This window comes from Hordeum vulgare, chromosome 4H, assembly GCF_904849725.1.
Source record: "Hordeum vulgare subsp. vulgare chromosome 4H, MorexV3_pseudomolecules_assembly, whole genome shotgun sequence".
NCBI lineage: Eukaryota > Viridiplantae > Streptophyta > Magnoliopsida > Poales > Poaceae > Hordeum > Hordeum vulgare.
The window spans coordinates 154868593-154940681 of NC_058521.1; the positions used below are offsets into that span (position 1 = coordinate 154868593).

General features: G+C 45.7%; 3 protein-coding genes across 3 annotated transcripts; 2 read left to right on the forward strand and 1 right to left on the reverse strand.

Annotated features, from left to right (window-relative positions):
* The first annotated feature begins 13008 nt into the window (after positions 1-13008).
* LOC123448237 (elongin-C) lies at positions 13009-17357 on the forward strand. The gene is made up of 3 exons (XM_045125067.1): positions 13009-13290; positions 13374-13479; positions 16933-17357. Exons 1-3 carry the CDS (start codon positions 13116-13118, stop codon positions 17012-17014), a joined length of 363 nt encoding a protein of 120 aa, XP_044981002.1. The 5' UTR covers positions 13009-13115; the 3' UTR covers positions 17015-17357.
* An 893-nt stretch (positions 17358-18250) lies between these two features.
* LOC123448236 (very-long-chain aldehyde decarbonylase GL1-11) lies at positions 18251-24968 on the forward strand. Its single transcript, XM_045125066.1, has 7 exons — positions 18251-18408; positions 18530-18667; positions 23350-23495; positions 23841-23960; positions 24050-24262; positions 24374-24454; positions 24539-24968. The coding sequence occupies exons 1-7, from the start codon at positions 18376-18378 to the stop codon at positions 24606-24608; spliced, it is 801 nt and encodes a 266-aa protein (XP_044981001.1). The 5' UTR covers positions 18251-18375; the 3' UTR covers positions 24609-24968.
* Positions 24969-25054: 86 nt separating this feature from the next.
* On the reverse strand, positions 25055-26267 carry LOC123448235 (tropinone reductase homolog At2g29290-like). Its single transcript, XM_045125065.1, has 2 exons — positions 25975-26267; positions 25055-25887 (listed from the first exon to the last, which is right to left on the reverse strand). The coding sequence occupies exons 1-2, from the start codon at positions 26073-26075 to the stop codon at positions 25158-25160; spliced, it is 831 nt and encodes a 276-aa protein (XP_044981000.1). The 5' UTR covers positions 26076-26267; the 3' UTR covers positions 25055-25157.
* Positions 26268-72089: the final 45822 nt, after the last annotated feature.

Here is a 72089-nt window from a genome sequence, read left to right on the forward strand (position 1 = left end):
TGATTCATTGTGAAGATTCTCAGGAGCTTCGTGTTCATCTTTATTCATTCTTGTCATCTTTTTCGGTGAATTTAATCCAGTTGTCTGTGTTCAACATATCCTTTTCATCCTTGTAAATTCTTTCGCATGTTGGAGTTTCTTTTCAGCCTATCGTGTTGTTCATTTCTCTCTATCTATCCGGAGTGCTGAAGTTATCTCAGAAATTCTTGTTGTCAATTCTTTCATTTATTTCGGGGTGCTAATCTCATCTAGTTTTCATTTGTACTGGTGCATTCAATCTTTCTTTCAATCTTTTCAACGGTGGTTCTTTGAGTGGGCCCATAACCCACAGGTTCTCCCAGGATCTTTCCTGGCTCTTTTAATCTTTTCCCGGAGTTCATTAATTCTTTTTAACTATGACGTAAGTATGAATCTCGAGAGTCATATCCATTCTCCAATATCTATTCGAATTAATTCTCATATTGGCTCAACCTTTCATTCTTCTTTATTCCGGAGTGTCTCAGTTATTCTTGGTGAGGTTCTTCTCGTCATGTTCTCCATTGAAGATTCGAAGGAGTGTTTCTCTCAATCTTGGTTCATTCTCTTCGAGATTAATCATTTCAGCTTGGTGCCATCATCTTAATTGTTGTCAATCATGAGTAAATCCTTTCTCGCTATCCGGTGCATTTCTGAGTTGTTTTCATTCTTGATCCTCCGAAGGCCATCATTTTAGAAGATTCTTCGTTCTCAGCTTTCAGCTTTCATCCTCAATTCTTCTCAATTGTTGTCTCTTCATTCGTCTCTCAATTATTCTGGTGCCTTGTTCTAGTTTTCTCTCAGGTGGATCATCATCTCTTTATTTTCATGTATCTCCATTCATTCATGGTTTCCTCGTTCATTTCAATTCTACCGGTGCTTCCTTCAATTGTGCTTCGAATGGTGCTTATATCTCTGCCTCTTCAAGATTCTTTCAAGAATAAGTGCTTCTTGTCATCAATTAAACTTGATGAAGGATAAGCATAACATAATTCTTATTCATGTTTCATAGTGATTTCAATCTTTCTTTCGGAGTGGCTCATGATATCAATTCCTTTTTCTCAAGTGTTCTTATCTTTTCTTTCCGGAGTTCCAAGTTTTTTCAAGTATCTCTTTGTGAAGCTTTATCTAAATCTTGGCAAGGTCGTAATCTTATTCTTTTCTACCGTCATATCTTTGCATCATTCATTTTGATACGGAGGCTCGCCATGGTGGTTCTTCAAGGATGTGATTCATTCTCATGTGTTCTTCAGGATTCTTGTTGGAGTACCTCAAGTATTCTTTCTCTTGCATTTCCAATGCGTTTGTTATTCCTTTATCCTTTGAGGTGGTATTATAGGATTCTTGTAGTGTAGGAGCCTCGAAGAGTTTTCCTTTCAAGAATAAGATAATTAAACCCACCAATTCTATGTTCATGGGATATTTTCAACCCATGATTTCTTCATTGAGCTATTTTGGGCTGGATTTCACCTAAAGCTTTTCCTATGGATTGTGCTATCATGGTGCTTGTCATTAATCCCAGTTCTCAATGTATCCTCTTGGTGTAAGAATTGTTCATATCTTGTTCTCCCAATCAATCCTTGTTTCTGTTAGTGGCTGGTTGTCACTCCATTAGTTTGAAAAGGTGTCCATAAGCCCACTACTATCTTGTTCTTTTCGTTATTGTTTTTCCAACAACTCCGTCCAATTCTTCTTGCAAGGATGCTTGCCAAGTTCATTGGAGTTAGTAGTTGTCATTCTTTTCTTAATTCTCTTCTTCCGTATGAGCTAGTTCATATTCTCTTGTTCCGGAGGCTTTGTGATGTTGCTCTTTGGGTCTAATATGTTGTTCTATCAAGATTGTGGTGTTCCCTTGTTCTATTTAGTTGTTTGTTATGAATCTTGTCTGTTTCTTCCATCTTATCAAAAAATTTGTCCCATTTTCCTACCGAAGTGCTGCCGAAATTTTCTGTGAATTCTTGCTTCATTCTCATATCATTCCTCATCTCTTTGCAACTTTCAAGGATCGTTGGTTTCACTCGTTTGTCAAAGAAGCGACTAAGTTTTTACCTCTTGTTCTTTCTCATCCCCTCCCCCTTTCATTCTTGGATCTCGGGGCGAGATCCTCTTGTAGTGTAGGAGAGTTGTGACAGCCCGATGCCGACGTTCCAGAAGATTCCCCTTTATTCCGTTTTCATCGTGTGTCTATTTTCTTTTGTCGCATCATAATCGCATCATTCGCATCATCTGCATTGCATCGGCATCTCCGTTGTCGCCAGTTTTCGAAACTTGCATCCGTTGTTAGTTGTCGGTTCTCGTCGTTGTTCGTTCTGAGCCCGTTCACACACGCACGCGCCCGCGGCATCGTCAATCCTTGTTTTCAAAAGTGTGCGTAAAACTTTCTCTGATTGGGTTGGAATTTGTCGTGTGGTGTTATTTTAATATAGGTAGGCCGCCTGTCAAGTTTCGTCGCAATCGGAGTCCGTCTGGTACCCGAACGGTCGACCGTAGCGGCACTGTATCCGGTCTACAGTCGGACGTCTGTCGGTGTTTTAAAATACGTTGTCGGGTCACCCGTCTTCCCTCTCATCTTAGCCAACGCCACTCTACACAGCAAACGCTAACCCGCCTCTCCGATCGGAGGGTCGAAAAACCCCCAGAAACCCTCTAACCTAGCCCCTTCCTATAAATAGCTGCCCTCCCTGCCATTTTAGGCAAACCCTAGCGCCTAGGGATCCATGCCCAGCCGCCAGCCCCACCTCTCCACGCTCTCTCCTCCCACCTCCAGCCGTCGGGCCTGCCCGAGCCCGGGTGAGGCCCGTGAAGCCCATCTGGCGAGCTCCTCCTGAGCCAGCCAGCGCCCCGCTCCTCCCGAGCCTTCCGAAGCGCTGCCGAATGGGCCTCGCGTCGCCGCCGCCCACCGACCGCTAGTCGCCGCCGTCGGCAGGCTGCACGAGCCCCCTGTTGCCAACGATGTCCTACCCTGCCATGGATCCGTCGCCGGACGCCGCAGAACGCGTTCCCCGCAGGCGCGCCATCGTCCTCGAGCTCCTCCCGAGCCAGCTGCAAGACCTCATCGCCCTCGTGAGCCCCGCCGTTGGCCGAGTCCCCGTCGTGCCGCGTTGTCTTCCCCGTCGCGTCTCGCGGGATCTGGCCTCGTTCGCTGGAGCCCCCAAGATCTGTCGCCGCCGGTTCCCTGCTCGCGAGAGCTCCGCCGCTCTCGATCTGCAGCAAGAACCAGATCGGGTCCCGTTGACCGTGCCGCTTTGGGCCGTGACCAGCGCCTCCCGTGGCCCAGGTCCCGCACCAGGCCGAGGCCCCGACGTCGGCCAGCTCCACACCGCCTCGGCCCACCAGCAGCAGCTGCCCGAGGCCTCGTCTCCTCCTCTCCAGGCCAGCCCAAGAGGCCCCAAGGTGAGCCTATCCCTCGCCCGTGGCGTGTTTTACTAAGTTGCGCATGCCCAGTTTTGGCCCATAGCATTTTAGGATTTTTCTGGGAATTTAGTATTTTTAGATATATGCTATATTTCAAACGGTCGTAACTTTTTAACCGTAATTCGGATCGCAATGAATTAGATATGATTTTCGTGCAGGTTCTCGTGTAGATTCCGTTTTTGCAACCTGCATATTTGTTTGACACCGTTTAGCGTGTTGTATGCTTAGATTTATGTGTTGTCCCAATAGTATATTGCCCGTGTTTAATTTTCGTGCGTGTCCGGATAGCCCGTATGCCTTAGATTAAATGCCCATGTTTTAGGGACACCTTCGCCACGTATTTTAGAGCGGTCACTGATATTTTTGCGTGTAGGAATTGCCGCTAGTTTATTTTTCCGTGTTTAGGTAATTTTCTCGCATTTACGAGTGGCATTATTTTTGTTGCGCAACCCTACATATTTTATATGTTTTCGGGGTCTGTGCAATTAGTTTTAGCTTTTGAGTAAGTTAGATCGCGTGATATTTTGCCGTGTTGCCCTCTTGTTTTTTTGTAGGATTTATTCCGTGCTACGTGTGACGGAGTTGTCAACTAGGGAGTTGGTCTTGGGTGTTTAGACTAGCCCCTGGTATTTTTGGTTGCAGTAGAAATGCATGTTTAGATGTGGTTTGATTGCTCTCAAGTTGCTAGAAATAGTGTTGATTTGGACGTGCTGAAATATTTCTAAGTCTGGAATCTGTTATATTTTGTTGTTGTCCTGTCTTGCTTGTATCTTGTGATCTGTAGCTCTTTTGAGGTTGGTCCAATGGAGTTAGTTGTAGCCCTTGTGTTTCTCTAGCATGCTGTGAATTTTCATGCCATTTGGAGTCCTGTAGCTATAGGTTTTGCTGCTGTCAATATGCCTTCAGAACGAAAGCTGCACTTTCATGAAGTGTTATTTTCACTCAGTCTGAAATTGTGTGTGAGATGCCATTTTGTGACTTATTTTCCTAGTGATACATGATGCCATGCTAGTTGTTGTTAGTTGTTTATAGTAGTGCTTCTTGCCCTCTTTCGTGTCATGCCTTGCTTGAGTTTTTCGGAGTTGTGTAGCCCGTAGTTGTGGGGCGTAGAAAATGCTATGTGGCTGATTTTGGCAGTTTGTAGTGATTTCTTGTTTTGCTCGTAGTTTTTGAACCGTAGCTCCGTTTTGATCGTGTCCTACATGAAACTTGCTTAGAATCTCGTGTAGTGTCATTTTCTCTTGCTGGTTGTATGTTTTGAAATGCTCGTGACCGTCGTTGCACACATATTGCATTCATGCCATCATATCTTGCGGTGCTTGTATCTTTTGACCCGTAGCTCCGTTGGAGATGTTCTTTATGTGTAGATTGCTTGTCTCGTTGCGTAGAATCACGTGAACCTATTTGTTTTTCTGTTTAACAACTAATTAAATGCATTAGTTCAGATCTGGACAGAATTGTAAATTAACATGTGAGGTCATCTCGGAGGTGCTATATGTTATTTCTGACCTCATTTAAAATGCCTAGATAGGTAGATTAATTGCGCTTCACCTCTTACCATGTTTAATCACATTTAATATTGTCGTGTATCTACTCGGGATAGAACTAAATAATTAACGTGGAGTTTCGTCAATATGCAACTCGTTGCATATTGAACTTCACTTAATGTGTAGTGTTTGATTGTGTGAATTGTCATGTCGTGACTTGCATATATTCAGCTGCTCATGCATCATATGTGTTGTGCACCATGTGGTATATTTGTGTTGATGTTGTTTCCGGTTTGCTCCGTTCCGATAGAGTTCCGCAAGCGTGTGGGAATGTGAGGACCCGTTCGACTACGTTGGTTTGCCGACTCCACCGAGTTGTTCTTCTTCCAAGCGGGATCTCGGGCAAGATGACCATTTCCCCAGATACCATTACTATCATTTCCATGCTAGTTATTTCGATGCTATCGATTATGTCTCGTTGCCTACCACATGTTAAATATCAGCCTCTCAACAATGCCATTATAACCTTCAACCTGTTCAACCTAGCAAACCACTGATTGGCTATGTTCATGCTTGCTTAACGCTGTTGATAGCGTTGCTAGTTGCAGGTGCAGTTGCTTCCATGTGAAAACATGGGTTCCTTGTTATATCACCATATTTAAATGCTATTTAATTTAATGCACCTATATACTTGGTAAAAGGTGGAAGGCTCGGCCTTTCTAGCCTGGTATTTTGTTCCACCTTTGCCCCCTTAGTTTCTGGCTACCGGTGTTATGTTCCATAAATGAGCGCTCCTAACACAATCGGGGTTGTTATGGGGACCCCCTTGGTAATTCGTTTTAGATTAAAGCTGGCTGGCAAGGCCCAACTTTGGTACTACATTTGCCTAATAACCTAATAATAATGCATAGGGACCCACCGGCACCCGAGGAAATTTAATCAACCCCCGGGCCAGTGCTCCTCATGAGTGTTGGCCCCACCTGAGCGATGTCCGGCGCCCCTCTTGTCACCCGGAGGTTTGGCGACCTCGACGTTTAGCTCATCCGTCGTGTCCTGAGAACGAGGTACGCGACTCCTATCGGGATCGTCGACACGTCGGGCGGCCCTGCTGGATTAGTTTTACCTTTGACGAGATATCTTGTGCATCGGGATTCCGGTGGTGCTTTGGGTAATCTCAGAGTTGAGGTTTTCCACTAGGGAATCCGACGAGATCGCGAGCTTCGTGATTGAGGATTTCTATGCGGCTTGTTGTAATTTGTGATGGACTAGTTGGAGCACCCCTGCAGGGTTAAATCTTTTCGGAAAGCCGTGCCCGTGGTTATGTGGCAATGTGGAAACTTTGTTTAACACTGGTTCTAGATAACTTGAAGTTAACTTAACTAAAACATGCCAACTGTGGGCGTAACCGTGACTGTCTCTTTCGTGAGTTCTTTCTCCGATCGAGGACACGGTGGGGTTATGTCTGGCGTAGGTAGGTGTTCAGGATCATTCATTTGATCATCAGTAGTCACGTCCGTTATGCGTAGATCTTCCCCCTCTTATTTCTTGTACTCGTAAGTTTAGCCACCGAATATATGCTTAGCCGCTGCTGCAACCTCACCACTTAACCATGCCTCACCCATTAAGCTTTGCTAGTCTTGATACCTTTGGAAATGAGATTGCTGAGTCCCCTGTGGCTCACAGATTACTACAACACCAGTTGCAGGTACAGGTAAAGGTTATTTGACGCGAGCGCGTTGATTGTTCATTTGGAGTTGCTTCTTCTTCTTCTTCATCGATCTAGGATGGGTTGCAGGCCGGCAGCCTGGGATAGCAAGGATGGACGTCGTTCTTATTTTCTCGTTTATTTCCGTCCGTAGTCGGACCCTGCTCTTACTCTTGATGAATATGTAATGTACTGATGTGACTCTGATGTAGCTTGTGGCGAGTGTAAGCCAATTCTATATATATATCTCTTCTTTTCGGTACATGTACTTGTAACGATATCCATTCTTGCGACACAACGAGATGCGCTTCTATCCCTGACGAGGCCTTCGTGCCAAATTGAGGATAGGGTCGCATCCCCGAAGAGGAGAGGATGATGCAACACAGTAGAGTAAGTATTTCCCTCAGTTAAGAAACCAAGGTTATCAATCCAGTAGGAGAACCAAGCAACACCAACATCTGCACACACAACGCAAACTTTCACACCCAACACAGATGAGAGGTTGTCAATCTCTCGGCGGTTAAGAAACGAGATTAAATGATATATGATAGATTGATAAATAAATAAAAGACCAAAAATTCAGCAAGTATTTTTGGTATTTTTGTATAAGTAAACGAGATTGATCTTATAATAAAAGTAGACCCGGGGGCCGTAGGATTCACTAGTGGCATCTCTCTCAAGAAAATAGCATGCAATGGGCAAATAAACTACTGTTGGGCAGTTGATAGAAAAGCAAATAATTATGACGCCATCCAAGGCAATGATCATGATATAGGCATCACATCCAAATCAAGTAGACCGACTCCTGCCTGCATCTACTACTATTACATCACACATCGACCGCTATCCAGCATGCATCTAGTGTATTAAGTTCATAAGAACGAAGTAATGCATTAAGACATGATGTAGTCAAGACAAAAGCATATAAGAATTCATCCCAACTTGTTACCCTTAGTGGCAACAACACATGCGTATCAACTCCCCTTCTATCACTAGGACTGAACACCGCAAGATCGAACCCATTATCGAGCACCTCTTCCCATTGCAAAAATATCTAATCTAGTTGGCCAAACCAAACCAAAACTTCGGAGAAGAAATACAAGACTATACTAAGTCATGCGTAAAAGATATCAACAAAGAACTCAAATAAAACAAGGATAGATCTGATAATAAACTCACAATTCATCGGATCTCAACAAACACAACGCACAAAGTCATTACATCGAATGGATCTCCATGAAGATCATCGAATGGATCTCCATGAAGATCATCGAGATACAAAGAGAGAGAGAGAGAGATCCATCTAGCTACTACCTACGGACCCGTAGGTCTGTGTTGAACTATTCACGCATCATTGGAGAGGCGGCAAGGTTGATGTAGAGCCCCTCCATGATGAGTTCCCCCTCCGGCGGAGTACCGAAAAAGGCCTCCAGATGGAATCTGGCGAGAACAGAGGCTTGCGGCAGTGGAAAAAGTATTTCGTGGACTCCCTTGAGGGCTTTGGAATATTGCATAATTTATTGCATAATTTATAATGGAGCGTGGAGGGGCCCATACAACATTAGGGCGCCCCCCTGTGCCGCACCCTAGTGTTGTGTGGGGCCCTCCGGCAAGATCTTCCATGGCCTCCGAGTTCCAGGTCATCCTTATCTTCAATAAAAAATCCTAAAAAAGTTTCGGGACGATTTGGTCTTATCTGATATTGGTTTCCCGCGAAACAAAAACAAGGCAGAAAACATGAACTAGCACTAAGTTAATAGGTTAGTCCCCAAAAATGATATAAAAAGGTATAAAATGATAATAAAAACATCCAAGAATAATAATATCATAACATGGAACAAGCAAAAACAATAGATACGTTGGAGACGTATGAGTGATCCATTGCCATGCAAAGGATTTTCCGAATCTTGGTTGTGGTGACGGTTGTCACGTTGATGATGTCGAGCTCGGGGTGGACTTGCACCATAAGAGTACTCGTTGGAGTGGCGACTTGAGTGGCATCATCGCGATGAAGTAGAGGTTGACGACACGCGATTCACCATCAATGCACAAATCTTGTTCATTTGGCTTGATAGCTTGTCGCCGAGGTAGTCCCTCATGCGCACCTCAGATTCACGCAAGTCGGTGGCGAATTGCTCGATTTGATCATTCAGAGCATCTTGTGCTTGGTGCATTCCTCTTTGGGCACCGAAGAAGTGTAGTTTGGTGACGTAGTTGTTCTCGTCGTTGTCTTGCTCCTCGAAGGCCGGGTTCGATTTAGTAGTCCTATCAATAGCACTCAAGTAGATATAAGTGGAAGAATGAGAAGACAATACCAATTACCGTTCCAATTGTTGAAAATGGATCAAGGTCACTCATTGTGCAAGTATGGAAATAGTGGAATTGGTACCGGAAATCATCCTTCTCACACCTACACAAATAAAGCTTATGGAATAGCTTGTTTAGGATGGTGGCACAAAACTCAACCAATCTGAAGACAAGATTCAATAATGTTGAAAGAAATTCACAAATTCGGAAGTAAGACAAGCTAGATTAATGTCAACAAGTATACACGGAAACACACACACAGATAGAAAAGTGGGGTCATGCAACCAAAGAATGAGCACAAAATGTGGTTTCCACGGAAACGCTCGTGTTGCACGACACTAGAGAGATGCTAGCAAGACTGCTTAAAAGGGCATGATACGAACTTGTGCACAACCTATAAGAAACAAAATGTGTCGTCCTCCTATTCCCGACTTTTGCTACATGTATGAGGCACAATGTCTCTCGCTCAAGTGAATCAAGATGATCAAGTATGATATGATATGCAATTGTGCGATGCTATTTTTTCACTTGCTTAAAAGCTTTGTTTTTCTTTATTTTGTCGATGATATTTTGTATGGTCACTATGCGGGACGTGCACACCAAGATAGCAATTATGTATGCGGGTACTATTGAACGCAAAAGGTACTAGTATGACACCACAATATGATACTTATGATGGCTGCATGCAATTGAAGCTATGCGGTGTATGCATCACAAATGTGCACAAGTAGCGTGGCCCACAATACTCAATGGCTTGTATTGATAATGCAAATAGGCTCGGGTGACAATGCAATGGCAAGGATGTATGTCAAGATTGTCGTCGCGGTTACCGCCCTTGCTTATGGTGAGGTGTCAATGAAGTGTTGGTTGGTGACGATCCGGTGCGATGATGAGCGGCGATGTTAGTGTAGAACCACTCCTAATTAGCCGAAACACCTTAGGAAGTGGCGAGGCTCGCGACTCAAAATCTCAAATGCAAATGGGTTGCGAAAGAAATGTCGGTGGTTGCGGAAGCGAAAATGTTCTGCTTAGGCCGGAAGGTCCGAGATGGTCGGAGGTTTTGGGTGTTGGAAGGTATGGGGCGGCCGGACGATCCAGAGGCCGGAAGTTCTGGGTGAAGCCGAAAGTTCCGGTGGTTGGGAAACTGGGGATGAACCCTAATTTCCAGATCTGAGATTTGGGCGGCAAAGCCAGCAGAACAACCCGAATCCTCTAGTGGAAAAGAAAAATTGGTGAAAGTTGGCTCGATGGAAAGCTAGATCCACTTGTCCACAACGAAGTCCACGAATCCAAATCAACAAAATCTCTTCAAATCCAACGAATCCAAGAAATTTTGGTATGGCTATTTTTGTGTGGAATTTTTGAAATTAGGTCAAATCAAACAAAAATTGGCTAGGAAGTGGGGGATGAGACTCCAAGGTGTGAATCAACCCGGCGCATGATACCAATATGATACGGGGCAGACCCGTGGGTGTCGATCTTTTCACACTTGGAGGGGAAAAAGGGAGAAAACCAAGAGAAACACATGAACTCAAGAAAGATCTCCAATCACACATCCACTATATCCACTCAAACACAAGAGATTCATAGATCCAAATATAACAAAGGGACACACGTAACCGATAGTATTCCCTATGAGAGGGGCCTTGTATCCACAAGGGGATTTTCCCTACAGGAGGGGCCTTGGCATCACTACAGATCTTCACACATGGAGGACATCTCCATGGGAGGAGGATAGTAGACGGAGGTAAGCTCAACAACATTAGCTAACCCTAAAATGAAGGTAGGAGGAGAGTATTTATAGTCTAGGTTAGAAATAGAGGCCGAAGGGGTACATGGGCACTCGGGCCTGAGTGACTGCGCGCATGCAGGCCGAAAGTTCCGGGCGCCGGAAGTTTCGGGCTTTTGCCGAGTGTTGACACAGTTTGTGGCACGGGGGATGAGCAGGGGCCGGAAGTTCCGGGAAGGCTGGACGTTCCGGGCTCCGGAAGCTTCGGGCTGGTTCCAGGCTTTCTAGGATGTTGTCAAAGTCCGCGGTTGCCAACAGCACAGGGGACGGAAGTTCCGGGCAGGCCGGAAGTTCTGGGGCCTGGGATCTGACTTGCCCTTCCTTTGGTCCTCTCACTCGTTCGTCTTCGAGTCCATTCCCATAGTGTCTTGGCCATCACTCCTCGTATCTTGGAGACGATGCTCCTAATACCTGAGCATGCACAGAATGTCCACTTGAGGTAGCATCCAAGTTCCAATTGTATCAAAGGAATAGTCAATAAGGAGAGATGTCACCTCGGTCTCAATGGCACGTGTACGGACTCTTTTCATGGGACCACTTGGAGCTTGAGGTGTTGGTGATGTATCCATGGGGATGATCGTGGGATACTCTGTATCACTCTACATCAACCTTGCCGCTCACATGGTGATGTTTGAGTAGTCTACCAGAGACCAACGGGCCCGTAGTGAGAACCTAGATCTCTCTCTCTCTCTATCTACCTACCTACCTACCTATCTATCTATCCACCTACCTATCTCTCTCTCTCCCTCTCTCTCTCCGTGTGTGTTAATCAATGCAAAGATCACCGCGATTCCTGTGGTAATCTATCTTATATAATCCTCGTTGTGTTGTGTTTGCTGAGATTCGATGAATTGTGGGTTTATGTTTAGATTATTCATGTAAAGTACTTGAGTCATATCGGAATTCTTATGTGCATGATTATGACAGGTTCATATTTCTCTTTGATATATTGGTTTTGTTTGACCAACTAGATTGATCAATCTTCAACGGAAGTGATGTGTTGTAATGGGTTCAATTTTGTGGTGTTCAATACCATTGACACAAAGGGACATGACATGTATGATATTGCGGCCATTAAGGATAAAATGATGTGGTTTATTCATATTAGTTGAGTTTACTTTGTCTACGTCATGTCACTTTGCCCCAAGCATTACTCTACTTTTACTTAATAATTTAGATGCATGCTCGATAGCGGTCGATGAGTGGAGTAATAGTAGTAGATGCAGGCAAGAGTCGGTCTACTTGCTTATGGATGTGATACCTATATGTGTGATCATTATTGTGAATAAATATTACATAACTATGCACTTTTCTATCAATTATCCAACAGTAATTTGTTTATCCACCGTATGCTTTCTTCGAGAGAGAAGCCTCTAGCGAAAACTATGGCTCCCGGATCTTCACAAATCATATTACAAAACACTAAAAATATTGATGCTTTTTTACTACTATTATTTTATTTTATATTTATACTATCTATCTATCACTACTTATCACTTGCAATTAATGAGTTCAAGGGCTTTGGATGCAAGTGTTTGCTATTTTGCTGTGAAGGTGGTGAAGAAGGGCATTTGCGTGGTCCTCCTATTGGTTCGATAACCTTGGTTCTCACTGAGGCCTCGTTTGGTTAAGGGAGATTGGGGAGGTTTTGAGAGGGAGGGATTTCAGGGGATTGGGTGAATCCCTTTGTTCCACCCAATCCTCTCAAATCCCCGGGGTTTTGCTTCCACTAGTCCCCCGAGGAGGGTTTTGAAACACATGGATAGGAAGGGATTGAAGGGGAACGGAGGGGATTGGGCTAAGCAAACCCCACCTACCAAATGGGCGCCCGAGGATCTGTGGGGTTTCTGGCCCTCCCGGGGATTTTCCTCTCAAAACCTCCCCAATCCCCCTTAACCAAACGAGCCTGAAGGAAATACTTATCTCTATCGTGATACATTTTCTCTCCTCCTCGAGAAAAACCCAACGCAGTTTACAAGTAGCAACGTGAAAAGGATGAGATTGGAGTACTCAAGAGAGAGGGATGTAGAGAGTTTTAATAATGCTAGCTCGCCACGACTCATTTAATTTTTTTCTTTTTCTTTTTATTTTTGTACAACATATATGTCCAAAACAACCGAATAGGTAGGATGTAGGCTCAAAACAGCCCAATAATTAGCTAAATAATACACGGGCCATTGAGCCAAACATGTTGTCGGGCCAGCCAGTTTATTATTGGGGCCTTGCCTGGGCCTGGGGAACGGCAGGTGGGCTGTCACAAACTACAAGGTAGAAGCCCACGATTTTTTTTTACTTTCATCGGTTTGTTGTTCTTCCTCTCTCTCTCTCTATCTCTCTCTCCTTCGTGGTGTCGTCGCCTCTCATCCAAGCTTTAGCGAGGGAAGAGATTCAGGCCGTGATGATGGGGAAAGGAGGCGAGGCCGCGGCGTCGGCGCAGCACAAGGAGGAGAATGAGGAAGAGGGCGACATGGTTGGCGTGGTGAAGCTGATTAGCGCCGAGGGTTTCGAGTTCGTCATCGACAAGAAGGCAGCCATGGTCTCCAACACCCTTAGGAACATGCTCACCTCACCTGGTATCCTTCCTACCCTCTGTTCCATCCGTCCATCGATCGATTGGTATTACTAACTAATCGAATTGAAATCGATGCGCGTTAAGGTGGCTTCGCGGAGACGCGCGAGGGCGAGGTGAGGTTCCCGGAGATCAGCACCGCGATCCTAGAGAAGATCTGCCAGTACTTCTACTGGTCGCTCCACTACGCCAGGTAAATCCCTTCCTCAAAAAAAAAAAAAAAAAGAAGAGAGATTCGCCTTTTGCCCTCTGTACGTCCAGATTATCAAATAGCTTAATTTTTGTTTCGGGGATAAATTTGCTTAACTGCTCACCCTAGGTAGTGCCGATACATCAGCCCCAATTCGATAACTCTGTATGTGCAAGCAAGGCCGTGAAACAATCAGACTAGGTGCCTGTGGTTTGCTTGTTGGTCCTCCTGAGTCCCAACCATCGTCCTGTTCTATTTATCTGTTTATCAATTGCTCGAACTAAGTCCCAACAATCATACGGCCTGCCTGGCTCCCATTCAATGTATGTTGCAGGTTTCTTTTGTTTATCTTGTTAAAATGTTTCGTGTGTAAATATTCTCAACTCCAGAATAAGTGTGATGACCTAGAAGCATATTTGTGTCTGAACAAGGTTACCTATTGTTTGCTTAAATGAACCGAATTAAATGCTTAGGGTGTCTCCAATGGCAAACATCAAAGGGACTGCCCCATTTTACCAGGTAATCCAACGGCATCCCTCAATTGTCCGCCCCTTTGTCCAATGGAGAGAGGACATAGAAGGGGAAAAGAGGAAAAGGTGGGTTTGTGGTGAGGTCGGAGTGGTCCTATGCGGAGTTGGCGGTGCCCGTGGACATGTCGGGACTCCCCTACTTCGCCCCTCAGTTTGGGGCTGGAATTGGGATTGCAGACGTCCAGACATGTCCGGGCAGAAGTAGGGGATTACGTTCATGGGATTTTTTTTGCCTCGACAGTCCGGTTCGACATATGGGGAGGAGTAGGGGTCTGCATTGGAGATGCCCTTAGTTTTTTTATAAAAGAGGAAATAATAACTTTCTATGACTTCTTTTCAGAAATTTGAGAAAAATTCTCTATATGTTTTGTTTACAGTATTTAGGAGCAGAACCAATTGAACGGTTCCCATGTATTCCTTCTCTTCTTTTATGGTTCATCAAACTTGTTCTGTGGTTAAAACTTATGAAGCATGTTAATCTTATATTCCAGCATCCAAGTCAATTATTTCTTTCTTACAAATTGGCACGCTAGGTGTTTTGTGGAATACATCGCACAACTTTCAAATAACAGATTTCAGAATGTTTACCATCTAGGCATTTACCTTAGAGCATCTCTAGCAGATCCCACAACCGGGCGGCCTGCAATTTTTTTTACGGTGCCATGAGCGCTCCGGCGGAACATATCCCATGAACGCGTCCCGCAAATGTCTAGCGGGACGCGTTTACGGGATCCGTTCCGCATCGGAGGGCTCGCGGTCCCGAATCATAGGCCAAATATTGACAAGTTCATCATCACTAGTGCATATCTAGTTCATCTTCATATATATACATCACTAGTTTATACCTCCCGGCTGTTTCATCGAACACATTGTAGGCGTGGCCGGCGGCTTCGCCGTGAATGTGGATGCCGTTGTCGGCATATGGCGTAGGACGAGCCCGTCCCCTTGTCGCGATCGCCTTCTTCCTTGGTGCCTTCGCCCGCGCACCGGCCGGGCCGGTGGAGGGGTTCTTCTTCCTCCCGCCCGCGCCCTTGGCGGCGGTGGCGGTGGAGGCTGCGGCGGCGCATGGTATGGGGCACCCTGGGGCGGGGGTACTCCATCTGGCTGAATTCTGGCGCCGCGAGGCCGGACGGCGAGGTCGGATGCGGGTTTGGAGGCGGTGGCGGCGCGGGAGGCAGGCGGGAACTGAAGCCGGTGGAAATGAGTTCGCGCTAATGGAAAGGGGCCCCGGCAAAATCGGGTGAAGTCCCGTAGATATGGAGGAAATGGGCTCGTGGATTCGGGATCCCACAAAAAAACCGGGACAGCTGGATTTGGGGGATCTATTCGGGACGGATATACGGGCTTCATCCCGCAAATCGGCTGTTATTATATCGGATGGCCCAGTTTGCGGGGTCTTCTAGAGATGCTCTTAGACCGTATTATATATCATGCACATGAGTTGTCCATATATTATGGACTTCCTTTTCTGTTTCATTGCTTGTGCTGTTATTTATCTTTCCTGTTTTATTAGTGGGTTACTGGTCATGCATATATCTGAGGATTTTTTATGTTATTTTCACTGTAAGCTAAAATTTGACTTTTTGGATCATTTTGTCATTTGTGGTGGCAAAGCAAGAATTTAACTGTGTGTAATATGATGTTTTCTAACTCTTAAGCCTTCCTAATTGCTTACTGCTTTTGTGAACAACTTCTCCATTCGTGTGTCCATTTGAGTAAGAATCATTTTTTGCTCTGGAACAAGGTCACATGCTCTGTCTCATTTGTGTGAAGTCACCTCTTATACACTGGTACAACAATGACGACAAGCCAACAACACATGCAGATTTTGCATCAAGCTACAAATACCATATGGTTCCTACCACCTAGCTACTCTATGTTGTACCAATTTGAGTGTGAAACATTAAAACCTGAAAATCTTGTTTAAATAATAGTTGTTCATGAAATGATATAACTCAATAACTGTGCAATATAACCTTAAATGTTTTCTACCTTAGGTCTTGGTAGGTCCTCTTAATTTTTAATCCACAATTTGTCAGGGTAACTTCAGTCGAGTCCTAAGTCTTTTGTCCGATTATAAGGCACTTAGGTTTTATTTTACTCTTGCTGTCCAGGCTAACTGTTACTTGAGTTAGAGTCAGTGAAAAAAGGTGTGCTTAGGCGCTAGGCGACAATAGAATGCCTACCTTTTTTTTGACATCAGAATGCCTAGCGCTTAATAATGCTAGGCATGTGCTTAGGCAAGATATGCTGGCAAAACACACAATTAACGCCTAGCCCTTTTTTTCTCCTTGGTTAGAGTAGAACGCATGGTCCTTGTACCTGGTTCAAATGGGATTTTGATGAAAATTGCATGTTGTCATTTTTTGAGCAGAGTACAATCGAAGTCGCTCACATACACGAGCATACACTCACCCCTATGAACGCACGCACGCACACCCTACCCCTATGAGCATCTTCGAGAGACTAAGCCGGCACATCATCTTGAGATTGACGAAGTCGCCACTGACGCTTTCGTTGTCGACGGGAATGTCTCCTCCCACTGAAAGCACATCGCCGGAAGACCTGGAATAAATCCAGGAAAATGCAAGCACCAACGTCAAGTCTGGGACTTGAACTCTGGTGGGCAGCGGATACCACAATCCTCCTAACCATCCAACCACGGGTTGGTTGCTGCATGTTGTCATTTCGTGTGTAGAGGAGATGAGATTTTTTCGTCAGTACAAGAGAATTTGGTGTGTTTTCACATATATTGCAGATTCCACCCTTACTTTGGGTAGTGAAAATACGCCTTGCATAAGAAACAGAAGCAGTGTACTGATAGGCTTTGTATTAAGTGGTGTGTTTAGTTGGACTAGCAGTGAATGCGATGTTTGCATATCGCATCCGTTGCGTTTGTTTGACGACTCTGTTGTTTTGTTTGTAGTGGGAAAGAGACGGCGGAGTTCCCGATCGAGCCAGAAATAACCCTGGAGCTGATGATGGCCGCAAACTACCTCGACACTTAGCCTGGAAAACTTCATGGTTGACATGATGAATCCATCGTCCATTTGGGTTCACTTAGTAGAAAACGTGATGTTCCACCATTGTGCTTGCCTTGTCTTGTAATAATAGTAAACTACTCCCTCGGTTCCTAAATATAAGTCTTTTAAAAGATTTCACTAGGGGTCTACATATGAAGCAAAATGAATGAATATACATTTTAAAGTATGTCTATATACATCCGTATATAGTCCATTAGTGAAACCTTTAAAAAGACTTGCAGGAACGGAGGGAGTAGTAAGGTTGCTTGCGAATTGCGATGGATGTATTGCACAGTTATCAGCAGGAATCTGTCGTTACTGGACCTAACAGCTTGGCCGGGATCAGATCTTGTTGATATATCAACCAAAACTCAGAAGTGAAGCGCGACCAGATCTTATCAGCTGTATCATCTGCTGTATTGGACTGTGATCAGCTGGGCACATGTCGCTTGTTTTCTATACATCACACACACAAAGATTCCACGCAAGTGATGCAACCGGATTCCATCGACCATTAGCCAGCGCAGGACGTTGTGACCTGGGCCGGCTGCTACGACTCTCATCCAACGTTATTAATACTTGTTGCGTTTCATAGTAGTTCTTGCTGTCATGGGTATGATAGTGATCTGACCAGTTCTTCCTTGTGATAGTAGTTTTGTCATAACATTTGATGTCGATGCGGCAACACACAAAAAACACATGATTGGAAATGTGATGTGGCTGCATCAGCATGAGATCCACAAAAACATACCAGACGCCTTCTTAAAAATAAAAAAAACATAAACGACATCACACCATCAGATCTATCCTCATCCTTATCCTAGCCCTCGGATCTAGCCAAGAAAACCCATCACAAATTCTCTCTCTGGGAGTGGTCATTCGATGGTCCAGTGTCCTTGGTCAAAACTTTATTATGTACAGTATATGGGATGTTTGTACTTCTGGTGAATCTTTATGACATATCCCAAGCACTTTATTGAAACCTCTAAAAAAACTTGTATTTTGAAATGAAGGGAGTACAACGATACAAACTGAAGTAGTCATGAATTAATGCTTGCGGAATTAGTTGAGTCTTATCTGCAAGCATGCATTTTTATAAGGGAAAAAAAGGAAAAGGAAATGAGTCGAAGGGGGCGGAAAACCACACACACACACGTGGACGCATCTAGTCCGGGTGTGATGACCGAGTGACACACAGAACCAACACATATATTCAGCCAGGAGGAAGCGAGCAGAGGAGGCGGAGGAGGAAAGCTCCAAGGGCGGCCAGCCAGCCAGATACAACATACAGCACCGAGAAAGATTCTTCCCCCCTCCTCCTGCCATCCGCCGCCGGCCACCCAGCAATGGCGGCCACCCCCCTCGACTCCGCCTGGGAGGTACGCGCCTATCCTTCCGATCTCTGTCTCCCCTCCCCGCTATACGTGCCGATCTTGACGGATCTCCTCCTCTCCCTTCGGTCGCCGTCTCCGGCCTTGTCGTCGGGATCAACGAATGCAGTGGCTGATCACCAACTTCAGCGAGTTCCAGCTGGCCACCGTCGTCACCTTCGTCCTCCACGAGAGTGTCTTCTTCCTCTCCGGCTTCCCCTCCCTCCTCTTCGAGCGCTTCGGACTCTTCGCCAAGTACAAGATCCAGGTCTGTTCCTACTTATCTCGCACGCTTCTTGATTGATTTGATCCGTCCACTATATAGACGTGTCTAGGACCATCTTGCACGTCAAATGCGTGTGTATATCTTCGAAATTTCGCGACAACATGGTTGGAGAACAGTCAGGGAAGATAACCAAACCTTTTTTTGCAACCTATGTTTGGATGCTTTTCTTTTTCTCCTTTTGTAAAAAAAACTTTCCCTATCATGACAAGCAAGACCGACGAGTAAGACAGCCGAACCAGAAAGGGATGCGTCTGCTTTCTTTATATTGTGTGTACTGATATTATGAACCAAGCATGAGTAGGCAACACTCATTTTCGTTTGGCTCTCTTCGCTACAGTTTCAAGAAACTATTTCTGCCTCATGCTATTAGAGTTTAATAAAGTGATACATGGTGCCTTGCGTCCAAATGAAACTGCCCGGAGAAGGAAAATAAGGATGAGAAACACTGGTGACAGGGCTCAGCTAAACATGCATCGAAAGACTTATGGATTTTCACTGTAGATGCTGCACTAATACTTAAACCTTGTATTTCTTGATCAAGCTATAATAAATTCCTGCCCCGAGGTTATGATTTCAAAATATGAAAATTAAAGTTGCAAGCTGAAAAAATCCTTGGACTTTGGAATGCTTTAATTCTAAGCACTCTGGGAATCAATCCCTGCATCATCAGGACCAACAAATGCCCAAGTAATGAGATACAAGATGCAGGTCTGCTCTTAACTACGTCACACGCTTCTTGATTGATCCCTCCACTAGATAGACATATATAGGTCCATCTTCCATGTGAAATGCATGTGTACCACACATGGCGGGGAACTGTTAAAAGAGATAACGCGGGGATAGACAGGGAAGGTACCCAAACCTTCTTCTAAGCTGTTAATGGATGTTTTTCTCTTACATAACTTTCTCCATTATGGCAAGTAAGACAGCCCAAGCAAGGAAGAAATGTATCTGATTTATTTCGATATGATACTATATGAACCTAACAACACCAGGAACCAGCTGTTTTCATTTCACGTTCTTTGCTCCTATTTAAGAAACTATTTCTGTCGTTGAAGGAGATATTTCTGACTTTTGCTGTCAGAGATTAAAAAAAAAAATACACCTCACACCCAAATCAAAATGTCTTCTGAGGAAACAGAGAATAAGGATGGGATACATTTAGTCGGCTAGGCGTGTGTGTGGTCATCGAAAAGTCTTTTACATAACTTTCTCTATCAAGAAAGTGATGTATCTGTTATTTCAATTGTATGGTACTGAGGTGAACCAAACAACACTAGGCATCAGCTGTTTTCGTTTCACGTTATTTGCTCCTATTTAAGAAACTATTTCTGACTTTTAAAGAACTGTTTCTGGCTTTTGCTGTTAGAGATCCAAAGTAAAAAATTACACCTCACACCCAAATCGAAATGTCTTCCGAGGAGAAGGAAAATAAGGTTGGGATACATTTGGTCAGCTAGGTGTGTGTCTGTGGTTATTGAAAAGTATTCCACATAATGTTCTCTATCAAGGAAGTGATGTATCTAATTTATTTCAATTGTATGGTATTGAGGTGAACCAAACAACAGTAGACACCACCCATTTTCGTTCCATGTTGTGCGCTCCCATTTGAGAAACTATTTTTTAGTTTTCCTCTTAGAGATTCATATTCAGACATGTTGTATGATACTGACATGAACAATACAAGAGTAGGAAATACTCATTTTCGGTTGGTTTCAATGCTCCTGTTTAAGAAGCTATATCTGCCCTCTGCTATTAGAAGAAATTTATGGTGACATATCACACCTTGTGTCCAAATTAAGCCAGATGAGACAATGATAATGGGGATGACAAACACTTTGTCAGCGGTGGCGGAGCCAGGTTTGAAGTTTGTATGTAACTTCATTTGACATTCCAAATAGATCTAGATGGCCAAAATCTGTGTGATACAACTACCAAACATAAAATGCAATAAAACATAAAGTTATAAAAGTTGCTGGCATTGGCACCCGGCGACGGAAGATCCTAGTTGCAACATGTAACCATTTTTGTATGCATTTAGATGTCAGTTGGGTGCGTCCACCCTATTGCCTTCCGTACTGTTGTTATAATCGCGACTCAGCTCTAGCTCCTCTGTCCATCACTGTTGTTTGTCCCTCTCATTCCATCTTAGGGTGCTGGTGGGTGCTGGTGAGTTCAATATGTGGCTGCGTGGTGGCTGTGGGGTGCATTGTGTGGTGCGAGTCGAGATTTGGGCTGGCCAAAGACTTAGCAAGAACAGAAGATTGCAGCCTTTTTTGGTCTGGCACATACCGCGTAGACACAAGTGTAAATGAAGTTGGTGGTGGACATTTTTTGTGCACGCATAATGTATTGGCCCAGGCCTACGATGAATCAAGCAGGCCTCCCCTCCTTCCTTACGCGGATCACATACACCACTTCACCTTCATACCTGCAGATCAAAGCTTACGTTTGGCGTTCCATGGTAACATAGCTAAGGGTATGAGGAGGTGTGCTTCCCTAGTTAGCACCTGGAGACCTAGGACTGATACCCCTGCTTGCCCCTATGGTGGCACAGCCCATGGGCCACAGGGCTCAGCTAAACCTGCGTCTCTAGACATAAAGAAGTTTTCACTGTGCATGGGTCACATGGCACAGCCCATGGGTCACAGCCTCACAGGGCTCAGCTAAACCTGCGTCTATAGACATAAAGAAGTTTTCACTGCGCATGCAGGAGCGTTGCTTGAATATTGCATAATTTTACCATAATATAACTCCCTGCCCGAGGTTATATTTTAATGTACAGAAATAAAAATTCCAAGCTAACAAATCTTTGGAACATGAGTCCTTTAATGCTAAGCTTTTCCTGAGTCAAACACTGCATCTTTGTAACGCACCTGGGCTGTCTACAGGGTATAACGCCACTACACCTGGCTACCAACTGTGATCTATACTGGCCCCACGGCAGGGCGGAGCCAGCCCAGCGGGCCGCCCCGGCCCTCCATTGTACACTGCAGCAGATATCTACAGTAAACTGCTACACTATACCCTGCGTTTGGGCCTCGTGCCCTGGGTACCTGGAGCCTGGATCCGCCCCTGCCCCACGGACCAACACTAGTATTTCCTACACACTTTGTCCTCGCATAACTTTGAGGATCCTTGCGGATGGGCTTCCGGAAAAGAAGGAATTCTTGTTGATATGAGTAGTCTATCAGTCCTATTAACCTGGATGTTATAATCTTTATCAGCAGTTTATGAAAACAAATGCCTTAGACTATACTTGAAGATGCATAATAGTTCAAATCCTGTTTTACTCACCATAGTAGCAAATCATTTAAAAGCATACATTGCTTGCGTAATTACGCTAGAGCTATGTTAAGCTACTAGGTATCTCTACCAATTAAAGGGAAGTTTGTTGGTTTGGCTTCCATGCCTCCCATCGTTTTGTTTTCCAAACCACATGATAACCCCCATTATTTTTTCCAAACCGCCCCACCTCCTTGTTTCTGGGGAAAGAAATTGCTTGCAAAGCATTCAACATTATTTTTCCAAACCACGCGATAACCCCCATTAATTTATTTCCAAACCGCCCCCACTGCCTCGTTTCTGGGAAAGAAATGCCTTCCAAAGCAATCAACGGATTTTTTTTTCAAACCACGTGATAACCCCCATGAATTTATTTCCAAACCGACCCCACCTCCTTGTTTCTAGGGAAAGAAATCTCTTGCAAAGGAATCAACATAAATCAAATAAATCACCAATAGCAAGAAATCTCTTGCAAGCAAACAACGAAATCAATTCACGTAGTTGTATGTACACAATCTCAGTCACATCATATCTTTCCTTACCTTTGCAGATGGATTCCCTCCCAACAACATATCTCAATCTCAACCTAATCAAAATTTTCTTACATCGAACCACTAGAATAAAGTTGCCCCCATTGCAACACATGGGTATTTAGCTAGTCATACTAATTGCATTATTGGTAAATAGGAAAATGACGCTGATTTTGAATATAACAATTGTCCTTCTGCAAATTTGGACAATCCTTACTGTATCTTTTTTGTGCTAGCCAAACTGGAGGACATACTGTGTGACTAGTTTTACAGCTAATTCTTCTCGCTGAGAACATTAGTTTTGTAATATAATATTCTGAATGGAGGTATGTTGTGTTGTGCTCTATATAACACAATCTACATTTTGATTGGACTAAATTTACCCTAATAAACTAAATTGACATCATTCAGGGAAACTCAGCCTCTGTTTGTTTCGAGCTGTAAGGAAATGTTTGTAGTCGGTGCCTTGTTCTTTTCTCTTAAAAAAGTAAAGAGTTTTCTGTAAGAGAGCCTGTTATGCTTTTGTTTGGTTTTAGTAATGGAAACAACATATCATCCTGGCTCTTAAGAAGCATGCATGTGATTGGGCTTGTCCCAGTTTGTGTGGGCTAAATCTTTTACCGATGTCCGCATCAAATTTACTTCCCTCTGAGGAATCTATCTTGGAATGCATGTTACTAATTTTGTTCCCTGTTTCTGCTTTCCAGTGTGAACTAGTTTAATTCATATTTTTTTGTTTTTCTGTGATGAAGTATTTCATTCATTGGAGCTATTTAATTCAGTGAACATTTGTATGTACCTTGCTTATGTAACTGGTTTCCTGAACAAGAAGTATGCGCATGTTTGCAGAAGAAGAGCAACGCTCCTGCTTACCAGAACAGATGTGTCATGCGGCTCATTCTCTACCATGTCTGTGTGAATTTGCCAGTCATGATTTTCTCCTATCCTGCCTTTAAGTTCATGGGGCTGAGGAGCTCTCTTCCTCTGCCACACTGGTATTAAATTCTATTTCCTTCTTAAGTCCAACACTTTTGCTTCATTAGACCCCCCCCCCTTTCCACAAAACGTAGAAGGAGAAATGTATACCCACCTCATATTGTATATTACAGGCCGTCGTACGTACCTCGCATTGTACCCACCTCGTATTATATACGTACGACGGCCTGTAGTGTACAATATGAGGTGGGTATACATTCCCCCTTCTACGTTTTGTGAGGGGGGGTTACTGCAGCATACCTCAAAAAAGTATAATTTGAGAATGTACATATGAAAGCGGCAGGATAACCAAAGGCTCAAGTGGAACTGGAAATTGTTTAACTTGCTAATGCTACCTTATGCAGGACGGTAATTGTATCTCAAGTTCTTTTTTATTTTATACTCGAAGATTTCATATTCTATTGGGGGCACAGGGCTCTGCATACCAAATGGCTATACAAGCATGTCCACAGTGTCCACCATGAGTAAGTGATGTATCTTTATTAACCCGTATTTGGTATTACCACATTAGTTCGTTACCATTCTAATATTTAAGACGACAAAATGGGAGCAGATATGCTACACCATTCGGCCTAACTTCGGAATATGCACACCCTGCTGAAATATTGTTCCTGGGATTTGCCACGGTTGTTGGCCCTGCTCTGACTGGCCCTCACTTGTTCACCCTATGGCTGTGGATGGTTTTGAGGGTGTTAGAGACGGTGGAAGCTCACAGTGGATATCACTTCCCTTGGAGCCCATCAAACTTCCTGCCACTGTATGGAGGGTAAGTAAACTAGAATTTGCAAACATGATGAGTTGTGAATATTTGATAGGTTGTATTTTTCCATTTGATAGGTTGCCTTTAACTGAGTTGTGAATATTTTCTCATGAGCAGCTCTGACTTCCATGACTACCATCATCGTGTGCTCTACACCAAGTCAGGGAACTACGCCTCTACTTTTGTTTACATGGACTGGTGAGTATACTTGTGTTGAATATGCGTGGTAAGCTCTCTCCCTTTTATATGACATGCATCCTTTTAATCTTATTGTTGCGTTAGGTTGTTTGGCACAGATAAGGGTTATCGCAAGACAAAAGCCATGGAAGGGGAAGAAGGGAAGCATTTGTAAATTGTGGAAGCTACTCTCTTTTCTGAGTCAACTCATCAGAACTAGTTTTCGATCTCCTGTATTGGTGATAACATTGTCTTCATGGGAGGAGAGACGACGAGGGATTGATCCTAGGCACGGGCCATCAATCGTACATGTGGTTGAGTCTCTGTTTTCCCACATTTGCTAGCATGATGAGATCATGTCTTGTGTAGGCCAACTTATTATATAATTTGTGATGAATTAAATTTGTTGTGTGCTGTTGGGGTTTGTTTTGGACTATTTGATCCCATGGCAGAAGTAACTATTTGAAGCAGCAATAACTTGCCAGATTAGTTGTTTTGCAAGTCAAGTAAATAACCGAGGTGAGATTTATCTGTACTTTATTTGTTTTGCAACAATTTCGCTTGCAAACTTTTCATTGGGAGCATGTTGCAAGTGATTACTGTCAATCTGAATCATCTTAATAATCAAGCAAAACTTAGCTTGTAGCCTTGGATGCAGCTTCTCACGATTACAATTTACAAGTACTCCCTCTGTATCATCATAATATTTGTTGTTGAGGAGAAGTCATAGCTTGGCTGCTATTGTGCGTCCGCCATCGACGCATATGACCTGGCCCGTGATGTACCCTGCGCCGGGCATGCAGAGGAAGGCGACGACGGCGGCGACTTCGTGGGGCTTGCCGAAGCGGCGCATGGGCACCCGTGCCGTCTCCATGTCGGCGAGCCTCCGCGCCATGGTTGGGTCGGTGGCGAGCGTGGTGGTGGAGATATCGGTGTCGACGCCACCCGGCGCGACGCAGTTAACGCGGATGCCGTGCGTCGCCCACTCGGTGGCCAGGCTCCTGGCGAGCTGGTGCATGGCCCCCTTGGTGAGTGAATAAACCGAGAGCGCCGGGTAGGCGATGTAGCCGGTGACGGAGGAGATGAGCAGCACGGAGGAGGCCCTGGCTTGCCGGAGCAGCGGGTGCGCGAGCTGCGAGAGGTGGAAGCAGGGGTCGAGGTTGGTGGCCATGAGACGGGTATACTCCTCCGGCGTGGTGTCCGCGGCCGCCTTGTACAGGGACTGCCCGGCGTTGTTGACAAGGATGTGGAGCTTGCCGTGGAAGAGGTCGCGGACCGTGCCGACGAGGGTCTCCCTGTCGCCGCGCACGGAGACGTCGCAGACGGAGGTGGTGACCAGCTGGTGGAGGCCCTTGCTCTGCCATCGCCGCCGGCATTTGTCCAGGCCGGCGGCGTTGCGTGCGCAGGTGTGCACCTTGGCGCCCAGCCCGGCCAGCTCCTCCACGATGGCAAGCCTAAGTCAATCCATTGATCAATGCGTGCACCAACTAATTAATCGACTGTGCAAAGCCAGGAAATGAAGCATAACTGAATGAATATACCCGATCCCCTTGGTTCCTCCGGTGACGAGCGCCGTCATGCCGGCGAGGCTCCACCGGCGACTCATCGTCTCCTGTGAAGAATCCCATGTGACACCTGCCATCGGTAGATATATCAGCTATAGCCACTGCTCGACGATGCATCACTAGCCAGTTATATATGTTTGCGTGATGGATCGATCGCCCCAATGACCCTGCATCCCATTCCTCTTGTTTCACATCATGCTTAGTTGCCACACTTTGGTATTGGAATCCCCTCCAAGTTCCCACACTTCCAAGGAAGATAGATATTTTCGATGCATATGCTCCCAGCCTACTGCTCGCTTGTTTTTCGATGCATATGCTCTCAGCCTCATGCTTTTTGTTCACTGCTTTTGGCAAATGTTCATATATTTTTTTAGAAAAGGAGGTTCAACCTCCGGGCTCTGCATCAATCGATGCATACATCCATTTTTATTAATTATTCCATCAAGGTCTGACAAAAATATACATCACACCACCCGAAGCCACCATTCACACCTACAGACTCGATAATGTGGAGTGCTCTCACTCCCCATATCTAAAACCGGTGTTGTCGCCAATCCATCCACATAACGTATCGGGACCAACAGTCGGTGCAGCAGACTTAAAACACACACCACATGCACACGCTAGAAGCCGTCATCATCATCGGTCCACTGACCCATCTTCAAGAAAGAGATCCGTATCATCTTTGCGAGTTCGAACATCCGTCGACGCCACCACGGCGCCAAACAGCGCCACCGTCCTGTGCTCATCCGTCCAGATGCGAAGATTGTTGAAGAACTGTCGTGCGTAGCCCCTGCCAACCAGGCATGACTCAGCGTAGCACCTGTCGGCCAGTCATGACTTGACAGATCCACCAAATCTCCGGGTAAGATGATGCCACTCCATCTCCAGCCTCTGTCATCCAGCACTGCTCCACAAACGATGCTCCCAAGAGAGAAACGACACCGCAGTACCGCCATCGTCTGATCTGTAAGGCCAAATGTTAGGATTTTCCCCGAAGGAGTGCCCACCACCAGCAACCGTCAAGGACCCACACAGTGCCCACCACCACTCAGCCCTCAAGGCGGCGCCTTCAGGAAGGTCACGGCGTCAAGGACGCCGTCGCCGCCCACCGGAGTTAGGGTTTTCACCCGAGAGGCAGTGAGGTAGGAACTGGAGAAGCAGACGTAGACCGACGTCTCCAAGAAGAACAACGGCGCCCTTGAGAGTCGTCGGCGGCGCGGCCGGCCAGGACCGACCAAGGGGTTTCCCCCAATCTGAATCTCCTCCACCAGCTTCTTCCGCGGCCACGCCGACACCGCCAGGAACCCGCAGGAGAGAAGCACACCAATCAGGGGCCAGAGGACAGTGACCAGATCAGCCACCGCCAGCCGCCAGAACGGCCAATGACTCCACGAGCCGTGACCCCTGCAGCGACCCACGACGACCGCCACCACCCCTCGCGTTGCCCGCAAATCCTGATCCTGGTAGGCAGCCGACCAGCCGCAACCCCAGCCCGAACCACCACGACCCCAGGCCGGAGAAGACGCTGCAGGAGGCCTCCAGGACGCGCATTAGCGGAGCCGAGCCTCCCACCACCGTCCGCGCCGTCCGCGCTAGCCGTCTCCCGCGGATCCTAGATCGGATCAGGACCGAACGGGCCCGACGACCGCAGCCGCGCGCACCGCGATGGTGCGCCCACCAGCGCGACGAGGCGCCATGCCGCACGCCGGAGACCGCCTCCGCCGCGAGCAAGGACGCTGCCCCGGAACCGGACGCCGAACAACCGTCACCCGCATGCGAGATCCCCTCCTCCTGCGCGATCAACAGTCAGAGAGCACCCCGCTACCGCCGGCTCCGCGCAGGCTTTGCCTGCCGGAGGCCACTGGCGACGGCGAGGAGGAGAAGGACTGGTGAGGGGAGTCCAGCTGCGGGGGGGGACGGGGTCGCCGCCCGTGTCGCCCCGGGGAGGGAGTGACACGGGGGCCTCTTTCCTGTTTTAAGATGCGATCTCTGCTTGTTGATATATAAGTCCGTGGCCACGGCGGGAGCATACAGGAACAGTGATCGATCGCGTCTCAAAAATTTGCATGCACATCTATGATCCTCATACCCAGTATTCTATATTCATACTACACACACATCGTTAACTATTGTACATAGGTCAAACAACGGACATAACAACCGGGAGAAACGGACACCTAAATCCATTTTGCACCAACCAAAAAACCGCCATAGTTCATCACCGAATATGTTGTAAAAGACAGGAATAGAGGAGGAGCATCTTCACCACTTCCTCGCCAGGCCTTTGCCCTTCCGGTCGCCGATGCAAATATAGGCGTCTGCCGTAGGTGGTGGAACGTTGAGTCGTCGGAGGTGGGGCTGTGGTCGTCGTCATCGTTGGACGAGGAGTCAGAGAGGACGATGAACCCCTTTAGCTACTGAGGAATAGTCCCTCAAAACAGTTTCGAAAACGGAGTTCCGAGCAAAGCGATCAAAAATCTTAGGTTTGTGAGCAAGAGAGAGAGAGAGAGAGAGAGGGAGGTGGATCTCTTGGCCCTAAACACTCCCAACAAGTCCCTTTGGACTCCGGCTCGAAGAACCCCTCCTAAAGAAGTTCATTTTCCTATGGAAAAAAATTCTAAACTTTTTGGACCACAAAATTATGTAAATAAAACTTTGTAACATTGATAGTGACTACTCTTATAGATGCTTATATGCCACATCAAGCATTCATACTACTTGAAACTCAAACAATTCAACATGAAAGCTCATTTTCAATAGCACCAAGTGCAACAAAATATGCAAAATATAAACCACTAAAGCAAAAGTTAATTGGAGCAATGAGTGAGTCACATACCAAGGAATAGTCCTTCAAAACAGTTGCGGAAACAGAGTTTCGAGCAGAGCGATAAAAAATCTAAAGAAAAACTAATTGAAGCAATGAGAGAGTCACATACCAAGGAATAGTCCTTCAAAACAGTTTCGGAAACAGAGTTCCGAGCAGAGCTATAAAAAATCTTAGGTTTTTGATATATATATATATATATATATATATATATATATATATATATATATATATATATATATATATGGGTATTCAATACCTTAGAAAACGGAAAATGATGGTGAATTTTAACCGTCATACACATAATAATGCTCATGTATTTATACTAACAGTCACTAGATTTAAACCAGTCTATAAAAGTATGCGCACATGGTTGATGTAACGTGCATCTTCTTTTGGAAATGAATGATTTGACAATGAGAAAATGACATCTCACAGTTTTGGCAACAAATCAATTGTCATGGAGGGCCTAGTGCATGCATAAAAAGTTTGGAAAGTGATCTAATTAATGTGTATAGAAAAAAAATCCCTACCATTCTTGATCAAGGTGCCCAGGCACCTAGGTGTCCCAAACATTTATGGTCGGGCACCTTGTCTAAAAACCGTTGGATTGCAATGAGATGTTTGGATATGAAACAATGCTAGAATTAATTGGTGACCTTTTTAATTGGAAAGAATAATCACTGATTATTGCTTATTATAGACACACTATCTATAGTTTGAAGGTTCACCGTTGTCTAACAACATGATTTTCATCACAGGGTTGCCGTACCACTCTGGTGCGGATCGTACCCTTGTGGACCTTCGTGATTCAGTAGCAACTTGATCCGAAGCTTCATGATCATCATCATTAATTTCCTCTCCAGTTGGCGTAGGCACCATAGGAACAATTTCCCGTGCTGCGCTACTCTCCGGTTCGAGAGGGTTTGTAATTACCTCATCAAGTTCTACTTTCCTCCCACTTACTTCTTTTGGGAGAAACTCTTTCTCTAGAAAGGATCCGTTCTTGGCAACAAAGGTTTTATCTTCGGATATAAGATAGAAGATATACCCAATAGTTTCCTTAGGGTATCCTATGAATACGTATTTCTCCGCTTTGGGTTCGAGCTTTTCTGGTTGAAGTTTCTTCACATAAGCATCGCAGCCCCAAACTTTTAGAAACGGCAGCTTAGGTTTCTTGCCAAACCATAGTTCATACGGTGTCGTCTCAACAGATTTAGACGGTGCCCTATTTAAAGTGAATGCTACAGTTTCCAATGCGTATCCCCAAAATGATAGCGGTAAGTCGGTAAGAGACATCATAGATCGTACCATATCCAATAAAGTGCGATCACGACGTTCAGACACTCCCTTACGTTGCAGTGTGCCAAGCGACGTCAGTTGTGAAACAATTCCACACTTCCTTAGGTGTGTGCCAAACTCGTGACTCAAATATTCTCCTCCATGATCAGATCGTAGACACTTTATTTTTCTGTCACGTTGATTCTCAACCTCACTCTAAAATTCCTTGAACTTTTCAAACATCTCAGATTTGTGCTTCATCAAGTAGATATACCCATACCTACTCAAATCATCGGTGAGAGTGAGAACATAACGATAGCCACCGCGAGCTTCAACGATCATTGGACCACACACATCAGTATGTATTGTTTCCAATAAGTCGGTTGCTCTCTCCATTATTCCTGAGAATGCAGTCTTAGTCATCTTGCCCATGAGGCACGGTTCGCATGTGTCAAATGATTCAAAGTCAAGAGACTCTAATAGTCCATCAGTATGGAGATTCTTCATATGCTTAGCACTGATATGACCAAGACGGCAATGCCACAAGTATGTGGGACTATCAGTATCAACTTTACATCTTTTGGTACTCACACTATGAATATGTGTAACATCGTGATCGAGATTCATCAAGAATAAACCATTCACCAGCGGAGCATGTCCATAAAACATATCACTCATATAAATAGAACAACCATTATTCTCTGACTTAAATGAGTAGCCGTCTCACATTAAGCAAGACCCTGATACAATATTCATGCTCAAAGCTGGTACTAAATAACAATTATTAAGGTTTAAAACTAATCCCGACGGTAGATGTAGAGGCAGCGTGCCGACGACGATCACATCGACCTTGGATCCATTCCCGACGCGCATCGTCACCTCGTCCTTGGCTAGTCTCCTCTTATTCCGTAGTTCCTGCTTTGAGTTGCAAATGTGAGAAACAACACCGGTATCAAATACCCAGGAGCTACTACGAGCGCTGGTAAGGTACACATCAATAACATGTATATCATATATACCTTTAACGTTGCGGGCCTTCTTGTCCGCTAAGTACTTGGGGCAGTTCCGCTTCCAGTGACCTTTTCGCTTGCAGTAGAAGCACTTAGTCTCAGGCTTGGGTCCATTCTTTTTCTTCTTCCCGATATCTGGCTTACCGGGCACGGCAATGACTTTGCTGTCTTTCTTGAAGTTCATCTTACCCTTGCCCTTCTTGAAACTGGTGGTCTTGTTGACCATCAACACTTGATGCTCTTTCTTGATTTCTACTTCTACAGATTTCAGCATCGAGTACAAATCGGGAATGGTCTTCTCCATCCCTTGCATGTTGTAGTTCAGCACAAAACCCTTGTAGCTTGGTGGGTGAGACTAGAGGATTCTGTCAATTACAGCGTCATCCAGAAGTACGACTCCAAGCGAAGTCAGACGACCGTGTAACCCAGACATTCTGAGTATATGCTCACTAACAGAACTGTTCTCCTCCATCTTACATCTAAAGAACTTGTCGGAGACTTCATATCTCTCGACACGGGCATGAGCTTGAAAAACTAGTTTCAGCTCCTGGAACATCTCATATGCTCCGTGTTGCTCAAAATGCCTTTGGAGCCCCGTTTCCAAACTGTATAACATGCCACACCTAACCAGAGAGTAGTCATCACTCCGCGTCTGCCAGACGTTCTGAATGTCCTGGGCCGCTGCGGGAGCAGGAGGGTCACCTAGCGGCACATTAAGGACATAAGCCTTTTTAGCTGCTTTGAGGATGAGCTTCAAGTTGCGGACCCAGTCAGCATAGTTGCTACCATCATCTTTCAGCTTGTTTTTCTCTAGGAATGCGTTGAAATTGAGGTTGACAGGTGCGTTGGCCATTGGATCTACAATATTTGTAAAGAAAACTTTTAGACTAAGTTCATGACAATTAAGTTCATTTAATCAAATTAAGTATGAACTCCCACTTAAATCGACATCCCTCTAGTCATCTAAGTGATACATGATCCATGTTGACTAACCCGTGTCCGATCATCACGTGAGACGGACTAGTCGTCATGGTGAGCAACTTCATGCTGATCGTATTCAACCATACGACTCATGTTCGACCTTTTGGTCTCTTGTATTCGAGGTCATGTCTGTACATGCTAAGATCGTCGAGTCAACCTAAGTGTTTCATGTGTGTAAATCTGGCTTACACCCGTTGTATGCGAACGTTAGAATCTATCACACTCGATCATCACGTGGTGCTTTGAGACAACGATCCTTCGCAACGGTGCACACTTAGGGGAATACGTTCTCGAAATTTTTATGAGCGATCATCTTATTATGCTACCGTCGTCCTAAGCAATAAGATGAAAAACATGATAAACATTACATGCAATCATATAGTGACATGATATGGCCATTATCATCTTTGCTCTTTCGATCTCCATCTTCGGGCATCGCATGATTATTATTGTCACTGGCGTGACACCATGATATCCATCATCATGATCTCCATCATCGTGTCTCCGTGAAGTCGTCACGCCAACTACTACTACTACTACTACTACTACTACTACTACTACTACTACTACTACTACTACTACTACTACTACTACTACTACTACTACTACTATAGCTAACCGTTAGCAATGAAGCAAAAGTAGTAAACACATGGCGTTGCATCTCATATAATAAATTAAGACAACTCCTATGGCTCCTGCTGGTTGTCATACTCAACGACATGCAAGTCGTGAATCCTATTACAATAACTTGATCATCTCATACATCACACATGTGACATCACAACTTTGGCCATATCACATCACATGTCAAACCCTGAAAAAACAAGTTAGACATCCTCTAATTGTTGTTGCAAGTTTTACGTGGCTTATTTGGGTTTCTAGCAAGAACGCCTTCTTACCTACGTGACAGCCACAACGATGATATGCCAAAGCTATTTACCCTTCATAAGGACCCTTTTCATCAAATCCAATCCGACTAGAGTGGGAGAGACACACACCTGCTAGCCACCTTTATGCACGGTGTGCACGTCGACCGGTAGAACTTGTCTCACATAAGCGTACGTGTAAGGTCGGTCTGGGCCGCTTCATCCCACAATACCGTCGGAAAAGAATAAGACTAGTAGCGGCAAGAAATCGACAAATTAGCGCCCACAACCTTTTGTGTTCTACTCGTGCATGGAATCTACGCATAGAAAACCTGGCTCGGACGCCACTGTTGGGAAACGTAGCATAAATTCAAAATTTTCCTACGCCATATTCAGATCTTCCTATGGAGAGACCAGCAACGAGAGAGGGGAGAATGCATCTTCATACCTTTGAAGATATCTAAGCGGAAGCGTTGCTAGAACGCGATTGATGGAGTCGTACTCGCGACGATTTAGATCGTGATGTGATTCCGATCTAGTGCCGAACCACGGCACCTCTGCGTTCAACACACGTGCAGCCCGGTGACGTCTCCTGCACCTTGATCCAGCAAGGAGGAGGGAGAGGTTGGGGAAGATCTCCGACAGCACGACGCCGTGGTGTCGATGGAGAGACGAGGTCTCCCGACAGGGCTTCGCCAAGCACCGTGGGAGAGGAGGAAGAAGAGGTACAGGGCTGCGCTGAGGGAGAGATCAACTTGTGTCTTCAACAACTCCAAACCCCTCTCTATTTATAGAGGAGAGGGGAGGGGTGCGCCACCTCTAGGGTTCCCACCCTAGGGGCGGCGGCAGCCCAGATGGGAGAGGTTGGCGGCGACCAGGGCATGAGAGGGGATGGCGCGCCTAGGGTTCCCCCCTTTTCCTCTCTAATGCGCTATGGGCAGGGAGTGGGGGGCGCACTAGCCCACCCAGGGACTGGTTCCCTCCCACACTTGGCCCATATAGCCTTCCGGGGCTTGTGTTCCCTTCCTGTGGGCCTCCGGAACCCTTCTGGTGGTCCCGACACTTTGCTGGTGGTGCCCGAAACATTTCCGGCGTCCAAACCCATCCATCCTATATATAAATTTTTACATCCGGGCCATTCCGGACCTCCTCGTGACGTCCAGGATGTCATCTGGGATCCGAAGAACCTTCGGTAACCTCGTATATCAATTCCCTATAACCTAACAGGTTCGGGAGGCATGCAGACATGACCGAGACACTCTCCGACCAATAACCATCAGCAGGATCGGGATACCCATGGTGGCACCCACATGTTCCACGATGATCTCATCGGATGAACCACGATGTCAAGGATTCAATCAATCCCGTATGCAATTCCCTTTGTCTGTCGGTATAGAACTTGCCCGAGATTCGATCGTCGGTATACCCATACCTTGTTCAATCTCGTTACCGGTAAGTCTCTTTACTTGTTTCGTATCACATCATCCCGTGACTAACTCCTTAGTCACACTGAGCTCATTATAACGATGTTCTACCGAGTGGGCCCAGAGATACCTCTCCGTCACACGGAGTGAAAAATCCCGATCTTGATTCGTACCAACCCAACAGACACTTTCGGAGGTACCCGTAGTGCACCTTTATAATCACCTAGTTACGTTGTGACGGTTGATACACCCAAAGCACTCCTACGGTATCCGGGAGTTGCACAATCTCACGGTCGAAGGAAAAGATACTTGACACTAGAAAAGCTTTAGCATACGAGCAACACGATCTATTGCTATGCTTAGGATTGGGTCTTGTCCATCACATCATTCTCCCAATGATGCGATCCCGTTATCAATGACATCTAATGTCCATGAACAGGAAATCATGATCATCTATCGATCAACGAGCTAGCTAACTAGAGGCTTGCTAGGGACACATTGTGATCTATTTATTCACACATGTATTACTGTTTCCTTTTAATACAATTATAGCATGAACAATAGACGATTATCATGAACAAGGAAATATGATAATAACCATTTTATTATTGCCTCTAGGGCATATTTCCAACACTACTATCTCTACCTCAACTAGTGATACCACAACTCCAAGGGTTCCCATCATTTTGGTGTGGATCCCCAGGAGGAAGAACTAGGAAGTTCTTGAGGGGTGACTCCGCCAATGAAATTCACTCTTATTCATTTTGGAGTGGATCCCCAAGAGTACCCATCGTAGTGTGAAAGGAATCCTTGAATTTGGAAGTAAAGAGGCTTCCACGATATGAATAAATGAGCATAGGAACACCATGCATAAAGACTATCCTTGACGTGTACAACTCTGCGAGCTGAGCTGCTGAGATAGATCCTTTGACAGGCAGGAAATGAGCAACTTTGGTCAACTTGTCGATGACGATGAAGACTGCATTGTTGCCTCTCTTCGACTTCGGAAACCCAGTGACAAAATCCATCTCCACATGATCGAATTTACACTCGGGTATGGGCAAGGGATGAAGCAGGCCTGCTGGACATTGATGTTCCACATTCACTCTGCGGTGTACATCACACTCGTTCATGAACTGAGCAATTTCATGTTTCATTCGAGTCCACCAGAAGGTCTGTTTCAGATCTTGACACATCTTCGAGCTACCTGGATGTATCGAGAGGAGGGAATTATGGGCTTCATCCATGATAACTTTCCTGAGCTCTCTTTCAGAACAAAAAGGCGGTCCTCTAAGAACAAGGTATCTCTATCATCAACACAGAAGCACTTATATTTTGGAATGCTCTTTGCCAAGCCAATCTTCACTTTCTTCACCATAACATCAAGAAGTTGAGCTTGGCGGACTTGGTCTTCCAAGGTAGGAGAAATGTGGAGATTAACAAGAAATCCCTCAGGTACGATATGAAGGTTGATCTTTCTGAAAGATTCACAAAGACCAGGCTGGAGAGGCTTCCAAATGAGACTATTGGAGTAAGCCTTTCTGCTCAAAGCATCTGCAATAACATTTGCTTTGCCTGGAGTATAGTCAATGCTTGGATTATAATCTTGGATCATCTCCACCCAACGAGTTTGACGAAGATTGATATTAGGTTGAGTGAAGATGTATTTGAGACTTGTGATTGGTGTAGACTTCAACCTGTCTTCCCAACAAGAGGTGTCTCCAAGTCATCAAAACATGGACCACTGCCGCCAACTCAAGATCATGAGTGGGATAGTTTTTCTCACTTGGCTTCAACTGCCTCGAGGCATAGGCTACCACTTTCTTCTCTTGCATAAGAACTGCACCAAGACCTTGGAGAGAGGCATCAGAGAACACTTGGAAAGGCTTGGAGTCATCAGGAGGAGTCAAGACTGGAGTTGAGGTGAGCTTCTCCTTGAGCGTATTAAATGCCAAATCGCACTATGGAGTCTAGACATATTTCACACTCTTCTGAAGAAGGTTGGACAGAGGCTTAGCAATCTTGGAGAAGTTCTCAACAAACCTTGTGCAATATATTGCAAGCCCAAGAAAGCTTCGAAGCTGCTTCACATTCCGAGGAGGCTCCCACTGAACAATGGCCTGGACCTTTGCATGATCCACCTTGATGCTCTTGGAAGAGATGATGTGTCCAAGGTACACCACTTCGTTGAGACAAAATTCTCATTTTGAAAACTTCGCATAGAACTTATGCACTCCTAGCTTATCAAGAACAAGTTGGAGATGTTCCTCATGCTCTTCCTCAGTTTCAGAAAAGATCAGAATGCCTTCTAGATACACCAAGACAAATTCATTCTTGAAGGGGGAGAAGATATAATTTATCATCCGAGAGAAGGTTGGAGGAGCGTTGGTGAGACCAAAAGACATCACTGTGTACTCATAATAGCCAAAGCTTGTCCTGAAAGCAGTCTTGGGAATATCTTCTTCGCAAATGAGGATATGATGATAGCCAATCCGAAGATCAAGCTTAGAGAAAATCTTGGCTCCTTTCAGTTGCTTGAACAATTCATTGATGTTGGGAAGTAGATACTTGTTCCTGATTGTCTTCTTATTCAATGTACGGTAATCGACATAGAGTCGGTCCGTGCCATCCTTCTTCTTGACAAACAACACGCCACAACCCCAAGGATAAGAACTTGGTATGATCAGACCGAGACGTTCTTGCTCATCAAGCTGCTTCTTCAACTCTTTTAGCTCTTCAGGACCAAGTTTATACAGAAGTCTGTAGACCGGTTCAGTTCCATGCTCGAGTTCAATGACGAAATCTATTGGCCGGTTCGGAGCATTCCTAGCAATACTTCTAGAAAGACATCTTCATACTCGCATATAACCAAAACTTGAGAAATGGGTGAGATTTCACCCTTCTCATTGAGGGAAAAGAGATGGATCGTGTCATCGTGCACGCGAAAATGGTCACGTCCTTCGAAGGATGTGTCAATTTGACTTCTTTGGCTTCACAATCGACGAATGCCTTCTGTATCGCTAGAAAATCCATCCCAAGGATGAAGTAAATATCCCAATTGCCAAGGACAATTGGAGAAGCCACAAAGGAATAGATCCCCATCTTGACAGAGACATCCGGAACCACCATGCTAGAATTCATGATCTTACCGGGAGACACGACTGACAGAGGCTTAAGCTAGTCACGAGTTAAGAACCCATGATTAAATGAGAAAGGCCTCGAAATGAATGAATGTGATGCACCCGTGTCGAATAAAACCTTTGCGGGAATAGAATTAACTGAGAAATTACCCATGATCACATTTGAGGAGTTCTCTGCTTCAGCTGCATTCACCATGTTCACCCTTGCATACTTTGGATTATGCTTCACCATTGCATTGCTTGGAGGCCTGATTGGAGGCGGAGGCAGAAGACGCTGCTGGCTGGTACACTTGTTAGAGTAGTAATCCTTTTGACAAAAATTATGACAAGTCACCTCTGATAGAGAATGGAATTGAGCTTGAGGATTTCTTGAATTCTGCTGCTGATACTTCTGCTGGAAAGCTGGGTTGGGTGGGTGGAAAGAACCACGACCACCAGACTACTTGAACTACTGAGGCTGCTGAGGAGGAGAAGAAACCTAGCATTTATGCTGCTTCGGAGCAATCTGAGCTGAGGATGAGGAAGAATTGGAGTCCCTGAAATGCTTCCTTGAGTTTTGAACCTTGAGCAAAGCCGACTCAGCCCTAAGAGCCAAGTTGTAGAACTGGTCGAACTTAGTGGGATCGTGCAAGGCAAGGGACAGTTGCAAGTCTTCCTTGAGACCACATCGGAACTGATATATCTTGCTCTTTTGATCTAGAACATCCAGTTTGGCATATCGCACAAGGTTCTGGAACTGGATGTTGTAATCATACACCAAAGAATTCCCTTGCTTCAAGCGCATGAACTTTTCATGCATGTCTTCCAGGAAGCTAGCTGGAATGTAATGATCCCTGATGTCACTGAAGATATCATCCCAACTGATCACTCTGTCACCTCTGGAATCTCTCAACTACTGCCACCATTCTACTACCTGCCCCTTGAGCTAGAAAGTCGCAAACTTTACAAAGTCCTTTGGTCTGACATTACTGCACTCAAAGTGTTTGTTCATGTCATGGAGCCAATCATCCACATCGAATGGCTGGTCACATGAGCTGAAGGACTTTGGCTAATTGGCAAGAAATTGATTCAGGGTTGCAAACTGCTCACCACCATTGTTGAAATTACCCTGCTGCCCTTGGTTCCTCTCTTGCAGTAACTGGAGCAACATTTGAGTGTTTGCACTGGTTGTAGTCATCACAGCTTGCCATGCCTCATGAGGAGGAGGCGCTGGCGGAGGGGGTGGTGGAGGGTTTGACTGCTCACCCTCACGACCCTGGTTCTGGCGAGTTCCTGGAGCCATCCTGGAGACAGACAACAACATTAGACTAGAGAAGAAAATTAAAGATGAAGCTGATTCAATGGACAAAAATATCTGAACAAGAATTCTTAGCAATTACATTCGAAATAAAATTAGTAAGAATGCTTCCACAAAATTACCATCGACAACAACTGATTCAAAAGCCACTTGCAATCGTCAAGTATTAGCTAGAATTGCTCGAAACAAATGTATATTCCCAACATACATCTGATGAAAGAACTCCTAAGTTACTAATCGAATTCCCGCCTAAGAACTTCCGAAAACTTTCTCGATTGTACAATCCCGTTGCGGGTCCGGGAACATACTCAGTATAATCAGCTACACCTTTCTCGCAACTTTTCAAAACACAAGAGAGAAGATTCGCAAATTCATCTACCTCAGATCCTCGAAAACACAACGATACTCAGTATGGCAGTACATCCGGTCACTCTCACCAGTACAGGGGATTGCCGACCTTATCTCGCCACTACTAGTATTCAAGCAATTTCGAACATCCTTCATTCTTAGATAATAAGAAATATGAATGATAACGATGTGCACAAGAATCCCCTGGAGCTCAACTCCCGGGAAGAAATCAAGCTAGACGGGAGGCACCAAGACAGAACTCCGTCACATCGGTCTCATATAGATTTCAAAATATCCACGTGATCCTAAATTTTTTTTGAGCAAGAAGAGGAGTAGACTCAAAATTTCCTAAGTCATGAACCTCACCAAAGCATAGAAGAGGAGTAAAAATAAACCTACTCTTCGATATAACTAAGACTCAAAACATTTTTACTAGACTCGACTTGACCAAGTTCAATCAATCAAAGTCTCCTATGGTCGTAAGGCTCTGATTACCAACTTGGTAACATCCAAGATGTGGTTCTTTCCTTATTTGGGGGCGAGGCCTCAAAAGGGGAAAGGGGCTCTAAGCGTCTTGCAAGAACAGTAAACATTGCAATACATACAAGAGGGATGAGTAATAAGATTTGGCTTACACTCGCGAAAAATTAAGTTAGAAGATCCACACAACATTTATTCAAAGCATTCAGAAGGTAGGGTCCGACTACAGACAAGGTAAACGACAAAAGCAATGTTCCCGCCTCACTAGGCCCACGATCACGACCAAGGACCTCTAGTTATCGGGATACATCACATATATCGCGATACATCCCACTTCAGCTGGTTATCCTCGAAAGCGTTTGTATTTGCGGTACCTGTACCTATGGGTCGTTGTAGTAATCTGTGAGCCACAAGGACTCAGCAATATCATGACCTTGGTATCGAATCTAACTAAGTTATTTGGTGAGGATGGGGTATGTGTTTGAGTTTGCAGCAACACTAAGCATTTTTGGTGGCTAACTTATGAGAACAAGATGTAATTTAGTGGTCTACGCATGACGTTCGTGACGAAGGATAATCACTAAGTGTGACGTTTGTGACGAAGGATAATCACTAAGTGATTCTGAACACCTACTTACATCAGTCATAACCCCACTGTGTTCTCAATCAGAGAAGGAACTCTGAAGGAAACAATCATGGTTACGCACACAGTTTGCAGGTTTTAATTTAAGTTACTTTAAGCTATCTAGAATCAGATGTTAACAAAGTTTCCATGTTTCCACATATCCACTGGCATGGATTTCCAAAAGATTTAACCCTACAAGGATGATCCAACTAATCCATCACAAATTACCAGAAGCCGCATAGAAACCCTCGACCACGTCACTCTCGATCTCGTCAGATTCCTTAGTAGAAAACATCAACTCTGAGAAAACCCAAAGTCTCACCGGAATCCCAATGCGCAAGATATATTGTTAAGGTAAGACAAGTCCCGGAAGACCACCCGGTGTGTCGGCAACCCGATAGGAGACGCATATCTCGTTCTTAGGACACAACCGTCTATGCATAGTGAACGATAGCCAAAAGACTCGAGTTTCCCCGAGGTGGCACCACCGAGTGCTAGGTTGGTGGACCAACACTCATGAGGAGCACTGGCCTGGGGGTTGATTAACTTCCTCGGGGTAGCTATTCCCTATGATTTTGTTAAGTTATTAGCAAATTTATAACCAATGTTGGGTCTTTTCACACAAGCCTTAACAATAAATTATTTACCAAGGGGTTCCCCATAACAACCTCGAATGTGTTAGGAGCACTCAGTTATGGAATAAAACACCGGTAGCCGAAACTAAGGCGACAAAAGCGGAACAAATCACCTAGCAAAGGCTAGGCCTTCCGCCTTTAACTAGTATATATGTGCATTAATTAAATACCATTTAAATAAGATGGTAATCAATTGCCCATGTTATCACATGGATTAGCTTGCACCTGCAACTAGCAATACTATAAGAGGGTTGAGCAATCACTAACTTAGACAATCAAGGTTTGCTAGGAGGTGAGGGGTTAGAGGTTTCATGGAAATATTTGGAGGCTTATTTATCAGGTGGTAGTCAGCAATAAGTAACGATGAAAATGATTCAACTAGGCATAACAAAGCTGGAAACAATGTCAGGGTCACGATCATCTTGTGTGTGAGATCTTCAGACTAGAATCGCTCTTGATTTTCCCGAACGCACTCAACGGAATCATCGAACTAGTTCTCATTACCCATTTGTAACGACCAAGATGCGGTCCTTTACGATCTGGGGGTCGAGGCCCCGAATAGGAAAGAAGCGCATCTAAGCGTTTCGCAAGCAAGTAGCATAGCACAAATAATAATGAAAGTAGACAATTCGGGATTCAACTGTCTTCTTATTAATAACTCAGAGTACATCACAGATACAATCAAGGTAGTTCCGCTACGGACTACAAAACATGGAAAATGCTATGCTACCCTGCTGCAGGCCCACGATCACGACCACGCCTCAGTCCTCTGGATAGTTCACGTAGAGGCGGTCTGTCTCCTCGTCGTACTGCCACGCCAGCTGAGTGCCGTCGGGATCATCTGCCTCTGGGGTACCTGTACCTGCTGGGAGTTTCGGAGGAATCCGTGAGCCACGGGGACTCAGCAATCTAAGACCTTGGTGCCAGAACTAGTCATGTTATTAGGTAGGGTAAGGGTGAAGTGTATGAGGCTGCAGCATTCTAAGCTTGATTAAGTGGCTAACTTACGCGAAGTAATTATGAAGGTGGGCTACTCTAGCGGTCGGAATTACGTGATCACTAAGTGATCCTGAACACCTACCTACGGTACTCATAACCCCACCGTGTTCCCGATCGAAGAGAGATCTTCGAAGGGACAGTCACGGTTACGCACACAGTTGGCAGTTTTATTAGTTTATGTTCAAGTTCTCTAATACTGGATGTTAAAAAAAAATTCCAAGTTGCCACATAACCGCGGGCACGGCTTTCCGAAAGATTAAACCCTGCAGGGGTGCTCCAACTAGTCCATCACAAACGAACACATGCCGCAAAGGCATCCTCTATCACGAATCTCGTGATCTCGTCGGATTCCTTAGAGGAAAACCTCAACTCTGGGGGTAACCAAAGCTTCACTGGGATTCCTATACGCAAGATATACCGCTAAGGTAAGGCAAGGCTAGCAGGACCTCCCGACGTGTCGACGACCCTGATAAGAGCCGTGTATCTCAGTCTTAGGACACGCCGGATGAGTCACACTACAGGTATACCAAACCTCAAGTTGCCCTGTGGTGGCCCCATAGTCTGCCCAGTTTGGACTAACACTCATGAGGAGCACTGGCCCGGGTTGTTGATTAAATTCCTCGGGGTAGCTATTCCCTATGCAGGTTATTATTAAGTGATTAGCAAATTGACACCAATGTTGGGTCCTGCCGGACAAGCCTTAGCACTACGCAATTTATCGAGGGGGTCCCCATAACAACCCCGAACGTGTTAGGAGCGATCATTATGGAATCAAACACCGGTAACCGGTAACTAAGGCGGCAATAACGGAACAAGGGACCCGGAAAAAGGCTAGGCCTCCCGTCATTTACCAAGTATATAGGTGCATTAATTAAATAACATAATTTAAGATAATGATATCAAGCTCATGTCATCACATGAGTCAAAGCACCTGCATCTAGCAACGTTAACATTAGTAGCTGAGCAAAGCCTACTTAGCCATACAAGTTATGCTGGGAAGGAATCAGTGCAATGGGCTCATGGCATTTGAAGAGGCAGTTTAATTCAGTGGTAGGCAGCGAGCAATATGACATGGAAACGAAACTAGCATAACAAGTCTAGAGATGGAATCAAGGTCATATCATCTTGCCTGTGATATCCTCAGCTTGGAATGGTTCTGGTTCGTCCCGCACGTACTCTCCTGACTCCACGTATTCGTTCTCCGATACCGGTGCTACCCAACATGAGAATAACAACAATGAACATAAGCACCACAAGATGCAACAATCACATGATGCATGAGATGAAAATTGAGCATGCACCACTATTTCTATCACTAGCACAAGCAAAATAAACTACTGCAAGTTTCTGGACAGAACTGTACACTAAGCTATTTTGACATGCATGAGGATGGCATGAACAGATGCGGCTCGTGAAAACGATGCAAAACCATATAAAGAACATTGCAAACGGAGCTACGGATCAACGGGAATCAACGAAACAAGATATGAAGCTCTACGTGGAAGATTCAACACCACACCCACAATTGGCACAAACCTGGTATTCCCAGGTTTCCAAGACATATAACAACCCAAGATGAATGGATTGGAGCAAGGAAGAACACCACAACATCAACTAAGCACACATATTGATCAAAATGACTATACTACATAATCTGCCACAATCTGCATCTTAGCTCTTTGGGAGCTACATGCAACATAGCTACAGGCCTCCAAACATGACAAATGATATATGTGGCTGTTTCCAACCAAGAACACTACAAGCACCAGCAAGAATCACAGCAAAAGTAATTAAACTCTAGAAGATACAAGGCCACAAACTTTCCCAAAACCATCAGATCTCAGGGACTTAGTGAAAATTCCTGCACCTGAGTTTCTGTCTTTGTTCTGAAGCTTTTTGACAGCAATCGAAACACAACCTACTGTACTCCAAATGATTTGAAATTTGACAGGGAGCTTCAAAAACATATCAGGTCCAAAATCCTAGCACTGATCTAAGTCTAGGTCTCAATAAAATGACCAGCACATCCTCATCTATAAGAGAAGAAAATGTTTCCAGAATCACAGACTTAGTGAAATTTCATGTTTCACTAAGCTGGACTTTTTCAGCCAGATGCCCACTTTGTCTAGGCATAGTTTGCACACACATAACACCAAGTGATAAATGACTCCACTATGGTGTAGAGAAAAATCCCTACTACTATCACACAAGAACTCATGCCCTTGGGCTCCACCTATTCCATGGAATCAAGGAACAAACTTGCAACAAATCTGAATATGTAAACTCCATAAAGTATCCTAATGGCAAAACAAACTTCACCACTGGATTCCTTGGGAGATTCTACCCCAAAATCATCTATAATATGTGGACACTTACTTGGAACAAATGACCACAAATTAAGGAAGAGGAAACTACTCCAAATCATGCCTAATAATTAGTGCATCATTTCATGTAGTTCCTACTAAGACAACAACTACAAAGGTTGTGTTCATGTGCACAATGACAAAGTGACATGGGGGTTTGAACCCCATGTTTGTGTCATGCACATCAGCAACCCACACACTACTACCACATAGATCTTACACACACCTCATGCCCTCTTTCATATGAACATGAGGAGGAGCACAAGTGTTGCAAAGTGGGGCTGCCTCACCACACACATATCACCACCACTACCTCAAGGCAAGCACTTACTTGCAAGAACCAAAATGAAGGGGATCTATTAAACAAGATAAAACATGGAGCCATCATATCACCACACTATCTTCACATGCACATGAATCTACTAGAACACACAACACAAGGCTCATCTCAAGTGCTTGTGAAATTGCACAAGCATGTGTGTAGAGCCACATACACACTTGCACACACACTCACCCTCAAGCACTCACACACACACATAAACACACAACACACTACATACATGCTCTCTGCCACTCCTCCATCAAGCAAAAGTAAAAAATATATAAAGACACTTGTAACCCATTGATCTAGGCACATGTATAGCAAACAAAGCAAGGGGAAAAATATTAGAAAGAAGGAAAAGAAAATGGGGTCTCTCTGGGACTCGAACCCCAAAGCCCCTGGTGCAACACACCACACACAACCATTGCGCTACTGCTACTGCCTTTGACAAAGGGATGGAAGGAGCAGGGTTAGGCTTCCCTGTAGATCACTGTGCCGAAAACAAACAACCAAAAAGACGGTGCCGAGGGGGGGGACTCGAACCCACGCCCTCTTGAAGACAACCATCTGCTATTACCACTGCGCTACGAATCGTTTCCTGACAAAGGTACGGTCTGAATCTAGGTGAGCTACTACTCTGCGCGCTCTGCTCTGCACCGAGATGCACCGGCGACAGGAAGGCCGCCGTGGCTCTCTGCTGCGATACCGTGGCACCTCGTACACCTCGTCTACGCTACTGCCGGCTGCTACCCGGAGCTAGCTCTCTCCACCTAGCTACACCACGAGCACAACAAGGTACATACGCACATCACCTACCTAGAGTACTGCTCCGGTCAGGGACGCGCTGCAATCATAGATCGCCGGCTCCCTCGAGGGAGAAGGGAGGAGGAGGCGAACCTGCTCACCTCGGGAAGAAGATGGGGCTACCGGACTCCTTGGAGAAGAAACTGGAGGGAAGACGTCGACCGGAGGAGCTCCCTGCTGCAGGTCGTCGTGGAGGAAGAAGATCACCACGGCCTAGGCGGTGGCGAGCCCCTGGACGTCGAGGAGGGCGTTCCACGACCTCAGCGACGGCGGGAACGGAGTGCGGGGCGATCTCCCGTGCCCCCGGACATAGCCGCCGGTGCCGGAGTCGACGGGAGGCAGGGGATCGTCGGCGGAGGACGGCTCTCTCTCTGCTACCCTAGTCTGCAGAGACTTACCGGAGGGGGGGGGGAAGAGAGATGGGGGAGATGGCGGCGGCGCAGAGAGGGAGGCGCGGAACCCTAGGGAAAAGGCACGAACGCCAAGGTACTTATGGGGCCTCGATGGGACGGCGCCGTCATGCCTCCCGAGTTCCTTCTCTCTGTAGCTCCAACGGAAAGCGCACATGCAGGTGACGGCGTTAGCGGAAGAAGAAGGAGGCGCGGGGTGGGCTACTGAAGCGAGGGAGAGGAGGATCTGGGCCTCTCTGAGTGGGAGGAAGCCCACTAGAGCAACAAATAAGGAAAACAAACTCTGGTGCTATTATCTAATTAGAATAATTACAGAGAAAGGAAAAGGCCCACAGGACTAACTACTGAATATTAAATCAAAACAAAAATGCCCCGGGACCTGAAAATACATAAGCTTTTTAAATAAAATGCAAAAGGAATTTTATGGGGCAATTAAATAAATACAAAACAACAATTATAATAACTGTTTTGTGATTTATTGCACCTTTAGAACACCTAACAAAACACCAAATCTTGCACAACATAATACCCACAATATTTAGTAAATAGAGGACATTTTAAACCCAGGTAAAGAGCAAGTGAAATTTGGAGCTTGGGAATAAAAGAGAGAAAAGGTTTGAAACCAACAAGGGGGTTTGAAAATAATGCCAAGCACCACACTCCACTACTTCACACCACATCATCACATGTGCATCAACACATGAAATCACAAGATCACAAAATCACACCTAGCAAGATCACATGCAATCATAACATGACATAGAATCATAAGGTATGGCAAGGATGGTATGGCATGGATGCATGCATGCAAAAGAAGAACACAAGGTGACACATGAAATCATACATGCATAGATAGCTCTCATGACAATGTCAAGATGGTCCCACATGGAAGGTTACAAAAAGGGAAAGCTTTACACTTGGGGCACTACACCATTGCTACCCAAATGAAATAAGAAACCAATAAACACCAACACGTGACAATGTTACAAGCAATATGATGCATGTGTGGCAAGAAAGGTAGCCTGGCATTTCTATACTAGTCATCTTTCATGCATTGCTTGAGTTATTTATATTCTGGACAGAACCTCAAGTTAACTTATTATACATGCATGATCATGTTAGGAATGGATGCATCACGAGAAAACGGTGCAAAAAAAAATAAAGAACGTCGCTAACCGAGTTACAGAACTACTGGAAACTACAAAACAAGATACAGAAGCTTACAGAGACAAACCAACAATAAACGAGATTCTATGGGATTCCACTTGGAATTCCATTGTTGCCACTGGACTAAGCAAAAAATTCCAGGTGGAATACAATTAAATATCATGCAATTCCATCAAGCACAACTCACACAAAGGTCAAAACAAAATATCACCCAGTCTGTCCACTAACAATATCTTACCACTTTACTCACAAGAATTAAAGTAGGTACAACCATCCAACTAATTCAACCAAGGGATGAAATCAAATCTATCAAACAGTACTACAACACCCAATAAATATCTAATACCCTAGGTGAAAGAATCAATGGCTACCAAGCTCTAAACATAGCAAAAATCATAACAGATTATGACTTTGTGAAAATCACGGACTTTCACTGATGTTTATAACCTGAAGCATTTTGACAGCAAGAGGATAGCATGCTACAACAAACCTCATGGCATGAAATTTAGTAGGTTATTAGAGTATCCGAAATTCTACAACTCGCTAGTTCATAGCTTGGCTAAAACCCCACAAAAAACTTGCTAGCATCAAATCAACATGGCAAAAAAATAATAGCAGAATCTCACACTTTGTGAAATCACAGATTTTCCCTTGCTGCCATTTCCAACAGAATAGCAACTTTGATACGGAACAAAACTATAATGCAAAGTCCTATGAATAAACTTGGGGCACCAAGTTGTAGAGGGTTTCAACCACTACAATTCATGCCATTGGTGCAACCACTATAGATCAACACATTCATGGGAACCATGCTCACAACAGGGAAAGAAAATATCAGTTCCAACAGTTAGAAATATTTCTAACTAAGCAAATAGTAATATTTCTTCACATGAAAACAACAAGGGATCCACTTATATACGAGAGTATCATGCCAAACAAAAATACCAGACCCTAGTAGTCACAAAATTCAAGAACTTTTATGTTGGCACAAACTTCAAAACATGCACAGAATAATTCGTAAAAAATGACAAAATGCCACCTCATCACAAAATGACATTTTGCAAACTTGCTCAAAAGTGAAATCCAATGCCACCATTGGATTCCTTGGTTTTTTCTACTCAAAAAACATATATCACAAGCCCATGTTCCCATGGACAAATCCACCACAAAACTAAAAAGAAAACAACACTAGAAACCTATTTGACTTATAGGTCACATCACAGCTCAAAATGTCATATGCCAGATTTGACATGTCCATATTTGGAAGGATTCCAAATATGGAATATCCACATACACAATTAAAATCACACACATAATTATATACACGGGTCCCACTGATCATAGACACCACGACCCCCTTAGTGCATGACATGTGGGCCATGTGGCCCACTGTAAGTGGCACATCCACAATCACAAAACAAAACCACAAAGTTAAAATAAAAGGGGCAGAGGGGGGACTCGAACCCAACACCTCACTGCCTTGAGCACAACATCCCACCACTGGGCTAGCTGGGCTCAGCTGACTATACACGAAAATTAACAGAGTGTCTCTCTGCTCCCCTACACAACATAAGGAATATAAAAGCCAAAGGTGGGTGCGCATGCGGGAATCGAACCCACGATCACCTGGTTCAAACCAACACTCGCTACCACTTGGCTACGCTCAGGAACTTGCTAGAATAGGGGATGAAACAATGATAATTAGAGCTCACTAGCTAATACCTTAGAAGAAAAACACCAGAAGAAATAAAAGGGTTGCGCGCAGGGGATTCGTTCCCGGACCGCAAGGACACAACGCAGTGGCTCGACGAGATGGGCTAGGGGTGGTGGATCTGCTAAGAGAGGAGAATCACTCTAGCTATTACACAAAGGGACACCTTTCCCTACCGCTACACAGAGGTGTCGGCGGTGACTCTACTCGCTGGTGCAACTCATGCGCGGCAACACATGCAGCGATGCGGTGTCACGTACACCTACGCGGGCAACACATCACATGCACAGACTAAGGCGTTGCATGCATGCATGCATGCATGCAGTGATGCATGCATGCAGGGCGCCGATGCAACTCCGGTGATGCAACACTGTGATCTAGCGCGGGCGATGGCGAGCGGCTGCGGACAAAGGGGGGTGATAACCTACAAGTATAGGGGATCAATTGTAGCCTTTTTCGATAAGTAAGAGTGTCGAACCCAAAGAGGAGCTAAAGGTAGGACAAATATTCCCTCAAGTTCTATCGACCACCGATACAACTCTACGCACACTTTACGTTCGCTTTACCTAGAATAAGTATGAAACTAGAAGTACTTTGTAGGAGGGATAGGATAGGCTTGCAAGAAAGTAAAGAACACGTAAATAAAACTAGGGGATGGTTAGAAAAAGAAACAACTACGAGTGTCTAACGAGTGTGGAAAAGTGGTGGTAGGAGTTGCGGAATTGTCCCTAAGCAATTGACTAGGTTACTAGATCGATAGCAAGTATCATGTGGGAGAGGCCTCTGCTAGCATGTCATCCCTTACTGGGAATTCTATGCAGTTATGATTGGATTTATTAGCAAGCGTCCACAACTACTAACGTTCATTAAGGTAAAACCCAACCATAGCAATAAGATATATTGGCCCCCCTTCAATCCCATATGCATCAATTTCTATGCTAGGTTTGAAGCTTCTGTTACTCTAGCCTGCCAATACATATTCCTATCAACATACAACTAACCCTATGGCGTGATCCACGCGCGCGATCATATGATGGGCACCAAAGGATAGCAACATAACCACAAGCAAATTAAACCAACCATAGCAATTCATCAATCACCGATAGGACAACGATAATCTACTCAGACATCATAGGATAGCAACACATCATTGGATAATAATATGTAGCATAAATTACCATGTTCAATTAGAGGGTATAGCGAGTTGCGGGAGAGTGAACCGCTGAATATAGATGGGGGAAGATGATGGAGATGTTGGTGAAGATGACGGAGGTGTTGGTGTAGATCGCCGTAACACGATGATGTCTCGGGCGACGTTCCGGCGCCGCCGGGAGAGAGGGGGAGAGAGCCCCCCTCCTTCTTCCTCTTCCTTGACCCCCTCCCTAGATGGGAGAAGGGTTTCCCCTCTGGTCCATGGTGTCCATGGCGGCGGAGGAGCGAGAGCCCCTCCTAGATTGGATCTCTCTCTCTGTGTCCTTCTGTTTCTGCGCTGCCAGATTCTGCGTTTCACCGTTTCTTAAATTCCCGGAGATCCGTAATTCCGATTGGGCTGAAATTTTAACACGATTTTCTTTCGGATATTATCTTTCTTGCTGTTAATTAAGAGCTGCAACCGCCTTAAGGAGTGGCCACAAGCCTGCCAGCTGCCGCCGTATCTCCTGGTGGCGGCTATAGGGCTTGTGGGCCCTCCGTGCATCGCCTCGCGTTGATTCTTCTTCCCGAAAATCATAAATATTCCAAAAAAAAATCCCCGTAAGTTTTTTTATGTTTGGACTTCGTTTGGTATGGATATTTTGCGAAACAAAAAACATGCAAAAAACAGGAACTGGCACTGGGCACTGGATCAATATGTTAGTCCCAAAAATAGTATAAAGAGTTGCCAAAAGTATATGGAAGTTGTAGAATATTGGCATGAAACAATCAAAAATTATAGATACGACGGAGACGTATCAGCATCCCCAAGCTTAATTCCTGCTCGTCCTCGAGTAGGTAAATGATAAAAAAGATAATTTTTGATGTGGAATGCTACCTAGCATAATATTGATCATAAAATCTAATCATGGCATGAATACTAAAACACGAGTGATTCGAAGCAATAGTCTATCATTTGACATAAAGACAATAATATTTCAAGCATACTAACAAAGCAAACATGTCTTCTCAAAATACCATGGCCAAAGAAAGTTATCCCTACAAAATCATATAGTCTGGCTATGCTCCATCTTCCCCGCACAAAGTATTTAAATCATGCACAACCCCGGCTTTAGCCAAGCAATTTTTTCATACTTTAGTGTTCTCAAACTTTTTCAACTTTCACGCAATACCTGAGCGTGAGCCATGGACATAGCACTATAGGTGGAACAGAATATGGTGGTCGTGGAGAAGACAAAAAAGAAGGAGATAGTCTCACATCAACTAGGCGTATCAACGGGCTATGGAGATGCCCATCAATAGATATCAATGTGAGTGAGTAGGGATTGCCACGCAACGAATGCACTAGAGATTATAAGTGTATGAAAGCTCACAAAATAAACTAGTGGGTGTGCACCCAACTTGCTTGCTCACGTAGACCTAGGGCAATTTTGAGGAAGCCCATCATTGGAATATACAAGCCAAGTTATATAATGAAAATTTCCCACTAGTATATGGAAGTGACAACATAGGAGACTCTCTGTCATGAAGATCATAATGCTATTTGAAGCACAAGTGTGGAAAGAGGATAGTAGCAATTGTCCCTTCTCTCTTTTCTCTCAATTTTTTTGTGGGCTCTTTGTCCTCTTTTTTTTGGTGGGCATCTTTGGCCTCTTTTCTGTAAATGGGCTTCGTTGGCCTCTTTTATTTCCTCACATGGGACAATGCTCTATTAATAATGATCATCACACTTACAACTCAATACTTAGAGCAATGATGACTCTATATGAAATGCCTTTGGTAGTGTACCGTGACAATGATCTAGCATAGCAATGACATAAAAAATGGACAAGCCATGGAAACATCATGCTAGCTATCTTATGATCATGCAATGGCAATATGGAAGTGGTGGCACATGTCATGAGACGGAACAGTGGTAGTTGCATGGAAATATATCTTGGAATGGCTATGAAAATGCCATAATAGGTAGGTATGGTGGCTGTTTTGAGGGAGGCTATATGGTGGGTGTAATGCAGCGGCAAAAGTTGCGCGGTACTAGAGAGGCTAGCAATGGTGGAAGGGTGAGAGTGCATATAATCCATGGACTCAACATTAGTCATAAAGAACTCACATGCTTATTGCAAAAGTCTATTAGTCATCAAAACAAGGTACTACACACATGCTCCTAGGGGAAAGGTTGGTAGGAGTTAACCATCGTGCGATCCCGACCTCCACACAAAGGATGACAATCAATAAATAAATGATGCTCCGACTTCATCACATAACGGTTCACCATACATGCATGCTATGGGAATCACAAACCTTAACACAAGTATTTCTAAAAATACACAATTACTCACTAGCATGACTCTAATATCACGTATTCATGTCGCAAAACTGTTGCAAGGAATCAAACATATCATATTCAGTGATCTACAAGTTTTATGTAGGATTTTATGACTAACCATGTGAATGACCAACTCCTGTTAACTCTCTAAATAGGTATAAGTGAAGCATGCGAGTTTAATTCTTTCTACAAAAGATATGCCCCGCTCTAACAAATATAAGTGAAGCAAAAGAGCATTCTACAAATGGCGGTTTTCTATGTGTAGGGAAACAGGCAATCCAAACTTCAAATGATATAAGTGAAGCACATGAAGCATTCTATAAATCCAACCAAGGACTATCTCATACAAGCATGGTGCATAAAAGAAAAGGGAAAATAGACACAAAATACGCTCCAAGCATTTGCACATATCATGTGACGAATTAAAATATAGCTCCGAGTAAAATTACCGATAGATTGTAGACGAAAGAGGGGATGCCTTCCGGGGCAGGGATGCCTTCCGGGACATCCCCAAGCTTAGACGCTTGAGTCTTCCTTGATTATTACCTTGGGGTGCCTCGGGCATCCCCAAGCTTAGGCTCTTGCCTCTCCTTATCCCTTCATCCATCGTGCTCTCACCCAAAGCTTGAAAACTTCAATCACACAAAACTCAACAAAACTTCGTGAGATCCGTTAGTATAATAAAATAAATCACCACTTCAAGTACTGTTATGAACTCATTCTAAATTCATATAAGCATTATATCTACTGTAATACAACTTCACCATGGTTCATACCCCCCCGATACTACCCATAGATTCATCAGAATAAGAGAACAATGCATAGAAAACAGAATCTGTCAAAACAGAATAGTCTGTAGCAATCTGTATATTCCGTATACCTTTGATATCTCAAAAACTCTGAAAAATTACGAACGTCTGGAAATTTTTTCATACCAATCAGAAGCAAAAAGAGTCAACTCAAAATCTCTTCCAGAATAAAAATGAAAATTAATTTCGTGAGCAGAAAGTTTCTGTCTTTCCTCAGCGTGATCAAACAACTATCACCCAAACTAATCGTAAAGGCTTTACTTGGCATATTATTTTTTAAAAACACAAAGGAATTGTACAAGGGGATAATTATTTTTGTGAGAAATTTCCATGAAAAATTCTACATTGTTTCCATGAGCATGAACACAAGTGTTCAAGGTCGACCCTCACTTCCGCAATGCATCACCTTTCAATCGTTTCTCTTTTTGAAAAAGTTTTAAGTTCCCCTCTATATTTTTTTTTGTTTTTAAACTAAATAAAAGCACTCAACAGAAATAAACGACTCTCTAAAACTTCCGGGTTGTCTCCCAGGCAGTGCTTTCTTTAAAGCCATTAAGCTAGGCATAAAGTGCTCAAGTAATGGATCAACCCGGATCCCAAGGTATATCAAAGCCAATTTTAATTAGCAATGATTTGTAATTTAGTAGTGAGCACAAGGTAACATGTATCATGCAATGACGAACCCTAACTATCTTCCTATGCATTGGCATGTCATAAAAGAACAATTCATGCACATCAAGTAAAGGCCAATACATAGCATAAGCAGGTTCTTGCAATTTTATCGTATTGGAAACATAGAGAGGTGGAGATGTAGTTCCTCTCTCATAATAATTGCAAGTAGGAGAAGCAAGCACATGCATGTTATATTCATCAAAATCATCATGTGTAACATAAGTAACTATAGCTAGCTCATCTTCATAAGCATCATTCATATTGGCATCATGGCCACAAGCGTAGCATGCATCAAGTTCATCAAAAAGGGATATTTCAAACGAATCCAAGGGATCATAGCATTCATCTTTCGGTAAGAACGAATGGAAATTAAATAATGGATGAGTACAAGAGTTACTCGCATTAGAAGGTGGACACGGGTAGCTAGTCCGTTCTTCCTCCTTTTGTTCTCCACTCTCCTCGTCATCTTTTTCATCTAATGAGCTCACAATTTCAACATTTTCTTCTTCCATAGTTTCCTACAGAATAATAGTCTCTTCTTGGGCATCATAGGATTTCTCCTTAAATCGTTCAATATGGGCATTATATTCATAATTAGTATAACAATAACGAAGCATAGCCAAATTTTCAGATCGGTAAGGAGCATCATCATTATCATCATACCTTTTAAACAGAGCCTCAATTTCATAAGCACCCATAAAAGCAACAAACTCTTCTATTTGATCCACATCATAGTAAGCATATATACCATTAGCATAAGAAGCCAAGGTTCTATGATCATTAAACTCACAAAAAAAGGGAAGGTGTGGAGCCTTCATCCTAGAGAAACAAGTAACACCATGTCTCTTGCATAGTTCCCAAGCATACCATTTCAACAAATGGATTTGATCCCATAAAAGCTTCCCTTTTTGAGTCAAGCGATAATCCCTAAAGTATTCACGTTGATCCAACGTGTATCCCATTATATAATTGAATGGGGCTTTCTTAGGATTATTAAAGAAGTATATAATATTTTCCACGTAACGAGCATCGAGGGTTTTAAGAGGTTCCCCATCTCCATGAGTAGCAAGTACAACTAATTTTTTTGGTATTTCGTGTTCCATATCCATAACTAAAGATACAGAACGACTTAGAACAACAAATAAATCTACTTAGTGATAAAGCAAACAAGCACACATGAGAATATTCACCCCACGCTATTGCTCCCCGACAACGGTGCCAGGAAAAGGTCTTGATAACCCACAAGTACAGGGGATCAATTGTAGCCTTTTTTGATAAGTAAGAGTGTCAAACCCAACGAGGAGCTAAAGGTAGGACAAATATTCCCTGAAGTTCTATCAACCACCGATACAACTCTACGCACACTTTACGTTCGCTTTACCTAGAACAAGTATGAAACTAGAATTACTTTGTAGGAGGGATATGATAGGCTTGCAAAAAGTAAAGAACACGTAAATAAAACTAGGGGCTGGTTAGAAAAAGAAACAACTACGAGTGTCTAACGAGTGTGGAAAAGTGGTGGTAGGAGTTGCGGAATTGTCCCTAAGCAATTGACTACGTTACTAGATCGATAGCAAGTATCATGTGGTAGAGGCCTCTGCTAGCATGTCATCCCTTACTTGGAATTCTATGCACTTATGATTGGAACTATTAGCAAGCGTCCGCAACTACTAACGTTCATTAAGGTAAAACCCAACCATAGCAATAAGATATATTGGCCCCCCTTAATCCCATATGCATCAATTTCTATGCTAGGTTTGAAGCTTCCGTCACTCTAGCCTGCCAATACATAGTCCTATCAACATACAACTAACCCTATGGTGTGATCCACGTGCGCGATCATATGATGGGCACCAAAGGACAACAACATAACCACAAGCAAATTAAACCAACCATAGCAATTCATCAATCACCGATAGGACAACGATAATCTACTCAGACATCATAGGATAGAAACACATCATTGGATAATAATATGTAGCATAATGCACCATGTTCAAGTAGAGGGTACAGTGGGTTGCGGGAGAGTGAACCGCTGAATATAGATTGGGGAAGATGATGGAGATGTTGGTGAATATGACGGAGGTGTTGGTGTAGATTGCCGTCATACGATGATGTCTCGGGTGGCGTTCCGGCGCCGCCGGGAGAGAGGGGGAGAGAGCCCCCCCTTCTTCTTCTTCGTTGACCTCCTCCCTAGATGGGAGAAGGGTTTCCCCTCTAGTCCATGGTCTCCATGGCGGCGGAGGGGCGAGAGCCCCTCCTAGATTGGATCTCTCTCTCTGTGTCCTTGTGTTTTTGTGCTCCCAGATTCTGCGTTTCACCGTTTCTTAAATTCCCGGAGATCCGTAACTCTGATTGGGCTGAAATTTTAACACGATTTTCTTCTAGATATTATATTTATTGCGGAGAAAGAAGGTCTCCAACCGCCTTAAGGAGTGACCACAAGCCTGCCAGCCGCCGCCGTACCTCCTGGTGGCGGCTACAGGGCTTGTGGGCCTGCCGTGCATCGTCTCGCGTTGATTCTTCTTCCCAAAAATCATAAATATTCCAAAAAAATCCCAGTAAGTTTTTATTATGTTTGGACTTCATTTGGTATGGATATTCTGTGAAACAAAAAACATGCAACAAACAGGAACTGGCACTAGGCACTGGATCAATATGTTAGTCCCAAAAATAGTATAAAAAGTTGCCAAAAGTATATGAAAGTTGTAGAATATTGGCATGAAACAATCTAAAATTATAGATACGACGGAGACGTATCAGGGGGAAGCGGAGAGGGGAGGCTCACCGAGGGTTTAGCGGAGAGGGCTCACATGGCGGCAAAGCGACGGGGACGACATCGACTTGCTTCTCTAGAAGGGGCACCCGAGGCACCGGAGTAGGAGACTATGGCGTCGACGATGCCATCGGCCTTGGCTGCTTCCCTCCGCAAATACGGAGCGCCAAGGGGTCTGCGGGCTCCTGGTGCAGTCGGGAAGACGGGGACGACGCTCACGCCGGTGTCGAGCTCGCGTCGGGGCCGACTATCGTGGATATAAGCCTGACAGTAGATGTGTAGGGTACGAAAGTAGAGGGCAGAGTCCTAGCTACGGCAAGGTTGTATGAGTTCGGGCCCCTCTACGGTGGAGGTAACAGCCCTACGTCTCAGTGCTCTAGAGCTTTAGTGTCGAGTGGAATATCGATGTTACAGAATGCGAACCCTTGTGCTAGAGGGGAGGGGTGGCTTATATAGAGTGCGCTGATGGAGCTAGTTGATTCAACCAGGCACGGACTGAACCACCCAACATCAGGGGCAAGTGTTTCATTGCAACATTGTCGTTGCCTCGCCAATCTGAACTGCCACTCGGTAATCATCTAGCCACGTTTCTGGCTTGGATTCTCCAGTGAACTTGCTTATTCAGGTTGCCAACCTGAAGTTGGAGGGAATATCAACGGATCGGATTGCTCGGCTGAAACACTCGGGGCCGGAGATGATAGAGCCACGTCCACTCGGACGATCACCATCGTATCCGTCACAATGGGCTCGACCTCTATCAACTCTCTTATGAGTGAGATAGTCCCTTACATCACGCCTTTGGTCATGGTCATCACCCACCGATAGCCTTTCGTCATTGCGCCGGGCCACGTACGAACCACTCCGCGGAGGAGAGCGTGAACGATGGCGATCCTTGCGATTGAACCGGGGGGGAAGCGGATTCCGTCCCTGGTCTCTGTGCCGATCCTCTCGATGATCTCCTCCCCTGCGGCGCTGGGGAGAGCCTGGGCTGTAAACCAACCGAACTATGTCTGCTCGGACGGAATTGTTGTGCAGTCTGTTGTAAGACTGAGAAACAGCGGAATTCTACTGCTGCGCCGCCTGCAACAGGGCAGGGATCTGCTGCACCCCTTTGCTCGCTTCTGAATTTGACGGCTGGATGGAGTCTGCAATCCTTGCGACCGTAGCTAAGTTGAGGATAGGTGTGCAAAATACCTCGACGTTGTCATGATGAGAACGCCGACCGGATGCTGGAGGGCGTGGATGATGATGCGCACCCGAGGTCTCTCCGGTTTCCCGCTTGTCCAGATTGGTCCTTGGCGGGCTCTCGTGTGAGCCGGCCATGAAGATCTCTGCCATAGGGCTGCAACTCTCGCACTTGGAAGAAGAGCCAGACGGATCTGACACCGAGTGAGATGCATCACACGGAGGTGTAGCATGTCCGATGGCCGTCACCTGCGGCGAAGACGCTTGACGCGCGAGTGCATGACGCACCCAGCGCTGGAGCCGCGAGCGACCGGATCGCTTGTTGCGACGTGTGATGGGGAGCAAAGTCGACGGTGGGGTCGACGGTTGGCGAAGAAGAACTCCGCATGAACTAGCGTGGAAGAACATTGCTCCGCGCACTGGAAGCGCCTCGACATCGAGAGGCGCCTCCCGTAGCCATGCCGAATCGTCGGTGACGAAGACCACTATGCCAAAGACGATCTCGCGACCCGGACACAAATCACCGCCAGAAGAAATGGTGAAGGAGAAAAAAACGCAAACTTGCCGGAAGTCGTCTAGACGCCTACCCCACGGTGGGCGCCAACTGTCGTGGATATAAGCGTGACAGTAGATGTGTGGGGTACGAAAGTAGAGGGCAGAGTCCTAGCTACGACAAGGTTGTATGAGTTCTGGCCCCTCTACGGTGGAGGTAATAGCCCTACGTCTTAGTGCTCTGGAGCTTTAGTGTCGAGTGGAATACCGATGTTACAGAATGTGAACCCTTGTGCTAGAGGGGAGGGGTGGCTTATATAGAGTGCGCTGCCCCTCATAAGTGTCCAGCCTTCAAGGGTCAATAAGTGAGATTGAATGCAACGTATGCCATAAATGAATTAACTACAGTAGTCTAACGTCTGACCGTTAGCCTCGCTGGAATGGCTTCTAGTCTTCTATGTCGACTGGCTTCTCGTCTTCACCGAGTGGAATCCAGTCGTCGAGTATTAGATAATCCTCCGAGTGGTTCTTTACCGAGTGGACCAGAGGTTGTCTTAATCCCGTCGGTAAGTATCTTGTGATCCTTAAGCTAATAATGAGGTTCCCTTGGGTAGGACTTATAGGTCAGGCCTATGACCCTACCCTAGGGCTATAACCCCATCATTAGCCCGTGAATGGATCGAGGTTCGAGTGGTGAAGGTGTAACTACAAATCTTGGTATAGGAGACTGAATTTGAATGCTCTTCAAAGTTTCGCCGAATTGGATGTCGATTGCAATCTTCGTCATTCACCTTGATCGATTCTGCTTGGTACAAAATATCTAAGTGGATTTGAAGATCCGAGTGAGAAAACGAAACGACGCGTCTGACAAGATCTTTTGATGTGACCAATCACCCTGTCGGTTCTGGATTTTCTGGGATTCGAAAATTTCGGTTGCCGTGCGTTACACGGAGATGGTGTCATCGCCATCAAGTGGATCCTGTCGCCTTGATTTCCTCACCTGTATCTTCGCCACGTATCTCACGGTGGCCTGCGAAAGGATAAGTCGAGGGCCCACTTGCCAGTGGCCGAGTCGGCTGGTTATAAAAGCATCCAACGCTAGGGTTTGGAACGACATCGTCTTCTTCCTCTCGCCTGTCCTTCCTTCTCTTTAGCCACCAACACAGATTGAAGCAATCAATCTCATCGCTGCCACCATGATGAAGGGACAAACCGACAAGTTGGAGAAGCCGAAGAAGAAGGGCGTCGTCAAGTCGAAGAAGCAAACTCTGCCGCCGGGATGGATCCAGGGGGATTTTCTCCGATCCATTGTGCGGACGGACGATCTCCTCGAACTCGTCGAGCACGGCATGTTGGCGGACAAGTCTTGGAGGCTCTGTGGAGATGAGATCGATCCCGAGACGTGGGAGGGAGAGAGGGTTCTCCTCCTGACCCATGTAGAAAGAGGTTTCTCTCTGCCTCCCCATCCTTTCATTCGGGGATTCTTGAACTTCTTTGGGGCGCAATTGCATCATTTTCCTCCGAATGCCATTGTGCATCTTTCTTGCTTCATCACCTTGTGTGAGTGCTTCTTGGGGTGTCCTCCTCACCGGGGACTCTTCAAATCTATCTTCACCTGCGATCTCAGTCGGTGAAAAAAGTTAATCCGACTGATGACAAGACTAATGTCATCCAGTTATGTGGAGGTTTAGGGCTTCAGAAGAGAGCCAAAAGTAGTTATCATGCCATGACTTTTCCTGAATCGGTTCGTAACTCGCAAGCTACTTGGTTCTAATATAATGATGTTGCTTGCCCGAACATGTCGAGTGGACTTCCTCCCTTTACTCTAGAGCGACCGAGTGCTCCGAGGATGTTAGCATTGACGAAGGAGGAGAAAACTCAGGTTGATCCCTTGGTCAAAGAACTGATTGGTCTGGTCCGCAATGGAGTGACAGGAATGGATCTATTAGAGACCTTCCTCGGCAGATACATCTAGCCTCTCCAGGCTCGGGACCACACCATGTGGCATTACACCGGTCTTGAAGACTCCACTCGGTCTCATCCCGAGGAAGTGAGTGAAGACACAGTAGCAAAGTGGATCCATGGAATAGCAGGTCCTTGCGATAATCTGATGGGGGCGAAAAGGGTCCTGCCCTTCTCAGCTGACAATCCGCCAACAAACAAGGTTAGTTCTGCTCTGTTGAACATTGTTGCGTTTGATCCGAGTGCTTGTAATTTCCTTGTCGTCTGAGTTTGTGGATCGTATCTTGTAGGAGTGGACGAACTTGCATTCTTCGGCCCCGAATGGAAACACACTCGACCTTGACGAGGGGAGCATGGAAAACAGTGCGGAGAGCGAGGACTATGTCGACGACAGCGAAGAGACCGAGGAGGAGGAGTCGGAGGAGACCGAGGAGGAAGATTCATCTCCTTCTCACCCTAAGCCTCGGACCAAGAAGCGTCATGACCCTGCTGGCACTCCAAGTAAACCTTTGGCGCCGAGTGGCAGGATTGCCAAGCGTGTCAGGGGATCGTCTGGAGAACTAGTGGAACAGCCTGCAAAGGTGCCCAAGCCCAGTGAACCCAAGCCTGCGAAGGCCCTGCCTAGGATGAAGATTGCCGTTACAGTCGCCTCCGCGTAAGTACTTGATCTTATACTCTTATCCGAGTGAACATTTTGGTTGCTAACGACCGACTGAGATTGTCTTGATAGAGCTGCTACTTCTGTCACGTCGCTGCCGTGAGGGGGTGAAGATCTCATGGAGGTTGACACCGCGAACGCAACCACCTCATAGCTAGGTACAACCGATTTCCCATTCCGTGTCATTCTTCCGCGTGTATGTTTTCCTGACTATAACTTCTGATGTTTTTGTCTGCCAGCCGTGCCTGCTGCGAGAGAGGTCATCCAGTTGGACGACGACGATCAAAGGCAACCGGCTTCTGCGGTGGAACCCGTTGTGTCTGAGGTGCCTGTGGCGGCAATGGCTGTAGTGAGTGCTCCGCGTGTTAGTTCAGCCATTGTCACCGCGACTCCGACTGGATTGCACTCGGGGCGCTCCAGTTGTTTCTGTTGCGGCCTCAGGATTGATGTCTCCCACGACCGGGTATGCTAGGTGTCGTGTCCCTGAAGATCAGACCGGTGCCGCCAAGGAGGCTATGATCCAGCCATGACTGATGACGCAACAAGCAAAAGGAGCCTATGACACCATCGTCTCGGTGTACAACAACAGCGTGGTGCTTCAAGAAAACGTCCGAGTAAGTTCAACCGTAAGTTTGAATTCCGTTCTGACTCACACCCACCGGGTATTGCTTTTTTATAGAATTGTCTTTGTTTCATTTGCGTTCCAGTGGGGTCACTGTGAGTGAACCCACTGGGTGTAGTCCTCGAGACTATTGTCGAGTGCTTGCACTCGCAGTGGTCTTAATCAGTAGAGACTTTTTCTTTTTGCAGATCAAAATCAACCAGAGCTGATCTAGTTGAGTTCTGAATCCAGTGGGGACACGCTAAGTGCACCCACTGGGTCTAGTCCCCGAGACTATTATTAGTCGAAAGTGAGTGATAATAGTGTGAAGTACTTGAGTGTATAGTATATTTGACTCGGTAGGGCAGACCTTGTCGAGTGATAAACCAGTGGGGTCACGTCGAGTGAACCCACTGAGTGTAGGCCCCGAGACTAGTGTTGAATGCTTGCATCATCTAGAGTCTAGATTTGAATGCTTGCATCATCTGTCGAATGACTTGTATTTCTCCACTCGGAAGTAGAAAATAATTTTGTCGAATGACTTGTATTTATCCACTCAGAAGTAGAAAAATACTTGTGCCGAATGAAAGTGATTTTTCCACTCGGATGTATTTTGCAGAAGGCTTGCGAGATTGAGTCGCAATACATCAAGGTGGAATCTGAGAAGAACAAACTGAAGCTGGAGTGTGATGCGATGAAAAAGTTGCTGGAAGACAAGGATGTGGTGCTTGCCAATCAGAAGAAGAAGTCCGAAGCTGATGAATTGAAGCTTGCGGACTTTGAGAAGTTGAAGGTAGAAAATGAGCCAATGGAGAACGAAAGAGACGAATGGGCGAAGAAACTCCACTCCATTTCAAAAAGAGGAAATGCCTTAGAAATTTTTGTAAAAGACTTCCTGGCAACGATGCTTGATTCTCTCATTGGTATGTTCCCTTTACCGAGTGAGTCTTAGCATTTTTCGTCGACTGACTTGCAGCTGATATTTCATTGGTCTTCTGCTACAGAGTTCTGTCCTGATTTGGGAAAAGAGACGTTCGAGGTGGAGCCATACTTGGATCCCATCAAGTTTCCTGTTCCAGATGACTTGGCCGTGAACATGTATCGCCTCAACTGCCGCCTGGTTAAAGTCCTAGGATACTTCACTCGTCTGCAAGCTGCTGTGGGAAGAATCGACAAATAGCTATGGCCTGAAGACACGTTCCTCATTGGTTTGGATGCAATGATGGAGCGCCTGTGTCGTGTTCTTGAGAGAGTCCAAGCATGTAAGAAATCAACCGCTTGGTGTGAGGCTGATGTTACTCTTTCTCTCATCAGGGTCCATTATAAGGAGACTCGGGAGGAGAAGTTGAAGGCACTGCAGGTTGCAAACACGAAGAAGCTTTGGTTTGAAGACTTCATGGAGACCTTCATTGATACTGCAACACGCATCGCCGACGTCATCGACCTCGACACCTTCGTGGAGCCGGCCAGTCCAGGTGAGCCGTGAGAAGACGATCAATCGTGAGAAAGAACTTTGATTTGCCCCGGTATGCGGAGTGGTTTATGTAAACACTTTAAACTTCGTTCGGGTAAAAACCCGAGTGCTTTTGTCGTGCGCAGATAAACTTGATCTGTCTCGGGTATCATTAATTTGCTCGCTTCGACTGAATTTGAGTTTATTTTGTCAAACGAACCTTTTCTTTTTGGGAATGCTCTGGGCATACGCAAAATGTTCCCACCTAAGCGAAGCTTGATTCGCAGTTGGGTAGGGATTTGGGCAGGATTTCGTCACTTAGGCCAATCTGGTTCATAGCTAAGCCTCCGAGTGAGAGGGTGGCTCCTCACTCGGAGAAGTTTTTTTTAACTTAAGCGAGTCTGGTTCGCGGCTAAGCCCCCGAGTGAGAGGGTAGCTCTTCACTCGGAGAAGTCTTTTAACTTAGGCGAATTTGGTTCACGGCTAAGCCCCCGAGTGAGAGGATAGCTCTTCACTCGGAGATTTTTTTTAACTTAGGCGAATCTGGTTCGCGGCTAAGCCCCCAAGTGAGAGGGTAGCTCTTCACTCGGTGATTTTTTTAACTTAGGCGAATCTGGTTCGCGGCTAAGCCCCCGAGTGAGAGGGTAGCTCTTCACTCAGACAAGTCTTTTAACTTAGGCGAATTTGGTTTGCGGCTAAGCCCCCGAGTGAGAGGGTAGCTCTTCGCTCGGAGAAGTTTTTTAACTTAGGCGAATCTGGTTCGCGGCTAAGACCCCGAGTGAGAGGGTAGCTCTTCACTCGGAGAAGTCTTTTAACTTAGGCGAATCTGGTTCGCGGCTAAGCCCCCGAGTGAGAGGGTAGCTCTTCACTCGGAGAAGTTTTTTAACTTAGGCGAATCTGGTTCACGGCTAAGCCCATGAGTGAGAGGGTAGCTCTTCAATCGGAGAAGTTTTTTTTTAACTTAGGTGGATCTAGTTCGCGGCTAAGCCCCCGAGTGAGAGGGTAGCTCTTCACTCGGAAAAGTTTTTTTAACTTAGGCGAATCTGGTTCGTGGCTAAGCCCCCGAGTGAGAGGGTAGCTCTTCACTCAGAGAAGTCCTTTAAGTTAGGCGAATCTGGTTCGCGGCTAAGCCCCCGAGTGAGAGGGTAGCTCTTCACACGGAGAATTTTTCTAGACCAGAGTCAACAAACATATTGCAGTCATCAAAGCTTCTGGCGAGTAAATTGCTTTAGGGAATCTTGTTCGTTACATCAAAACAGTCATAAATCAAGCATAAAACGCTTAAGTAAGCCTCCGTTCCATGCTCACGGCTCGTCGATCCTCTTCTCCAAATTGTAGAGTATGTATGCTCCGTTATTCAGCACCTTGGAGACGATGAAGGGTCCTTCTCAGGCGGAGGCCAGCTTGTGCGGTCTTTGTTGATGCACTCGGAGCACCAAATCGCCTGCTTGAAACGTCTGACTCCTGACGTGTCTTGAATGGAACCGTCGCAAGTCTTGTTGGTAGACCATTGATCGAATCAGAGCCATCTCGCGCTCCTCCTGCAAGAGACCGGCTCCATCCCGTCGGGCTTGTTTAGCTTTGGCTTCTGAGAAGAGCTCAACTCTGGGGGAATTGTGAAGTAAATCACTCGAAAGGACAACTTCCGCACTGTACATGAGAAAGAATGGAGACCGCCCAGTCAACCTGTTCGGGGTCGTTCTGAGTCCCCAGAGCACAGAGGGTAACTCAGTGACCCAAACACCTGTAGCGTGTCCAATCTCCCTCATTAGATGAGGTTTTAACCCCTGAAGTATGAGTCCATTCGTTCGTTCAGCCTGCCCATTTGTTTGGGGATGAGCAACAGATGCGTAATAGACTCGGGTTCCTTGGTTGGAGCAAAAACTCTTGAATTCATCCGAGTCAAAGTTTGATCCATTGATAGTGATGATGCTGTGTGGGACCCCAAATCTGATAGTGATTTCTCTTATAAATTTGATTCAAGTGCGTGCATCTAGCTTTTTGATTGGCTTGGCCTCTATCCACTTGGTGAATTTGTCGACTGCAACTAGCAAATGAGTGAATCCGCCTTGCCCTATACGGAAGGGTCCAACCATGTCCAAGCCCCACACGGCAAAAGGCCATATGAGGGGATTGTTTTTAGAGAAGATGACGGCTTATGTGATTTGTTGGAGTAGATTTGACATCCTTCATAGCAGTCTACAAGCTCTTTGGCCATTTCACCTGCACGTGGCCAGAAGAATCCAGGTCGGAATGCCTTAGCAACGATGGCTTTGGAGGATGCATGATGACCACAGGTTCTCGTATGAATTTCCTCCAAAATCAGTCGACCTTCCTCAGGGGAAATGCATCGTTGAGCTACGCGAGACACACTTTCCTTATAGAGCTGATCTCGCATGACCGTGAAAGCTTTTGATCAGCGGACAATCTGTTTAGCTTCATCTTCATCTTTGGTTAGTTCTTGCCTCAGGATATATGCAATATACGACACTGTCCAATCGGGCGTGACCACTCGAATCTCCATGATCAGATCGACAACTACTGGGATTTCAACTTCAGTCGGATCAACTGCACTTGTAGGTTGAGGAGGTTCTTCATTGAATGGATCTTCCTGAACCGAAGGGGTGTATATGTGCTCCAAACAAACATCACCAGGTACAATTTTCCGAGTGGATCCGATTTTTGCCAATTCATCAGCAGCTTGATTCTTCAATCGAGGAATGTGATGAAGTTCCAAAACTTCAAACCTATTTCTCAAGTTTTCTTACTGCGTTGTCGTATCCAGTCATGGCAGGGTTTCTCACATCCCACTCTTTCATCACTTGATTAACCACTAGATCTGAGTTGCCGTATACCATCAAGCGTCAGACGCTGAGTGAGATGGCCATACGCAACCCATAAAGGAGGGCTTTGTACCTTGTCTCATTGTTAGAGGAATCAAAGGGAATCTGCAATACATAACTGAGCCTGTCGCCCTTCGGGGATATAAGAACTACGCCTGCACCAGAACCACTCAGCATCTTCAAACCGTCGAAGACCATAGTCCAGTGTGCCGAGTGAGTAGGGGATGGTTGTTGTTGTTCCACCCATTCAGCCATAAAATATGCGAGAGCTTGAGATTTGATGGCTTTCTTGGCTTCGAACTTTATGTCACAATATAATAGCTCCATTGCCCATTTCGCCACTCGGCCCGATGCATCTCGATTGTGAAGGATTTCTGACAATGGTGCATCGCTGACCACATACACCGAGTGATCTTGAAAATAATGAGCTACCTTCTTTGCAGTCATGTAAATCCCATAAATAAGCTTCTGATAGTGGGGATATCTGTGCTTGGAAGGAGTCAATACCTCAGAAACATAATATACTTGGCGCTGAATCTTGTAGGCCTTGACTTCCTCCTCTCGCTCGACTGTCAGGACTATGTCGACAACTTGATTTGTGGCCTCTATGTATAAGAGTAGTGGCTCTTTGCTGTACGGAGCAGCAAGAACCAGTTGGGTGGATAGCAGAGTCTTTAACTCGATGAATGCAACTTCTGCTTTGGGAGTCCAATCGAAGGTATCTGACTTCTTCATGAGTCGATACAATGGTAAGTCTTTCTCTCCGAGTCGAGATATGAATCTTCTTAATGTTGCCAAACATCCTCTAAGCTTCGGCACGTCGTGCACTTGCACAAGTATTTTCATTCGGACGATTGCCCTGATCGTTTCGGGGTTAACATCGATTCCTTTTTCGAAAACAAGAAAACCGAGTAACTTGCCGCTTGGGACTCCGAATGTGCACTTGGCTGGGTTGAGCTTGATGTCGTACCTTTGAAGGTTGGCGAACGTTTCAGCCAAGTCAGTCAGCAGGTCGGAATCTTTGCGTGACTTGACTACAATATCGTCCATGTATGCCTCCACGTTCCGACTCATCTGGTCGAGGAGGCATTTCTAAATCATGTGCATAAAAGTGGCTCCTGCATTTTTGAGACCGAATGGCATAGTGATGTAGCATAAGCACCCAAATGGGGTGATGAAGGATGTTTTTATTTCATCTGGGCCATACAGACGGATCTGGTGGTACCCAGAGTAAGCATCTAAAAAAGACAACCGCTCACATCTCGCAGTTGAGTCGACAATCTGATCTATGCGGGGAGTGGGAAGTGGTCTTTCACGAAGACCCTATTGATATGCTTGAAGTCGATGCACATTCGGAGTGCTTGTCTTTCTTAGGCACCATGACAACATTCGTGAGCCACTCGGAGTGGTAAACCTCGCGAATGAACTTGGCCTCTAGGAGCTTAGACACCTCTTCGTCGATTGCTTTCCTTTTCTGCATGGCGGACCGACGCAGATGCTCCTTGACAGGTCGAGCTTCGGGGTCGACCCTTAGAGGGTGCTCAGCCAGTTCCCCGGGTACACCAGGCATGTCAGCGGGGTTCCATGCAAAGATGTCCCTGTTCTCACGGAGGAACTGGATGAGGTTGACTTCCTATTTAGGGTCAAGAGTTATTGGGGCAGCCGTAGGATCCGTCGGGTGGATGTTGACTTCTTGATTTCACATGCCGACTGGAATGCAGACTCGGAAGCTGGCTTCTTCGAGCACATCAGTTCGGCGGGATCAGTTGTTTGCCGGTACTCATCAAGATCTGCCATTGCCATCTGCTGGTCGGCAATCTTGGAGCCCTGTTGCAAACATTCTTCTACTCTCTGCCGATCGCCAGTGATGGTGATGACTCCCTTCGGCTCTGGCATCTTCATCTTCAAATAAACGTAATATGGTTGGGCCATGAAACTTACATACGCTGGTCGACCAAGTATGGCATGGTAGGCACTCTGGAAGTCCACCACCTCGAACGTGAGTTTCTCCTTGCGGAAGTTCTTGTCAGAGCCGAAGACGACATCTATCGCGATCTCGCCGAGTGACTTGGCCTTCTTCCGTGGGATTACTCCGTGAAACTGCATATTGCTATCGCTGAGCTTGGACATCGGAATGCCCATCCCTTTGAGAATGTCGGCGTACATGATGTTCAAACCACTCCCTCCATCCATCAACACCTTGCGGAGTCGAACTCCTTCTACCACTAGGTCGACAACAAGAGCCTGACGTCCCAGAGTGGCGACATGGGTCGGGTGATCTGACTGGTCGAAGGTGATGGTAGTCTGTGACCACTTGAGATACTTTGGAGCGGAAGGAGCTGCCATGTTGACCTCTCAGTTGACCACTTTCAGTCGACTCTTGCTTTCAACATCAGCGAAGATTATCAGAGTGGCATGGACCTTTGGGAAGGGGTCTTCTTGTTCTTCGTCCTCTTTCTCTTGGTCTTTCTCACTCGTCTGATCCTCTCCAAATCTCTGGATCAACAGCCTGCACTGCCGAGTGGTATGTTTTGCCACTATGGTGTTGCCTTCTTCATCTATCTTCGTGTGGATTGCACACGGTTGATCAAGGACATCTGGTCTCGACTGCTTCTTGAGTTTCTTGGGGGGGGGGGGGGAATTGGCTCTTGCCCTTTCCCTTGAAATTTCCTGCTCCCAGAGCGGCTGCTTCTCCCGACGGTGTGCGCTCCACCTTCTGCTTCTGCTTTCGGTTGGAATTGGCATCTCTGTCGACTGCTTTGCCTTTGCCGCTGTGGAGGCGGTCTTCTTCTTCTCCATTGGCATAGCGGGTTGCTATCTCCATCATCTTGCTCATAGAAATATCTCTTGTCCGACCGAACTTCAAGTACAACTCGCGGTACCTGACGCCTGCCTCGAAAGCGCATACTGCTTGATGCTCAATGACGTTATCCACCGTATGGTGGAGAGTGGTCCAGCGCTGGATGAAATCACGCAAAGACTCACTCGGTTTCTGGATACAATGCTGTAGCTCGGAGCGACCAACAGGATGCTTGCAAGTGCCCTCGAAGGTCTTGATGATAACTCGGGACAAATCTGCCCAGCAGTATATGCTTGATGGAGCTAGTTGATTCAACCAGGCACGGACTGAACCACCCAACATCAGGGGCAAGTGTTTCATTGCAACATTGTCGTTGCCTCGCCAATCTGAACTGCCACTCGGTAATCATCTAGCCACGTTTCTGGCTTGGATTCTCCAGTGAACTTGCTTATTCAGGTTGCCAACCTGAAGTTGGAGGGAATATCAACGGATCGGATTGCTCGGCTGAAACACTCGGGGCCGGAGATGATAGAGCCACTTCCACTCGGACGATCACCATCGTATCCGTCACAATGGGCTCGACCTCTATCAACTCTCTTATGAGTGAGATAGTCCCTTACATCACGCCTTTGGTCATGGTCATCACCCACCGATAGCCTTTCGTCATTGCGCCGGGCCACGTACGAACCACTCCGCGGAGGAGAGCGTGAACGATGGCGATCCTTGCGATTGAACCGGGGGGGAAGCGGATTCCGTCCCTGGTCTCTGTGCCGATCCTCTCGATGATCTCCTCCCCTGCGGCGCTGGGGAGAGCCTGGGCTGTAAACCAACCGAACTATGTCTGCTCGGACGGAATTGTTGTGCAGTCTGTTGTAAGACTGAGAAACAGCGGAATTCTACTGCTGCGCCGCCTGCAACAGGGCAGGGATCTGCTGCACCCCTTTGCTCGCTTCTGAATTCGACGGCTGGATGGAGTCTGCAATCCTTGCGACCGTAGCTAAGTTGAGGATAGGTGTGCAAAATACCTCGACGTTGTCATGATGAGAACGCCGACCGGATGCTGGAGGGCGTGGATGATGATGCGCACCCGAGGTCTCTCCGGTTTCCCGCTTGTCCAGATTGGTCCTTGGCGGGCTCTCGTGTGAGCCGGCCATGAAGATCTCTGCCATAGGGCTGCAACTCTCGCACTTGGAAGAAGAGCCAGACGGATCTGACACCGAGTGAGATGCATCACACGGAGGTGTAGCATGTCCGATGGCCGTCACCTGCGGCGAAGACGCTTGACGCGCGAGTGCATGACGCACCCAGCGCTGGAGCCGCGAGCGACCGGATCGCTTGTTGCGACGTGTGATGGGGAGCAAAGTCGACGGTGGGGTCGACGGTTGGCGAAGAAGAACTCCGCATGAACTAGCGTGGAAGAACATTGCTCCGCGCACTGGAAGCGCCTCGACATCGAGAGGCGCCTCCCGTAGCCATGCCGAATCGTCGGTGACGAAGACCACTATGCCAAAGACGATCTCGCGACCCGGACACAAATCACCGCCAGAAGAAATGGTGAAGGAGAAAAAAACGCAAACTTGCCGGAAGTCGTCTAGACGCCTACCCCACGGTGGGCGCCAACTGTCGTGGATATAAGCGTGACAGTAGATGTGTGGGGTACGAAAGTAGAGGGCAGAGTCCTAGCTACGACAAGGTTGTATGAGTTCTGGCCCCTCTACGGTGGAGGTAATAGCCCTACGTCTTAGTGCTCTGGAGCTTTAGTGTCGAGTGGAATACCGATGTTACAGAATGTGAACCCTTGTGCTAGAGGGGAGGGGTGGCTTATATAGAGTGCGCTGCCCCTCATAAGTGTCCAGCCTTCAAGGGTGCAATAAGTGAGATTGAATGCATATGTTAGAGGTAACGTATGCCATAAATGACATTAACTATAGTAGTCTAACTTCTGACCGTTAGCCTCGCTGGAATGGCTTCTGGTCTTCTATGTCGACTGGCTTCTGGTCTTCACCGAGTGGAATCCAGTCGTCGAGTATTAGATAATCCTCCAAGTGGTTCTTTACCGAGTGGACCAGAGGTTGCCTTAATCCTAGCGGTAAGTATCTTGTGATCCTTAAGCTAATAATGAGGTGCCCTTGGGTAGGACTTGTAGGTCAGGCCTATGACCCTACCCTAGGGCTATAACCCCATCACCGACCATGGCTGCGGTGTTTCTGGAGCCTCTCCCACGGTGCAAGGGGAGAGGAGGAGGGGAACTGGCGATGGTGGTTATAAGGACCAGAATAGGAGCTTGGGGCCGTTTGATACGAGCGAGAGGGCGATCTATGGTGGCTGGCTAGTTCGTACGATTTTGACGACAGCAGGAGGAAGAAAGGCTCCTCCATGTGGGCTTTGGGCTGAATCGACAATGAAGCTGGCTCTGGCACCCTCTCTGTGGTTCAAAAAGGTTTGCTAAATAAAATTAACACAGGTTTTGCTAATATTAGAGGGGCCACATGGAAATGGTTTTGAGGGAGACAAAAATATGATTGGGCTTCTAAAATATTGCCCCACTTTATAAAAATGAGTTGGGTATTTTTGAGCAGCAAAATAAAACACTTTTATTTAAAATAAGGGTCCGTTTATAACAAAAACCCAAAAGAGGAAAGTGTCAACTAGAGTAGGAAGCACACCACAATTTTAAGAGGATTTTTAAGAAGGGAGCAACATCTTATTTGACCCAAAACAGAAACTTGAATCACAGCTACTAAATAAAGTCAAAGAAGCGGTTGTGCAAGAGTTTGGTGCATCAAGGGTTTTGAGAGGAAATTCTTGGTGCACCCAATCACACATTCAATCACATCACCCAAGTCACATGACACTCCACATTCGCTCACACAAGGTGCAACACAAAACAACAAGATGATATGCCATGATGCCATGAAATTGACATGAAGCAAAACTATATTATTCAAACCACATGGCAAAGTCGGAAGGGGTCAACACAAGGGAATGTTATATATATGGCAAGGGGTGCACTGGGGCTGTTACACCGCGCCTCATAATCGGGTGCTTTCCATCTCTGCTTCCTCCTCCTGCCACCAGAAACAAGAACCGCCGGATCCCCTGTCGATTCCCGGCCCCGACCTCTTCGCCGCCCAACATGGTGAAGTGAGCGACGTCGAATGCTGAGTGGGCCAAGAAAGGTCACGTGGATCCTCCTCGGTCGTGTGAGTGCTCCCGCGAGGATGGATGCATGGCGACTGGATGCCATCCCGTGTCACGGAGGAGCGGCTGCTGGAGTTAGTGGGTGAAGTCCTGGTCGCCCAGGGGAGCTAGCGACTGCCCAGGGATGGCGAGCTAGAGTCGGCTCCTCAGAACAACGAGTGAGTGCTCCTGGTCACCCACATTGAGAGAGATTTTTCTCTCCCTCCGCATCCCTTTTTCCGAGCGTTTCTTGGTTTCTTCGGGGCTCAGCTCCACCACCTACCCCCAATTCCGTGTCGTATCTAGCCGCATTTGTGTATCTGTGTGAGAATTTCCTCGGGTGTCACTCGCATTGGTTTTTTCAAGCGCTTGTTTACATGTCGAGTGATGACCGTTAAGAAGTCTTCGTCATCGGAGGGAATATCCAATGTAGCACAACTTTGTGGTGGATTAGGCATTTAGCTCAGGGGAAAGAGTGGCTTCCCCCATATG

What these genes read in the sequence shown, in the direction of transcription:
- LOC123448235 (XM_045125065.1), bottom strand. Translation starts at nt 26,075, where the DNA reads ATGGCAGGTGTCACATGGGATTCTTCACAGGAGACGATGAGTCGCCGG. An exon ending in GGAGGAACCAAGGGGATCGG is followed by an intron (nt 25,888 to 25,974) that starts GTATATTCATTC and finishes GGATTGACTTAG; the next exon opens with GCTTGCCATCGTGGAGGAGC.
- LOC123448237 (XM_045125067.1), top strand. Translation starts at nt 13,116, where the DNA reads ATGATGGGGAAAGGAGGCGAGGCCGCGGCGTCGGCGCAGCACAAGGAG. An exon ending in GAACATGCTCACCTCACCTG is followed by an intron (nt 13,291 to 13,373) that starts GTATCCTTCCTA and finishes ATGCGCGTTAAG; the next exon opens with GTGGCTTCGCGGAGACGCGC. An exon ending in TGGTCGCTCCACTACGCCAG is followed by an intron (nt 13,480 to 16,932) that starts GTAAATCCCTTC and finishes TTTTGTTTGTAG; the next exon opens with TGGGAAAGAGACGGCGGAGT.
- LOC123448236 (XM_045125066.1), top strand. Translation starts at nt 18,376, where the DNA reads ATGGCGGCCACCCCCCTCGACTCCGCCTGGGAG. An exon ending in TCGCCAAGTACAAGATCCAG is followed by an intron (nt 18,668 to 23,349) that starts GTCTGTTCCTAC and finishes GCATGTTTGCAG; the next exon opens with AAGAAGAGCAACGCTCCTGC. An exon ending in TTCCTGCCACTGTATGGAGG is followed by an intron (nt 24,263 to 24,373) that starts GTAAGTAAACTA and finishes TCTCATGAGCAG; the next exon opens with CTCTGACTTCCATGACTACC.